This window comes from Delphinus delphis, chromosome 5, assembly GCF_949987515.2.
Source record: "Delphinus delphis chromosome 5, mDelDel1.2, whole genome shotgun sequence".
Classification (NCBI taxonomy): Eukaryota; Metazoa; Chordata; class Mammalia; order Artiodactyla; family Delphinidae; genus Delphinus; species Delphinus delphis.
Window position 1 is genome coordinate 40501194 of NC_082687.1, and position 72089 is coordinate 40573282.

Sequence of the window (72089 nt, forward strand, 5' to 3'; positions counted from 1 at the left end):
GTAACTTCGGTACTGCTCTTTCTGCTCTCCACCTGGACTCTTCTACCTCTCCTCTCTATGTGGCAAACTTTTATGTTTATTAAGACCCAGCTCAAACAGCAGTTTCAATGCCTCCCCTATCATTCAAGTAGCTTTAGTCATATTCTTTGCTCCTATAGCAGTTTGGACATTTACTGTGGCACTTATGATACATCTAAATTGTGTCCATATATCTTTCTAACTTGACTCTAAGCTTAAGAAAGAAGTTCAATATCTTAATCATCTTTGTATTCCCTATGCTTAGCACATTGGCACACAGTAGCCATTCAGATGTTTCCTTAATGACAGAGAAGAACGTTCAAATTTGAAACTAGCTTAGGTAGTTTGATTTTGAGTATACAGAAAAACTGAGTGATGTTTCAAACCTCAAAAAGTATTGCCTGATAACTTCAAAAAATTTTTTAAAAATTATCACTAGAAAGTTTTTACTGTGGTGGGTGGTTATATGAAGAACAGGGGCATAGTTATGTGAAGAAAGGAATGCTCTCAGTTGTATATTAATGAATATTAAATGCATTATTAATAAATAGGGTTTTTTTAACTTTTTTAGAGGAAGCTTCTTGCTTGTCACATTAGTGAGACTTTTTGAGCCCACATGATTTCATTAATTTATTTAATCAATCAAATATATTTATTTTCTGCAACTTATTATATTGGCTCAAAATTACATCTGTCTTTTAGTTTGGCCCTTGTGATTCACCTCATCTACACGATAATAGGAATTACCAACTCCTGCTGTGAAACTTGTATGTTCAGGGCTTGTCAGTTCTGTAATTGCACCCATTTTCTTTTTTAAAACTTCTGATGTGTCTCATCAACCTATTGAAACACCTCATGGTTGATAAGTCTTTTAATTATCCTTCTAACCAGAATTTTGATGACCAACCAAACTAACATAAATACCAATCTATTTTATCTGATAATGCAGTACAAAATCAAAGCAGTAGTATTCAAAATTAAACGGTAGTAGAATAAATAATTAGTTTCAACTGTAGAAGAAAATATTACCAATGATGTGCAGACCAACTTACGTACTGTGTGCCTTAGAAAAATATAGTGTGAACATTCCCATACTCACTCCATCCCTGGGTCAGAGATTTGTGGTTTTTTTCAAGGATAAGTTACTCCTGTCTTCTCCTTTTGCAATTTTATACCATTCTCAATTCTACAGACTTATAGGTTAGAAAGCCCTAGAGCAAGTTAGATACTTAAATATTTAAAAGTATTTTAAAAAAATCTTCCCTATCATTGTCATTAAACGCTGTTTCTTTTTTTATATAAATTTATTTATTTATTATTTATTTTTGACTGAATTGGGTCTTCATTGCATGTGGGCTTTCTCTAGTTGCAGTGAGCAGGGGCTGCTCTTCGTTGGGGTGTGCAGGCTTCTCATAGCAGTGGCTTCTCTTGCTGTGGAGCACGGGCTCTGGGCATGCAGGCTTCAGTAGTTGTGGAGCGTGGGCTCAGTAGTCGTGGCACACAGGCTTAGCTGCTCCGCAGCATGTGGGATCTTCCCGGACCAGGGCTCAAACCCGTGTCCCCTGCATTGGCAGGTAGATTCTTAACCACTGCACTACCAGGGAAGTCCAAACACTGTAAGTTTTTATAACACCTTTGATTTAAGTTAAATTTGTTCCTTACTTTTATATATTTGATGATAGTCACTAGTTTTTAAATTGGTTCTTAGGTTACTTTATTAAATGCAACTTAACATATTTATTTCAATTCCCATAGACCTTTGAAAGGACAATAATAAGGCTAGTTTTCTGATTCTGCAGCACTCCAAAATTAATAAGGCAAATTTGCATATTTAACATATTCTTCCTAACCACATTTTAAAAAAATTCTTATATATCTAATAAATCACACACAAATTTAGTAGATCAAGTTCCCTAAGCATTTCAACATCTTAACAAACAACAGTGATAGCAAACCTATATAAATACAATTTGTAGGGCTTCCCTGGTGGTGGGCAGACCTGTTCCGGGAAGATGCCAAATGCCGCGGAGCAACTAAGCCCGTGTGCCACAACCACTGAGCCTGCACTCTAGAGCCCACGAGCCACAACTACTGAGTCCGTGCACCACAACTACTGAAGTCCACGTGCCCTAAAGCCCGTGCTCCGCAACAAGAGAATCCACCACAATGAGAAGCCCGAGTACCGCAACGAAGAGTAGCCCCCACTCACTGCAACTAGAGCAAGCCGGCGTCCAGCGACGAAGACCCAACGCAGACAAAAATAAATAAATAAAATAAATTTATTTTTTAAAAAATACAATTTGTACAAAAATGTCATTTTCTCATGCCAAAACTACAAATTTACTCCTCTGGCCAGAGTTAATAGAATTACCAATTCAGGTCCGCTACACCAAGTACGGTAACAATTAGCTTTCGATTAGAGGGTCTATAGACAGGATATAGAACCACTAGTGTGTTGGGTTCCACCCCTTCCTATGCTTAAGTATCAGATGTTGGGGGTCATCTAAAGCAAAGGCTGAGACAAGGACTTGGGGTCCAGTAGTTTATTTGGGAGGTGATCTCAGGAAGCAGGTGTGAGACATCAGGGAGAGTGAGATGGAGGAGAAGGAAAAGCCAGTACTTAGGTTTGTTGCTGAATTTGCTGCAATAGGCAATGAGAACTCAGTTCCACCAGTACCACTGAGAAACATGGATGCCTTTCATAATTTTTCTCTTATTATTCTCATATTTCTTAGCAGCTATCATTTTATAATAATTTTCATAAAGAACACCAACTTCACATAAAATAATTTTAAGGCCTGAAGCATTATTGTTATTGATTCTACTATTTAAGCTCCAAAGGTACTTTTACACATTTATTTTTATTATTTATTTTATTAAAAATTTTTTTACTGGAGTATAATTGCTTTACAATGTTGTGTTAGTTTCTGCTGTACAATGAAGTGAATCAGCTATATGTATACATATATCCCCGCCTTCTTGGACCTCCCTCCCACCCCTCCCATCCCACCCATCTAGGTCTTCACATAGCACTGAGCTGAGCTGCCTGTGCTTTATAGCAAGTTCCCACTAGCTATCTATTTTAAACATGGTAGTGTATATATGTCAATCCTAACATCCCAATTCGCCCCACCCCTCCTTCCCCACCATGTTCACACGTCCTTTCTATACATCTGCATCTCTATTCCTGCCCTGCAAATAGGTTCATCTGTACCATTTTTCTACATTCCACATATATGCATTAATATACAATATTTATTTTTCTCTTTCTGACTTACTTAACTCTGTATGACAGTCTCTAGATCCATCCACATCTCTACATAAGTCCCAATTTCATTCCTTTTTATGGCTGAGTAATATTCCATTGTATATATGTACCACATCTTTATCCATTCATCTGTTGATGGACATTTAGTTTGTTTCTGTGTCCTGGCTATTGTAAATAGTGCTGCAATGAACATTGGAGTACATGTATCCTTTTGAATTATGGTTTTCTCAGGGTATACGCCCAGTAGTGGAATTGCTGGGTCATATGGTAGTTCTATTTTAAGTTTTTTAAGGAGCCTCCATACTGTTCTCCCTAGTTACTGTATCAATTTACATTCCCACCAACAGTGCCAGAGGGTTCTCTTTTCTCCACACCCTCTCCAGCATTTGTTGTTTGTAAATTTTGTGATGATGGCCATTCTGACCGATGTGAGGTGATACCTCATTATAGGTTTGAGTTGCATTTCTCTAATAATTAGTGATGTTGAGCATCTTTTCATGTGCCTCTTGGCCATCTGTATGTCTTCTTTGGAGAAATGTCTATTTGGGTCTTCTGCCCAATTTTTGATTGGGTTGTTTGTTTTTTAGATATTGAGCTCCATGAGCTATTTGTATATTTTGGAGATTAATCCTTTGTCCATTGCTTCGTTTGCAAATATTTTTCTCCCATTCTGAGGGTCGTCTTTTCATTTTGTTTACAGTTTCCTTTGCTGTGCAAAAGCTTTAAGTTTAATTAGGGCTGATTTGTTTATTTTTATTTTTATTTTCATTACTCTAGGAGGTGGGTCAAAAAAGATCTTGCTATGGTTTATGTCAAAGAGTGTTTTTCCTATGTTTTCCTCTAAGAGTTTTATAGTGTCTGATCTTACATTTAGGTCTTTAATCCATTCTGAGTTTATTTTTGTGTATGGTGTTAGAGAGTGTTCTAGTTTCATTCTTTTACATGTAGCTGTCCAGTTTTCCCAGCACCACTTGCTGAAGAGGCTGTCTTTTCTCCATTGTATATCCTTGCCTCCTTTGTCATAGATTAGTTGACCATAGGTGCATGGGTTTACCTCTGGGCTTTCTATTCTGTACCGTTGATCTATATTACTGTTTTTGTGCCAGTATCATACTGTTTTGATTACTGTAGCTTTGTAGTATAGTTTGAAGTTGGGGAGCCTGATTCCTCCAGCTCCGTTTTTCTTTCTCAAGATTGCTTTGGCTATTCGGGGTCTTTTGTGTTTCATTTTTAAAATTTAACATCCATTTTTGGAGTCAAATTATACTTTTTTGTAAAATGATACTTAAAAAGAAATCTAAAACAGCTCTAGGACTCAGCTCCAAAATCAGATGAAATATAGTAGAGAAGTAAAAATTGTTCTAAAGGTCAACTATTATGATGAATATAGAATTACTTAAAAAATATAAATCCGTAAAAATGAATGGTGCATATAGAGTGAAATGTCTGGTTGATTCATCATTTAAACAAATATTTGTGGAATAAAGAAATTTATTCACCATCCACTAGGTGTTATTTTCCTGTATTCGGCGGGTTTCTCCAGAGAGTTATGATTTATTTTAAAGAATTTGCTCATGGGATCATGGAGGCTGGCAAGTCCACAATCTGCAAGGTAAGCCAGCAGGCTGGTGACCCAGGAAAGAGCCATTGCAGTTCAAGTCTGAAGGCCATTTGCTGGCAGAATTCCTTCTCACTTGGGGGAGGTCAGTCTTTTGTTTTATTAGACATTCAAATGGTTGGACAAGGCTCACCCACATTATGGAGGGCAATTTTCTTTACTCAAAGTCCACCTTTTAAAATGTTATTCTCATCCAAAAACATCCTTATGAAAACATCCAGAATAATATTTGACCAAATATCTGAGCACCATAACTCAGCCAAGTTGACACATAAAATTTACCATCCTGGTTCCTATGGGTAATAAGTTTAAAAAAAATAAAGAGTCCCTTCTCCCAGGTACTCACAATCCAGATTGAGGGATGAGAGTGCTGCAGATATTTTAGAGATAATCCAGTCTCTGCTTTTTTCTAAAGAGTTTACAGCAGTTGAGTGCCTTGCCCAAGAGGCACTATACTGTATGCCTAGCAAGTACCTCAGCAATAAAGTCTAGAGGGGACCCTGAAAGTTGGGGTTCCACTCCACGTGACTGCTCTATTGTCCTATAAATTAAAACAGTGACATTTGAGTACTTCCCTCAGTCTCTTGTACATTTTAATTGGCCCACGTTTTTTTGGGAACCCATCACCTCAGGGCAGGGCCAGCATCATAGATATGATGTATGCAGTCCCTCAAAATCCTCCACTCAGAAAAACCTCGCACTTGGTTTAATGTCCTGCTATTGCCATTTTGAAAGTCTTAATAATTTTTGAACAAGGCACTCTGCATTTTCATTTGCACTGGGCCCCACAAGTTATGTAACTAGTCTATTCTCTGGGTACTGGGTAAAGAAAGAGTCACTGAACCTTCAAACCAGAAGTTCATATCCATCCAGTCTTCCCAGCAACTATATTCTCTGGTAGCTTTACTTCTGATCCCACTCTCTACCAATTTTTTAAACACTTACCTTCGTGCCTCTTTTTTTTTTAATTTTTTAATTTTACATTATTGATTTTTTCATACGGCAGGTTCTTATTAGTCATCAATTTTATACACATCACTGTATACATGTGAATCCCAATCTCCCAATTCATCCCACGCCCCCTACCCCCCACAGCTTTCCCCCCTTGATTTCCATACATTTGTTGTCTACATCTGTATATCAACTTCTGCCCTGCACACCGGTTCATCTGTACCATTTTTCTACATTCCACATACATGAGTTAATATACGATATTTGTTTTTCTCTTTCTGACTTACTTCACTCTGTATGACACGTCTCTACAAATGACCCAATTTCATTCCTTTTTGTGGCTCAGTAATATTCCATCATATATATATGTACCACATCTTCCTTATCTATTCGTCTGTTGATGGGCATTTAGGTTGCTTCCATGACCTGGCTATTGTAAATAGTGCTGCAATGAACATTGGGGTGCATGTGTCTTTTAGAATTATGGTTTTCTCTGGGTATATGCCCAGTAGTGGGATTGCTGGATCATATGATAATTCTATTTTTAGTATTTTAATGAACCTCCATATTGTTCTCCATAGTGGCTGTTTCAATTTACTTTCCCACCAACAATGCAAGAGGGTTCCCTTTTCTCCACACCCTCTCCAGCATTTGTAGTTTGTAGATTTTCTGATGATGCCCATTCTAACTGCTGTGAGGTGATACCTCAATGTAGTTTTGATTTGCATTTCTCTAATAATTAGTGATGTTGAGCAGCTTTTCATGTGCTTCTTGGCCATCTGTATGTCTTCTTTGGAGAAATGTCTGTTTAGGTCTTCTGCCCATTTTTGGATTGGGTTGTTCGTTTCTTTAATATTGAGCTGCATGAGCTGTTTATATATTTTGGAGATTAATCCTTTATCCATTGATTCATTTGCAAATATGTTCTCCCATTCTGAGGGTTGTCTTTTCGTACTTTTTATGGTTTCCTTTGCTGTGCAAAAGTTTTTAAGTTTCATTAGGTCCCCTTTGGTTATTATTGGTTTTATTTCCATTAGTCTAGGAGATGGATCAAAAAAGATCTTGCTGTCAGTTATGTCAAACAGTGCTCTTCTTGTTTGACATAACTTTACCTCCTTTACCTCTAAGAGTTTTATAGTTTCCAGTCTTAAATTTAGATCTCAAATCCATTTTGAGTTTATTTTTGTGTATGGTGTTAGGAAGCATTCTAATTTCATTCTTTTACATGTAGCTGTCCAGTTTTCCCAGCACCACTTATTGAAGAGACTGTCTTTTTTCCATTGTATATCCTTGCCTCCTTTGTCATAGATTAGTTGACCATAGGTGCATGGGTATATCTCTGGGCTTTCTATCTTATTCCATTTATCTATGTTTCTGTTTTTGTGCTAGTACCATATTGTCTTGATTACTGTAGCTTTGTAGTACAGTCCGAAGTCAGGGAGTCTGATTCCTCCTGCTCCATTATTTTCCCTCAAGACTGTTTTGGCTATTCGGGGTATTTTGTATCTCCATACAAATGTTAAGATTTTTTGTTCTAGTTCCGTAAAAAATGCCATTGGAAATTTGATAGGAATTGCATTGAATCTGTAGATTGTTTTGGGTAATACAGTCATTTTCACAATATTGATTCTTCCAATCCAAGCACATGGGATATCTCTCCATCTGTTGGTATCGTTTTTAATTTCTTTCATCAGTGTCTTACAGTTTTCTGCATACAGGTCTTTTGTCTCCCTAGGTAGGTTTATTCCTAGGTATTTTATTCGTTTTATTGCAATGGTAAATGGGAGTGTTTCCTTAATTTCTCTTCCAGATTTTTCATCATTAGTGTATAGGAATGCAAGAGATTTCTGTGCATTAATTTTCTATCCTGAAATTTTACCAAATTCATTGATTAGCTCTAGTAGTTTTCTGGTGGCATTTTTAGTATTCTCATGTATAGTATCATGTCGTCTGCAAACATTGACAGTTTTAATTCTTCTTTTCCAATGTGTATTCCTTTTATTTTTTTCTTCTCTGATTGCCGTGGCTAGGACTTCCAAAACTATATTGAATAATAGTGGTGAGAGTGGACATCCTTGTCTTGTTCCTGATCTTACAGGAAATGCTTTCAGTTTTTCACCATTGAGAATGATGTTTGCTGTGGGTTTCTCGAATATGGTCTTTATTATGTTGAGGTAGGTTCCCTCTATGCCCACTTTCTGGAGAGTTTTTATCATAAATCAGTGTCGAAATATGTCAAAAGTTTTTTCTGCATCTATGGAGATGATCAGATGGTTCTTATTCTTCAGTTTCTTAATATGGTGTATCACATTGGTTGATTTGCACATATTGAAGAATGCTTGCATTACTGGGATAAATCCCACTTGATCGTGGTGTACGATCCTTTTAATGTGTTTTTGGATTCTGTTTGCTAGCATTTTGTTGAGGATTTTTGCATCTATATTCATCAGCGATAATGGTCTGTAATTTTCTTTTTTTGTAGTATCTTTGTCTGGTTTTGGTATCAGGGTGATGGTGGACTCATTGGATGAGTTTGAGAGTGTTCCTTCCTCTGGAATTTTTTGGAAGAGTTTGAGAAGGATGGGTGTTAGCTCTTCTCTAAATGTTTGATGGAATTCACCTATGAAGTCATCTGGTCCTGGGCTTTTGTTTGTTGGAAGATTTTTAATCACAGTTTCAATTTCGTGACTTGTGATTGGTCTGTTCATATTTTCTATTTCTTCCTGGCTCAGTCTTGGAAGGTTATACCTTTCTAAGAATGTGTCCATTTCTTCCAGGTTGTCCATTTTATTGGCATAGAGTTGCTTGTAGTAGTCTCTTAGGATTCTTTGTATTTCTGCGGTGTCTGTTGTAACTTCTCCTTTTTCATTTCCAATTTTATTGATTTGAGTCCTCTCCCTCTTTTTCATGATGAGTCTGGCTAATGGTTTATCAATTTTGTTTATCTTCTCAAAGAACCAGGTTTTAGTTTTATTGATCTTTGCTATTGTTTTCTTTGTTTCTGTTTCATTTATTTCTGCTCTGATCTTGATGATTTCTTTCCTTCTGCTAACTCTGGGTTTTGTTTGTTATTCTTTCTCTAGCTTCTTTAGGTGTAAGGTTAGATTGTTTATTTGAGATTTTTCTTGTTTCTTGAGGTAGGCTTGTATTGCTATAAACTTCCCTCTTACAAATGTTTTTGCTGCATCCCACAGGTTTTGGATCGTCGTGTTTTCATTGTCATTTGTCTCTAGGTACTTTTTTATTTCCTCTTTGATTTCTTCAGTGATGTCTTGGTTATTTAGTAACACATTGTTTAGTCTCCATGTGTTTGTGTTTTTTATATTTTTTCCCTGTAATTGATTTCTAATCTCATAGCGTTGTGGTCACAAAAGATGCTTGATATGATTTCAATTTTCTTAAGTTTACTGAGGCTTGGTTTGTAATCCAAGGTGTGATCTATCCTGGAGAATGTTCTGTGCACACTGGAGAAGAAAGTGTAATCTGGTGTTTTTGGATGGACTATCCTATAAATATCAATTAAATCTATCTGGTCTATTGTGTCATTTAAAGCTTCTGTTTCCTTATTTATTTTCATTTTGGATGATCTGTCCATTGGTGTAAGTGAGGCGTTAAAATCCCCCACTATTATTGTGTTACTGTCGATTTCCTCTTTATAGCTGTTAGCAGTTCTCTTATGTATTGAGGTGCTCCATTATGGGTGCATATATATTTATAATTGTTATATATTCTTCTTGTATTGATCCCTTGATCATTATGTAGTGTCCTTCCTTTTTTCTTGTAACATTCTTTTTTTTAAAGTCTATTTTATCTGATATGAGTATTGCTACTCCAGCTTTCTTTGATTTTCATTTGCATGGAATATCTTTTTCCATCCCCTCACTTTCAGTCTGTATATGTCCCTAGGTCTGAAGTGGGTCTCTTGTAGACAACATATATATGGGTCTTGTTTTTGTATCCATTCAGCGAGCCTGTTTCTTTTGGTTGGAGCATTTAATCTATTCATGTTTAAGGTAATTGTCGATATGTATGTTCCTATGACCATTTTCTTAATTGTTTTGGGTTTGTGGTTGTAGCTCCTTTTCTTCTCCTGTGTTTCCCACTTAGATAAGTTTCTTTAGCATTTGTTGTAGAGCTGTTTTGGTGGTGCTGAATTCTTTTAGCTTTTGCTTGTCTGTAAAGCTTTTGATTTATCCATTGAATCTGAATGAGATCCTTGCCAGGTAGAGTAATCTTGGTTGTAGGTGCTTCCCTTTCATCACTTTAAGTATATCATGCCATTCCCTTCAGGCTTGTAGAGTTTCTTCTGAGAAATCAGCTGTTAACCTTATGGGAGTTCCCTTGTATGTTATTTGTTGTTTTTCCCTTGCTGCTTTCAATAAATTTTCTTTGCCTTTAATTTTTGCCAATTTGATTACTATGTGTCGTTGCGTGTTTCTCCTTGGGTTTATCCTGTATGGGACTCACTGTGTTTCCTGGTTTGGGTGGCTATTTCCTTTCCCATGTTAGGGAAGTTTTTGACTATAATCTCTTTAAATATTTTCTTTGTTCCTTTTTCTCTCTCTTCTCCTGCTGGGACCTTTGTAATGAGAATGTTGTTGCGTTTAATGTTGTCCCAGAGGTCTCTTAGGCTGTCTTCATTTCTTTTCATTCTTTTTTCTTTATTATGTTCTGCAGCAGTGAATCCCACCATTCTGTCTTCCCCATCACTTTTCCAATTCTGCCTCAGTTATTCTGCTATTGATTCCTTCTAGTGCAGTTTTCATTTCAGTTATTTATTGTTCATCTCTGTTTGCTTGTTCTTTAATTCTTCTAGGTCTTTGTTAAACATTTCTTGCATCTTCTCGATCTTTGCCTCCATTCTTTTCCCAAGCTCCTGGATCATCTTCACTATCATTATTCTGAATCCTCTTTCTGGAAGGTTGCCTATCTCCACTTCATTTAGTTGTTTTCCTGGGGTTTTATCTCTTTTTCTTCATCTGGTACATAGCCCTGTGCCTTTTCATCTTGTCTATCTTTCTGTGAATGTGGTTTTTGTTCCACAGGCTGCTGTATTTTAATTCTTCTTGCTTCTGCTGTTGCCCTCTGGGGGATGAGGCTATCTATGAGGCTTTTGCAAGTTTCCTGATGGGAGGGACTGGTGGTGGGTGGAGCTGACTGTTGCTCTGGTGGGCAGAGCTTAGTAAAACTTTAATCTTCTTGACTGCTGATGCTTGGGGCTGTGTTCCCTCCCTGTTGGTTGTTTGGCCTGAGGCAACCCAACACTGGAGTCTACCTCAGCTCTTTGGTGGGGCTAATGACAGACCCTGGGAGAGCTCATGCCAAGGTGTACTTCCCAGAACTTCTGCTGCCAGTGTCCTTGTCCCCACGGTGAGCCACAGCCACACCCCACCTCTGCAGGAGACCCTCCAACACTAGCAGGTAGGTCTGGTTCAGTCTCCCCTGGGGTCACTGCTCCTTCCCCCGGGTCCTGATGTGCACACTACTTTGTGTGTGCCCTCCAAGAGTGGAGTCTCTGTTTCCCCCAGTCCTGTTTATGTCCTGCAATCAAATCCCACTAGGCTTCAAAGTCTGATTCTCTAGGAATTCCTCCTCCCATTGCCAGACCCCCAGGTTGGGAAGCCTGACGTGGGGTTCAGAACCTTCATTCCAGTGTGTGGATTTTTGTGGTATAAGTGCTGTCCAGTCTGTGCGTCACCCCCCAGCAGTTATGGGATTTGATTTTACTGTGATTGCGCCACTCCTACCATCTCATCGTGGCTTCTCCTTTGTCTTTGGATGTGGGCTATCTTTTTTGGTGAGTTCCAGTGTCTTCCTGTCGATGATTGTCCAGCAGGTAGTTGTGATTCTGGTGTTCTCACAAGAGGGAGTGAGAGCACGTCCTTCTACTCCGCCATCTTGAACCAATCTCAAGCCTTGATAAACTCTTGAACAAGATTCACAGCACTTCCGAGTTGTTGAACATATTGATATGCCAGGAGGGTGGTATACTTTGACTCCATAGGGACAGATGTTCCTGTGCTTGGGACAATTCTGATCCTTGCCCTATGTACCTCTTCAACTGATTGTTCATTTGTATCTTTTATAATAAATTGCAACCGTAAGTGTAGTTCCTTCTTGAGTTCCATGACTCATTCTAGAGAATTATCAAACCTGAGAGAGGGTCATGGGAACCCCTGAATTTGTGATCAGTCAGGCCAAGTGCAGTTAATCTGGAGATCCAATTTGTGGCTGGCATGTGAAGTAGGGGCAGTCTAATGGGACTGAATACTTAACTTATGGGATCTGTGCTAGCTCTAGCCAGTTAGTATCAGAATTGAATTGAATTTTAAGACACCCAGTTGGTATCAGAGGATTGGAGAACTGGGAATTGTTGTTGGGGAAACAACACCCAGCTTAACCTAGAGGTCTAGTTTGGGGTATTACCATTTGTCCTCTACAGAGAGATAAGAGAAATTTTATTGTCCTTTGGGTCAGAGCAATTCATTGGACAAATGGTTACAGATCTGCTCCTCATGGTATGTGAAAAGCAAAGTATTTCTAGGGAAAGCGAACACCAACATTCTTTGTCTTTATACCATATATATCTCTGTATCTCAGGAGGCCAGGGCTTTTTACAGGAGCACTAAGAAATCCAGGAAGATTTATTTTCCTACACCTCAGAACTTTGTATGTGTACTTCGATTAGTACATCCTGCCTCCATCCCTCCTCCCCCTATCCTGTCTTGACCTGGTTAATTTGAGCCGAAACTTCAGATCTCAGATTACACATCACTTCTTCTGGAAAGCTTTCTTGACCTTCCCACTCAAAGTTTGACAAGAATGCTCCTCCTGAGTGCTTGCACAGGGCCCTGGGCCTATATAGCACAGCACTGTCATATAGTATCAAATTCTGTCTGTTGTCCCTCTAGTCTGTGTACCCCTTGAAAATAGGATATTTTCTCCTTAATATACCCTGTGCTAAGTAGAGTGCTTTCAGAAAATAAGAATTCAATAAATATTTTGTTAAATTATTTAGTCTCAGACTTTAAGGAGTTTACAATCAAAATGACAAAAACATACAAATGAGTATAATACAAAGGAAAATTATGTAAATTCTGTAAAACAAATAAAGCTGTATTTGCGTTTATGGAGAGAGAAAAATCTTACATAGTTGAAGTAATAGGGAGAGTAAAGGGACAAAGTAGATGATTAAATAGTTAATCCCACTAGCGGATCATAAGTAGAAAAAATATGGGACACCTCTTTAAGTTAATGATTACTCAAGAAAGCAGGATTGGGACTTCCCTGGTGGCACAGTGGTTAAGAATCCACCTGCAGAGCAGAACCAAGAAGAACTACAATCCTCAGCCTGTGGAACAGAAATCACATTCACAGAAAGATAGACAAGATGAAAAGGCACAGGGCTATGTACCAGATGAAGAAAAAGAGATAAAAACCCCAGGAAAACAACTAAATGAAGTGGAGATAGGCAACCTTCCAGAAAAAGGATTCAGAATAATGATAGTGAAGATGATCCAGGAGCTCGGGAAAAGAATGGAGGCAAAGATCAAGAAGATGCAAGAAATGTTTAACAAAGACCTAGAAGAATTAAAGAACAAACAAACAGAGATTAACAATAAAATAACTGAAATGAAAAATACACTAGAAGGAATCAATAGCAGAATAACTGAGGCAGAAGAACGGATAAGTGACCTGGAAGACAGAATGGTGTAATTCACTGCCACAGAACAGAATAAAGAAAAAAGAATGAAGACAGCCTAACAGACCTCTGGAACAATAGTAAACACAACATTTACACCTAGGGACACATACAGACAGAAAGCGAGGGGATGGAAAAAGATATTCCATGCAAATGAAAATCAAAAGAAAACTGGAATAGCCATACTCATATCAGATAATATAGACTTTAAAATAAAGAATATTACAAGAGACAAGGAAGAACACTACATAATGATCAAGGGATCAATACAAGAAGAAGATATAACAATTATAAATATATATGCACCCAATATAGGAGCACCTCAATACATAAGGCAACTGCTAACAGCTATAAAAGAGGAAATCAACAGTAACACAATAATAGTGTGGGACTTTAACACCTCACTTACACCAATGGACAGATCGTCCAAACAGAAAATTAATAAGGAAACACAAACTTTAAATGACACAACAGACCAGATAGATTTAATTGATATTTATAGGACAGTCCATCCAAAAACAGAAGATTACACTTTCTTCTCAAGTGTGCATGGAATATTCTCCAGGATAGATCACATCTTGGGTCACAAATAAAGCCTCAGTAAACTTAAGAAAACTGAAATCATATCAAGCATCTTTTGTGACCACAATGCTATGAGATTAGAAATCATTTACAGGGAAAAGAAGGTAAAAAACACAAACACATGGAAGCTAAACAATGCATTACTAAATAACCAAGACATCACTGAAGAAATCAAAGAGGAAATCAGAAAATACCCAGAGACAAATTACAACAAAAACACGATGATCCAAAACCTATGGGATGCAGTAAAAGGAGTTCTAATAGGGAAGTTTATAGCAATACAAGCCTACCTCAAGAAACAAGAAAAATCTCAAATAAACAATCTAACTTTACACCTAAAGGAACTAGAGAAAGAAGAACAAACAAAACCCAGAGTTAGCAGAAGGAAAGAAATCATCAAGATCAGAGCAGAAATAAATGAAATAGAAACAAACAAAACAATAGCAAAGATGAATAAAACTAAAACCTGGTTCTTTGAGAAGATAAAAAAAACTGATAAACCATTAGCCAGATTCATCAAGAAAAAGAGAGGACTCAAATCAATAGAATTAGAAATGAAAAAGGAGAAGTTACAATAGACACCACAGAAAAACAAAGCATCCTAAGAGACTACTACAAGCAACTCTATGCCAATAAAATGGACAACCTGGAAGAAATGGACACATTCTTAGAAAGGTATAACCTTCCAAGACTGAACCAGGAAGAAATAGAAAATATGAACAGACCAATCACAAGTCATGAAATTGAAACTGATTAAAAATCTTCCAACAAACAAAAGTCCAGGACCAGACGGCTTCATAGGTGAATTCCATCAAACATTTAGAGAAGAGCTAACACCCATCCTTCTCAAACTCTTCCAAAAAATTCCAGAGGAAGGAACACTCCCATACTCATCCTATGAGGCTACCATCACCCTGATACCAAAACCAGACAAAGATACTACAAAAAAAGAAAAGTACAGACCAATATCACTGATGAATATAGATGCAAAAATCCTCAACAAAATACTAGCAAACAAAATCCAACAACACATTAAAAGGATCATACACCATAATCAAGTGAGCTTTATCTCAGGGATGCAAGGATTCTTCAATATAGGCAAATCAATCAATGTGATACACCATATTAACAAACTGAAGAAGAAAAACCATATGATCATCTCAGTAGATGCAGAAAAAGCTTTTGACAAAATTCAACACCTATTTATGATAAAAACTCTCCAGAAAGTGGGCATAGAGGGAACCTACCTTAACATAATAAAGGCCATATATGACAAAACCACAGCAAACATCATTCTCAATGGTGAAAAACTGAAAGCATTTCCTGTAAGATCAGGAACGAGACAAGGATGTCCACTCTCGCCACTGTTACTCAATATAGTTTTGGAAGTCCTAGCCATGGCAATCATAGAAGAAAAAGAAATAAGGGAATACAAAATGGAAAAGAAGAAGTAAAACTGTCACTGTTTGCAGATGACATGATACTATACATAAAGAATCCTAAAGATGCCACCAGAACACTACTAGAGTTAATCAATGAATTTGGTAAAGTTGCAGGATAGAAAATTAATGCATAGAAATCTCTTGCATTCCTACACACTAATGATGAAAAATATGAAAGAGAAATTAAGGAAACACTCCCATTTACCATTGCAACAAAAAGAATAAAATACCTAGGAATAAACCTACCTAGGGAGACAAAAGATCTGTATGCAGAAAACTATAAGACACTTATGAAAGAAATTAAAGATGATACCAACAGATGGAGAGATATACCATTTTCCTGGATTAGAAGAATCAATATTGTGAAAATGACTATACAACCCAAGCTATCTACAGATTCAATGCAATTCCTATCAAACTACCAATGGCATTTTTTACAGAACTAGAACAAAAAAATCTTAAAATTTGTATGGAGACTCAAATGACCCTGAATAGCCAAAGCAGTCTCGAGGGACAAAACTGAGCTGGAGGAATCAGACTCCTTGACTTCAGACTATACTACAAAGCTACAGTAATCAAGACAACATGGTATTGGCACAAAAACAGAAATATAGATCAATGGAACAGGATAGAAAGCCAAGAGATAAACCCATGCACCTATGGTCAACTAATCTATGACAAAGGAGGCAAGGATATACAATGGAGAAAAGACAGTCTCTTCAATAAGTGGTCATGGGAAAACTGGACAGCTACATGTAAAACAATGAAATTAGAACACTCCTTAACACCATACACAGCAATAAACTCAAAATGGATTAGAGACCTAAATGTAAGACTGGACGCTATAAAACTCTTAGAGGAAAACATAGGAACAACACTCTTTGACATAAATTACAGCAAGATCTTTTTTGATCCACCTCTTAGAGTTTTTCACAAAAATAGACAAATGGGACCTAAAGAAACTTAAAACTTTTGCAAAGCAAACGAAACTACAAACAAGACCAAAAGACAACCTCTGCATGGGAGAAAATATTTGCAAATGAATCAATGGACAAAGGATTAATCTCCAAAATATATAAACAGTTCATGCAGTACAATATGAAAAAAACAAACAACCCAATCCAAAAATGGCCAGAAGACCTAAATAGCCATTTCTCCGAAGAAGACATACAGATGGCCAAGAAGCACATGAAAAGCTGCTCAACATCACTTATTATTAGAGAAATGCAAATCAAAACTACAATGAGGTATCACCTCACACCAGTTAGAATGGGCATCATCAGAAAATCTACAAACAAATGCTGGAGAGGGTGTGGAGAAAAGGGAACCCTCTTGCACTGTTGGTGGGAATGTAAATTGACACAGTCACTATGGAGAACAGTATGGAGGTTCGTTAAAAAACTAAAAATAGAATTACCTATGACCCAGCAATCCCACTACTGGGCATATACCCAGAGAAAACCATAATTCAAAAAGACACATGCATGGGGCTTCCCTGGTGGCGCAGTGGTTGAGAGTCCGCCTGCCGATGCAGGGGACACGGGTTCGTGCCCCGGTCCGGGAAGATCCCACATGCCGCGGAGCGGCTGGGCCCATGAGCCATGGCCACTGAGCCTGCACATCTGGAGCCTGTGTTCCACAATGGGAGAGGCCACAGCAGTGAGGGGCCTGCGTAGCGCCAAAAAAATATAGACTTTATGCCCAAGACAACTGAAGGGGATCAACTTCCAAGACTAGAGGTACTTTTCCCCTAATTACTAGAAGTGCCTGACGGAGGACTTCCTGAGCCCTGATGCCAGTCTTCCCCTCCCTCTGACCCTTACAAGCGCTGACCCTTTATTCCAATTTGCAGCCAGACCAGTTCTTGCTCACTGTCAACAGCACTGGGGACCCCTTCTGTACTCTTCCTTTGCGACAATCTCTCGGGCATTAACACCTGGTTGGGAGACTACTTTGGAAGGGATAACATCTAAAGTTGTAAGCACAAATCTTAATTGAACTGCATGGTGGATTTTGACACGATAAGAAAACCTTTGGATGGCTAACTATTGCTCTGGTGAAAGCTGCTATATCTATGGAAATGGCTGCTCCAACAAGGGCTATCTCACAGGTGGGAGCCGTTGCTCCAGCCAAGGCTATTATCCCAGGGGAAAATGCACCCAAGGGTGAGGAGAGACCTCCTTTTATCCCAAGCTACCCAGCGGACCCATTTTCAGCCTAGTTAGCATCCGCAGCAGCATAAGTTACCAACCAACTGCCCCTACGGTTCTGCCTCCAAGAGAAATTTCTGATAAAAATCAAGGAACAATAAGAGTTCATATGCTTTTTTCAATGTCCTGTCTAAGGCAGAGGATAAGTTGGGAAGTTTTTCTGAGGATTCTGAACTTTTCACAAAGGAGTTTACTGGGTTAATGAGATCTTTTGATCTCACCTGGGGGGATTTACAGATCTTATCCCACTGCTACACCCCCGAGAAAGAACAGCATATAATACTGGCAGCCAGAGCCCATGCTGACCAAGTGGCAGCCCAAGCCCAAAAGGGCCATACAGTACACCAGGTGGGAAACAACACTGTCCCCGAAGCAGTTCCACAATGGAATGGCCAGATAAACTTTATTGACAGGGATTGATGGGACCATATGATTAATTGTTTAAGAGGGTATGAGAAAGCTTACAGTGAAACCCGTCAATTATGAAAAAGTGAAAGAAGACCAACAGGGACCAGATGAAAATCTTACAGTTTTTCAAGGGAGATTAGTGGAAGCTTTTGAAAAGCATACAAATGTGGATCCCTTCTCCCCTGACAGACAGGCCCTTTTGGCTATGCATTTCATAGCCCAGTCTGCCCCAGACATCGGTACAAAATTCAAAAAACAACTGCCGGTCCTCAGACCCCTATGAATGATTTGCTCCAATTGGCTTATTTGGTTTTCAATAAGAGGGATGTGGCCAAAAAGACTGAATGCACCCAGAGAGATAAATGAAAAGCCCAAATGATAACAATGGCTTTGTCCACTCAGAGACCACCAAAGGGGAGGCCAGGTTTTCTAGGCCAATTTGGCCATAGTAGACCACAAGGCCCATGGGTACCTGGACAAAATCAGTGTGCCCTGTGTGGACAGAAGGGACACTATAGGACAGATTGTGATTGATGTGCCCTTTGCAAACAGCCAGGAAATTGGAAGAGGGAATGCTCCAGATGCCAGAGAGCAACGGGGGCCTCTCATCCTTTGATGGTTTCACAATCAAAGGACTGAGGGGGTCCAAGGCCCAAGATAGCCCTGCCTAAAATTACCATCTACCTAACTAATGCTGAACCTCAGGTGGTCATTGAAGTGGTGGGCCACCTGATAAAATTTCTTACAAACACTGGTGCAACCTTCTCAGTCTTAACATAAAAGACTGGAAGCCTTAACAACCATAAGAATACAGAAGGGAGTATCAGGAAAGAGACAGGGACACACTTTCCTGGGACCCCTTTTGTGCAACATCAATGGCTGGTCATTTCTATATTCCTGATTATCCTATTTTTTTAATGGAAGAGACATATTAATTAAGTTAGGGTCCGCTCTGTTTCTCAAGGGACAAGGAAGGCACCCTTATCACCAAATGATATTAACAAAAAATAAAGAAGAACAGATTAAATCTATAACTGAGATAAAAGACTCAGTAGACCCTAAAATATGAAACACTGACGTTCTAGGCCTAGCCAAAAACAAACAGATAGAGGCCGTAAGTGACCCTCTTCCAGATTTAGAAACTGTTTGGGAAAAAATGGTTTGGATCTTCAAAATCATGGTTATAATCTCTTTTAATGACTCCTTTAATGCTTAATTTCTTTTAATTTATATCTTTTCGTAGACTCATCCTCTGACACTTAACATCCAAGAGGGCTTAAAGGATGATGCTAAACAAAGTGACATTCGTTTACAGTTCTCCCAACAGAGAAGGGACAGTCAGCCAGGTGTTTTACTCCTTCCCCAGGCAGGCCTACTTCCCATCTCAGCAGGAAGCAGTTAATGATCAGTTGTCACCCCTTACTCCCTTTTAAGCATAAAATGGTAAACACCTGGAGGGGGGAATGATAGGGACAGAGTAAAGGGACAAAGCAGGTGATTAAATAGTTAATCAATCCCACTAGGGGATTGTAAGTAGAAAAAATATGGGAGATCCCTGTAAGTTAATGATTACTCAAGAAAGCAGGTTTGCTTAACCACAAAACCAAGCAGGCTTGCTTAGCAACAAAACCAGGCAACAGAAGCATGAGACACGCCCCGAAACAATAAAACAATGGTGGAATGAGACCCACATCCTGCCCAGTGAGCTCAGTAAGTTAATGATCCCTAGGACATGCTCTCTGCACACATAAAAAACAATAATTTATAGAAAGGTGTTCATTGTACAGAGACCTGAAATACTTTTTTACAGTCCTGGCTTGACGATGTAGGGACAAAAAAACTCCCCTGCCCAACCTGGAGGAGGAGCTGATGATGGAAGTATGACGTCTACTCAAAAATGAAGAACAGGGCTTCCCTGGTGGCACAGTGGTTGAGAGTCCGCCTGCCAATGCAGGGGACACGGGTTCGTGCCCTGGTCCAGGAAGATCCCACATGCCGCGGCGCGGCTGGGCCCGTGAGCCACGGCCATTGAGACTGTGCGTCCGGAGCCTGTGCTCCGCAACGGGAGAGGCCGCAACAGTGAGAGGCCCGCGTAGCGCCAAAAAAAAAAAAAAAAAGAAGGAGAAGAAGAAAGTGGTCTTTTCCCCCTCCCCACTTTTCCTTTGATTATAAAACTGCAGCCCACTAAGTTCTCGGGATGTGGCACCCTCTCGCCCGCCCGCTTGTAAACCTCACAAGCATCCTATTCTAATAAATCACTTATCTCTCACTTTGCCTCTTGCTGAATTCTTTCTGCATTGAGACATCAAGGACTGGGCTCTTCAGAGCCCCCTGATACCACATCTATCAGTTTCAGGAGGACTGTCTACAGTTCCAAAAGTCATGGCAGTGGTTATATGGGCAGATGCTGTTCTCATTTAAGTTTCAGGGTAGAGAGTATGCTCAAACAAAATAACAGACTCAGAAACTCAGCCTTCATCTGCATCTCCCCACAAAATCCAGTTCCAAGGCTCTTTTCCCCACCAAGCACAAAAAGCACTCTGATGGCAAGTCTGATGATTGCTCTACAGTAATGAGCCCACCAAGGGAGCTAGAAGAGGCCCAGCTCCAGAGGCCCCGCTCCCAGATAGAAGAGGCACTCCCATTGAGGGTGACAATGGCAGGAAAAGGTCTAGGACTAGTACTTCTGCATCAAGCTGCAGAGCAAGGTCTGGCTACTCTGGAAGTTCACATTTTCTCTGTGTCTCCCCTGAGTTCCATTCATCAGAGATAGGACCACATACACTATTCTTATTCCTCATTTTAATCTCCTTAAAATGATGAAAAGCTAAGGAAAAGGTGGGATATTTCCCTCAAATCTATAGAAATACACACTGACAGGCTTCTAAGAAGTATAACTAAGAATCACATCACATAGATAATTTCTACTTTGGGGACAATTTAAGTGCTTGATATGCCTACAGAAACATATTGTTCCAAAGGCCAAGGCAATGTCTACTGAATTTAAGTCTGAGATGTCTTTGTTGAGTTTGAGAATCCAGATGAAAAGACATCGAAACTGTTAAAAGGTAAACTGAGGCATATTAAAAATTTTAAGAGTTTATTTGAACATTTATCTATTCAAACGGTCCAGAACCAAACTGGAAATGGTTAGGAACACACCTTGGACAGGAGCCAGGTAAAAGATATATGAAGAAAGTGTGAAGCAAAGTAAAATAAATTATTTGATTGGCTATAGCTTAAAGCCTAGTTGGCTATTTGTGACTAGTTATCCTTAGCACTCTGATTTCCTAACCTTGAGGCAGTTACAAACTTAGATTTGGGTTTGCTTATTTAGGCTGCCACAGCATAGAATCACATCAGTCTAACGTTCTCCTCATTTAATTAATTTAACAAACATATGGAGGAAGATGGCTGTGTGATCAGGAGGCCCCCTCCAACAATGCTGACCCTTGGCCTAAACCTCTTACCTGTCTCCCAGCCACACAAGACACCCTATGAAGACCCATATCCCCAAAGAGTACTCTTATCCTAGGGCCAGTGCAGCCTCAGGAGCTCTTTATAGTCCTCCCTTGAATCAGGGTTGCAAGAACTCCTGCCTCTCTGTAGCAGATCCCAACCAGAGAAATACTGTAATGTTTATAACTGGGGGAGGATAGGTAGGAAAAGTCCATGCCAGAAGGCTGGATCAGCAAGGGCTGCCACTTTAGAACTTTCCTCATCCCCAGAGGCAGGCATACAAATCTTTAACTGAAGTGCTTATCTGATGTGAGTCTATTTGTTTGGGCTGCAGAAGAGTGGTGTCTCTGGGTTACTGTTTATCACTGCCCTCCAGTTCTGTGTCCTTAAAAGTGAGCTCATCTGTTTCCAACTTCTGAAAGAGTAAGTCGCAAAGTCAGCTGGAACAAGTAAGCTTCAGGATGCTACTGCTCTGTCTCGTCCTTGGAGCATGTTTTTTATTTTCACATAAAATATCCTAAGCTGAGTCTAGGGACCTGACTGAAAACATCTGCCTGTTAGTCTGTCTGTTACTTTAAGAAAGGAAGAAGTTTATGCAGGTAAAGTTTCTATTAGGACTAGAACTGCTATACCTTTAAGTCCCCTTCTGACTCCTATATACATATACATATGTATGTATATATAACATTTATATATGGAATATATATTTATGAATATTTGTATATTTATATAATATTGCCATATAAGAAAAATATTTACTTTTTGTCTCTAGTTCCTGGCACAAAGTTCCTAAAACCCTTGGAATTTCCTGAGTGGTGTCTTTTCTCATTCATAAGGAGCCCCCTTTGAACGCACCAGAGTTTATACTAATGAGGGGACTTTTGTAAAGTCCCAAAGAATGGGGGCTGGTTGCCAGAGGAACCAACCACCTGATTAGTGGGTTGGAACTTTTAGCCCCACTCAGATCTCCAGGGAGGGGAGAAGGACTAGAGATTGAGTTCAGTCACCAATGGCCAATGATTTCATACACCATGCCTATGTAATAAGACCTCCATAAAACCCCAAAAGGACAGGGTTCAGAGAGCTTCAGGGTTGGGAAATAAGTGGAGGTGAGGGGAGAGTGGTGCACGTATAGAAAAGGCATGGAAGCTCTGTGTTCTTTCCCACATACCTTGCCCTATTTATCTGCTCAATCTGGCTGTTCCTGAGTTATGTCCTTTTATAAAAAACTGATAATTAGGTACGTGAAATGTTTTCCTAAGTTCTGTGAGTCACACTGGCAAATTAATCAAACCCAAGGAAGGTCTTGGGAACCTCTGATCTATAGCCAGTGTAGGGAAGCAAAAATTTGCCACCCCAAAATGTGTCTCTTTGACATGGAGATCTTTTTTTTTTTTTTTTTTGCGGTACGCGGGCTTCTCATCATGGTGGCTTCTCTTGTTGCGGAGCACAGACTCTAGGCACGTAGGCTTCAGTAGTTGCAGCACACAGGCTCAGTAGTTGTGGCTCACGGGTTCTAGAGCACAGGCTCAGTAGTTGTGGCACACGGGCTTAGTTGCTCCACAGCACGGGGGATCTTCCCGGACCACAGCTCAAACCTGTGTCCCCTGCATTGGCAGGCAGATTCCTAACGACTGCGCCACCAAGGAAGTCCCAATAAGCTGGACCTGTGATGGGCTTCTGAAGTGGGGGTCAGCGAGCTTACAGAACTGAGCCTGCAACCTCTGGGCTCTGATGCAAACTCCAGATAGATAGTGACAGAACTGAGTAAAGTTATAGGACACTCAGGGGTCGCAGAGTTTCTTGATGTGTGGAAAATCCACACGTCTGGTGTCACAAGCCAAGTAGTGTTGTAGTAGAATACTGAGAGCAAACGCAAACAGGAGGAAGTGTGTGTTTTCCTTTACAAATATAAAACGAAATTTCCCAGGGCCTTGATCCCTCTGTCTACAACTGAACAGGCTGTGAGCTACTTTTGTAAATTTATTAAGGACCACCCCGTTGCCACCACCACGGGAGACAAGATATCACAGAATCACTGTTGAGGTTTTAAAGAAAGGTGCTGAAAGACTAACCCAATTCCCTAGAATACTAAAATTCAAATGACAGACTTGCCCATAGTCAGTCAGTAAGTGATTAAATGGGATAATACATGTAAAGTGCCTGTAACCGTGTCTGGCACAGAGCGCTATCCATTAGTTGGCTATGATTAACCCCTTCGATCAGATATTCTAGCTGCAGGCTCATAGCATCCCACACACTCGCTGCCTCTGGATTATACGAACTGCTTTGAATTGATAATCAAGTTTAAGGTTTTCACTTGTGTAATGCATGTCTGTTAACTCTGAGTACGATTTTAATGTACATTCTCGGATTTGGCCGCTTGGTGCCCTTTTAGCTTTAAAAAGGAAACACCGCAAATCAGTATTTTGGGTTCAGTAAGTTTTTCTCGGTGTTTTTGTTTTTTTTTTCCTGTTACAACTGCTACGTATTTTGATAATAGGAACTCCTTTACCTGAAGAACTCCCTTACAGGTCAAGGTGACCACATTCCTTCTCGTTTCACGTTACTCGAAAAGCTCCGACCAACCGGTCATCCTGCTGATGTCACTGCGCATGCCTGCCTGTGACAGGACGCTCGGGAATGACGTCAGGCCCCCGCGGGTCCGCGCTCTCCGGAGCGCCATGCTGGGCGCGTCAGGCACGGGGCTCGTGCGGGCCCTGCGGGCAGGGACGCAGGTGTGGCTGTGGGGCTCGCGCGGCCGCTCCCTCACCTTGCCGCACGCGGCCCGTGGGCTACACGCGGGAGACTGGCGGCCCTCAGCCGGGCGGGGACCGTTCGAGCGGCGGCCGAGCCTGCCTGCGGCGGCGATCGTGAACTCGGCGCCCCGCCCTCTGCAGCCCTACCTGCGCCTCATGAGGTTGGACAAGCCCATAGGTGAGTGTGGACGGATGTGGCGGTCCGGGGGCTGCGGGCGCAGTGGAAGTGAAGTCCGAAAGCCGGGGCTTGGCCGCCAGGTGCCGAATACCGTCAAGACACCCGAACAGGGCTATCTCCGAGGTAACCGGCCGGCTGTCAAGCCTCTCTGAATCCTGAGCACGTGAGCTGGGCAAAAAATTCGCTCATTCCACAGTCCGTGTTTAAGTAGTGAATCGAGCAGAAATTCCGTACCCGTATCTCTGCATTTGCGCAGATTTACAGTGTGGAAACACTTCTACGTTCATTATGTTTCATCCTTCCCATAATCCCAGAGCAAGTAATTGAGACGATAAAGACGCTGAGGAAATTAAGGCTCTTTGGCAGAGCCAGACCAGATGATGCTGAGTTTTTTTTGCTCTTTGCCCTGCACCATCCGTCACACAAAGATTTAATTCATTTGGATGCTGCGGGTACAGCATTTATGGACTACTTATCAGCTCACAGTCGCCTCCTAAGGGAGGATTTTGCTGAACTTCCTATTTAAATTCACCTTTCTCCTCAGTCTCTCTTTACCCCCCATTTTTCTTCATAGCATTCGCCACTAGCCGTATGCATTTATTGGTTGATACACTTCTCCAGTACAGTATAAGCTCCACTTATATGGGACTTTTATATCTAGTGTCTAGAACAGCCTAGCGGTAGTATTGAATGAATTAAGTCCTACAGCATTGCGTAGCCTTAGGGCTAGAAAGAGCTATGGAAACTTTGTACTTTCAAAGAACTCCCAGTCTAGTTTAAAAAGACAGAGTATTGTGTGAGTTGGAGAAGATTCGGTTAATAGTATTATGTATGTTAAGAAGATACAAGCCTGCTTGCTTTGGTTCTAAATAAGGTGACTGCAGGATTTTTCAGACAACTTATGAATAGTACTATCAGAATTCATTCAGCAGACATTTTTTGAGCCCTTACTGTATGCCAGGAACAATAAATTGACAGTAGTAGAATTCCAGGTTCAATACTTCTTTACTTAAATTCTTCTTTTGTGGGGTAATTTTATGTTTATTGTTTTATTTTGTTGAATTTTGATCTTGTTAAAAAGTGGGTTTCGTTGTTTTTCAGAAAGGATTACAACTTCCTACAACCATGTCACAAACTACATTATTTCAGGAGGTTTCAGCAGGTAGCACTCTTTCCACTAAATTGGTGGTATAACTGGTTTTACCACGTTTATGGCTGAAACTGCATTTATGTTTTCTTGAAGACAATGTGTAATTAGTGAATGAATCTTAGACTCAGTTTACACAAGCTCTTTGGTCTGCCCATCACCTCTCAGAATGCTTACTCACTTTATAATCTCCCAGAGAGTTTTTACTTTTTCTATAATAAGTATATCTTTCTGAAACCTATTGTATCCTCCCACCTCTGCATCTTTCTTCATGGGAGAGAACAGAATGAAAGTGTCATAGGGGAGACCAGAAAATGTTGGTGAGAATCAGGAGGGCAAAAGAACAATAAGAACTCATGGGTGTTTAGAGCTTTAGGTATCCAGAGTGATAGCCTGGAGCCAGACTGCTTGGGTTTGAATCCAGCTCTGCCATGTTTTTGCCTGTGTGGCCCTGGGCAAATTACTGTCTCTATGCTTCAGTTTCTGTGTTTGTTAAATGGGTATAATAGAAGTTGTGCCTATCTCATAGGTTTGTTGTGAGAATCAAAACTATTGTAGGACAGCACCTGGCACAGAGTAAGCACTATGAATTTGTTATTGTTTTCATTATCACCATTATTAATATTGTCTTATAACAACTCTAAGAGGTAGATGATGTTCTTTCCCCTCTTTTGTAGATGAGGAGCGCTGAGGCTTCAAGTTTAATATACTTTAGTGTCTAGTGTCACTTACTAGGAGCAGCCATTGAACCTTCACTGCAGGAACCCTCCTCATCTATAGGGGTGCCCTGCAGATTCCTATCAGTGAATACGGTACCTAAAATGCAGACTTACAGCCAAGGAAATTTTGACACTGACACAAAATGCTATAGGTGGTTACACATCTTTCTCTTTAGAATTCTTTTTTAAATGGAGCCTTCATTTCTACTTGTACCAGGAAAATGCCTGTGAAGTAGTGATCTTTTTTTTCTGTCAGGGCAGGATCAGCTAGCTACTCCTCTGTCCCTCTGAGCTATACTGATAGGTCCAGGGAAAAGGAAGTGGTTAAACCCATTGTGTTTTAACCTCTTCGTGCATCTGTTTCCTCATCTGTAAAATAGGAATAATAATAGTGCCTACTTTATAAGGGTGTCTTTGAGGATTAAATGAGTTTGTATATATAAAGCATTTAGAACACTGCTTGACATTTCACAAACATTTAGAAAATGGCATTGTTGTTATTGTTTTAGATGGGACACACTGAATATGAGTCTGCCCAGGACAACCTGAATTCAGGTCTAGACTGGTCATTTCTGATTTTTAGCCTCTCCTTGTCTTGCCTTTTCTGTGTGTTTAAGCCCCTTTTGGAAAAGACTTCCTGAGTTTTTCCTACTCCATCCCCCGTTAACTTGGGTGGCATTGTTTTATGCCTTTATAGCATCGTGTACTTTCCCTGTTGTTGAATTGATCTATTTCAGTGTTATTTATTTAACCGTGTTTCTTCCTTTTGCTTTATAAGCTGTGTGAAGGCAGAAATCAGCCCTCACTTAGTCACCATTGTATTCCCAGTTCCTGGAACAACTCTGGTACGAAATATGTGCTTTATAAATATTTGCAAATGAATAAAGCTTAAATTTAATGAAGCTTAAACATAATCATAATGACTTTATCATTTGACCATTTTTGTACAGGATCTGATTTTTCTTTAGCCACATGTCCTATTTATTCCACTTTTTGAGGAGGAAGAAATTATCCTCTACCCTTCTAAGTTAAGTCTAAGAATTAAGTTGACATGAGACAGATTAATAGGAAAAAATCAAACAAAAATTTAATAGCATGTGTGGGTGAGAGAGACCCAGGAAGACTGAGTAACTCACCAAAATGGCCAAAATACCCTCACCTTAAATATCTTCAGCTAAAGACACAGCAGGATATTGGGGGTAGTGGTTTGGGAATTAAAAGGGGAGGAAGGTAATTCACTGGAGATAGAAAAGTAAATGTTTGGTAAACGGTCGTCTCTGGTCTCTAGGCCCTATCAAGTTTCCCCACCACACCTAGCCCATATTTTTGGCAGATATCTGATGATAGGTCTACTCTGGTAACATTCTTGAAAATGTTCTTGAATCTTCTGTTTCTTAAAAATAATTGGCCTAAATTAATCCTCATGCCAAAGGGACACATTTGTGGGGTGGCACTCTTATATTGCTAATATACACTCTTATATTACGAATAGGAAAGAAAAGCTCAGAATTTATCTAATAGGTACAATATCCAAACATTTGTTGAAAGATTTTCTTTTGAAAATAGGATATCTACTACAGGTCATGTGTGAAGGCTCCTATCCCTACAATTTATTTGGTTTTAGCTTAATTTCATCTAGTTTATGGGCTGAGTACCAAGAACTAATCCCATTTGTGCATGTAGTAGCAAAATATTTAAAAAAAAAAACAGTAGGTTAATCCTTCTTTCCCCCCCAAACCATTTTATTATATTATATTAACAATAAAGAAAGTTTTATTAAAGTTTTTTGAGGAGGTAATACATGCAGATGATACAAAATTTAAAAAGGTATAAGGGTATAGAGTGAAAACTAAGTCTTCCACCCCTTTTTCCCAACCAACCAGTTTTCTTCCCCAAAGGCAACTCTCAGTATCAGTTTCTAATGTTTCCTTCCTGACATAGTTTATGAACATACATTCAAATGTATGTATTTGTTTTATATGTGTATGCATGTGCGTATACACACACACACACACACACACACACGTATAGGAAAACTCTTCAGCTTACCCTCCATAGGAACTGGAACATTTGCAACCTCATCAGACATATATGACTATCCAGCTCCCCAGAGTATGTTGTCAGCCTTTGGGTTGTGCCAGTCTGCTAGGTGGAAAATGTTATCTCAATGTAATTTTCATGTGTATTTATCAAAGTTGAGTATCTTTTCATTGGTATAAGAGCCATTTGTATTTTCTATTATGTTTTTTGTCCATTTTTCGATCAGGCTTTTGATCTGTCTTCAGTTTCTGGGAACCCTATATATTAGGGAGAATAGTCCTCTGTTATATGAGTTGCAAGCTTATTTTCCCAGTTTTGTCATGTGTTTTTGACTTTGTGTTCCTTACTTCTTTTGGATACAGCATTTCAAACAAATGAAAACAGCTAACTTAATTTGTACTTTTTTTGTCTTTTTATTTTGCTTAGGAACCTGGCTACTGTACCTGCCATGTACTTGGAGCATTGGTCTGGCAGCTGAACCAGGTTGTTTTCCAGATTGGTACATGTTATCCCTCTTTGGCACTGGAGCTGTTCTGATGCGTGGAGCAGGCTGTACTATTAATGACATGTGGGACCAGGACTACGATAAAAAGGTAGATTCGTCCCAGAAGGGAACAGAGAGGCTCCTCTCAATTCTGCAGAGTAAGATGGTGGCATCACTTTTGAATGCCACATAAAGCAACAGGATCATTTAGCGTCCTCACTGAAATCCAGCGTAAGAAGTGCCAGTATCAGTTGAATAGCTGGTGTTGCAAAGTGCGGTGTGCTTCCTTTCTCAACAGAGGAGCGGCCATGGGGGCAAGGTGTGTACATCATTTTTACAAAACGAATTAGAATTTGGAAGGCCAGAGAAAGGATGTTGGGAGTGAAGGTGAAAATTCCATTCTGAACCTTTGGGTGTCTAAAAGAACTGTCATCCCTTCCTTTGAGATATATGTTGGAGCCATAACTATTCGTATGTAAATCAGATCTTAATTTAAATGAATCAAGGCAGCCCTATCAGCATTTGCTATAATTATTTCTTTTAAAAACATAATTTTATTTTTTTCTCCTTAGAAAAATAATACATGTTTATTCTGAAAAATTCAGACAGTACAAAAATAGAAAGGATAGAAAATGTAAGTCTTCCTTATCACCTCCCCCAAGCCCCCAGAAAAAAACTTCATTTAAAGTTTGATATATCATATATCTCTAGATTATTTTCTATTCATGTTGTAATGCATGTGTGTAATTATTTCTTTGTTCTTCAATAGACCATTATTTTCTCAAGGGAATGGTCTGTCTTGTTTGCCTTTTATTCCAGCAGCCATACTATAACAAGTATAAAATCATTAAATGCTTGAGTAAATAATCAAGTAAACGTTCAATTTATAAGAAATCCAGGGTGAATTATGTGAAGTAAATAATCATGTGACACTCACATAAAGTGAATAATCTTCCCTGGTTTGCCTTTCATATAAGTCTTAGTTTTCCTTAAGCAAAGCACACCCATAATGATTTTTAGCTTATAGAACAGTGTCACATTAATAATTTTTAAATTCAAAAACATTTATTGAATACCTACTATCTATGAGACACAGTGACAGGTTCTAGGATTGTGTGGATGAAAGACAACATTGCTGACTTCAGTTTAGTAGCTATCAAGAGATGGTGTCCACAGGGCACTTACTGCAGACCACCTACCTTACCTTAGCATAATGCAGAGGGTTAGAGAGAAGTTTTGATGGGGTGAGGTGGGGTAAGGTGACTTTGGAACTATGACAGACTAAGATGGCAAAAAAAGCCTGGACAGGAGGGTGAAGGTCACTCTAGGCAGAGGAAACAGCGGACACAGAGGCATGGCTGTGAGATAAAATATATTATGCTTGACAACTGCAACTATGTGGTTTGTGTGTGGCTGGAGGGTAGGATAGTGGCAGAGTGGCAGGTGATGCATGTTAAGGCATCTCTATGTCTCGCTGACCATTGGGATGCTTTGATCTATGCCAGGAGATGCGTACTTTCTTGTTTTGGGGGTTTGCACATCCTGGTCAGTTTTTCATCTGCATAACCATATTAATGAGGCTTCTGGCCAGTATCACTTCAAAATAACTATTGAACACATTTAGAGCAGCCTAATGTCAAAATCCTGGTTGTGATATTGTACTGTAAAGTTTTGCAAGATGTTACCCTTGGGGAAAACTAAATAAAGGATACATAGGATCTCTATATTTCTTATAATACAGAGATTTTTTTTAAAAAAATTGCATGTGAATCTACAATTATCTCAAAAGAAGTTTAATTAAAAAATAACATAGGGCTTCCCTGGTGGCGCACTGGTTGAGAGTCCGCCTGCCGATGCAGGGGACGCGGGTTCGTGCCCCGGTCTGGGAGGATCCCGCATGCCGCGGAGCGGCTGGGCGCGTGGGCCATGGCCACTGAGCCTGCGCGTCCGGAGCCCGTGCTCCGCAACGGGAGAGGCCACAGCGGTGAGAGGCCCACGTACCGCAAAAACAAAAAAATAATAAAAAAAAATAACATAATCAAACCAACCAACATTTTCTACTTCTTTAATTAACGAAATAGAGCCATTTTAGTTTTGTCTTAAGTGATTTTTTTTTTTTTTTTTTTTTTTTTTTTTTTTTTGCAGTACATGGGCCTCTCTCACTGTTGTGGCCTCTCCCGTTGTGGAGCACAGGCTCCGGACGCGCAGACTCAGCGGCCATGGCTCACGGGCCCAGCCGCTCCGCGGCAAGTGGGATCCCCCCGGACCCGGGCACGAACCCATGTCCACTGCATCGGCAGACGGACTCTCAACCACTGTGCCACCAGGGAAGCCCTGTCTTAAGTGATTTTTATACTCACTAGATAAAAGGGAACTGATTAGATATCTTAGATCTCCCCTGTGCCATTTTTCTCTGATTAGAGGAATCTACAGTCTGTGGTGACATACAACAAAGCACTTAAATGAGTATTGTATAGCTATGGTTTTGCTAACATGAATTTTAAAATGTTATGAGCATCTCTTTTACAGAATGGGTTAAAAACCTTGGTCAAATTGTAATGCTTACCTTACATTTTCTTAAAGACAGTATGTTTATGGCTGAGGGTTTTGCTTAATATGTTAGATGACTAAGTAAATTGCTAATACATTAAGTGGTAAGTGAATTGCTATTAGGTTATTTGGGTTAACTGTGTTTTGTTGATGATGTATGTAATCTGCTAGTCATGCGATAAACATTAGGTCCAATAAACATTGAAATAATATCACTGCACAGGTATTAATGATTTGGTTTTGTAAGCTGTGAGCATTCTAGTTTCATAAAAGCCACACAGAATATGTTTTTTGATCATCATATTGCATCGTTTTTATTCTTTTGATGGAGTGCTTGTTTTTCACCTCTTGAGTTTAGGCAGGCAATTACCATTGTACTGGAGGGGCAGTGTAATTTTGTGGTTAGTACTGTGGTTGGTGGGACTGGACTGACTGTGCTACCTTAGTATCTGTGACCTTGGAAAGTTACTGAGCCACTCTGCCTCAGTTTCCTAAAACTTAGAAATGGCAAGAACTTGTGAGTGGCTAAAAGAGAGTTGTTACAAGGATTCAATGATGTGATGCATATATAGCTCTTAGATTATTAGCATTCAAATACTGGCAGGAATAATCATAATATCCTAAATCAAATACAAGAACATAAATATTATTCCCACTTGAAGCTACAGGGACCAAATCAAGGATGAGATATCCAGTTCTGGCACTAAGCAAGATGAGTCATTACAGTTTTTGACAAACTGTTTTATTGCACAGTGAAGCATGCTATAAATTGGGTCAGCAAATTTCTTCTGTAAAGGACCAGATAGTAAATATTTTAGGCTTTGTGGGCCACGCAGTCTTTGTTGCAACTACTGCACTCTGTTACAGTGTGAAAGCAGCCACATACAATATGTAAAAAAATGGGTGTGTCTCTTTCAATAAAATTTTATTTGTGGACACTGAAATTTGAATTTCTTATTTTCATGTGGCACAATACATTACTATTTCTTTGTTTATTTTCAACCACCAAAAAAAGTAAAAACCATTGTTAGCTCATGGTTCCAACCAAAAACAGACAGAAAGCTGGATTTGGCTCACAGGCCATAGTTTGCTAAACCCTTGCTATAAATCATACAAAAATATGTTATATTAATTATAGTTAACATTTATTGCATCAGGCATTGCATTCACTCTGTAAGGTACGTGCTATTATTACGTCTCCCTCTCTTTCTGTTTTTCCTTAAATAGGTAAATAACCTAAGCCTGAGGGAGGTCAAGTAACTTGCCAGAATTCACACAGCCAATAAGTGATGGAATTGAATTCAAATGCTAGGCTCTCTAATCCCAGATCCTGAGTTCTTAACTTCCAGCAATGCTGAAAATTTTTGTTATGCTCTTTATTTGTGGTTGAATTTAGAATAATCACATTTCATGATCTCTTGGAAGGAAAAGAACAATATATATTATTTGTTCACATAATTGCTCTACCTATATTCTTACAGTGAGTTTGCCCTTTATATATGGGTGTAGTTAATATAAGATTACAGCCCCATTCCTACATAGACTGGCAAAAGCACTCCCACTTTCAAACTCAGATAATGTGTCTTCTTTCTTCATGTCTGATATCTGATTGCAGTGCTTCCCATACTCAAAGCATTTACATGATATCAGCCTTATCTAACATGCTCTGCACTTTCTTCTTTCCTGAGAATTCTTATTATTTTTGTCCCTCTTTGCTCCATGGAAATTGAACATATACTTGCTAAGCTGGATAGGTAATAGTTAGATTACGAAATTGCTTTGTTTTGTTTGTTTGGAGAGGGGATAGGAGATGGAAAGAAAGAGGAATGAATGTTGGGAATTTTTAGTTCTTTTCAATGCTATTTTAAGTAGAAGTTTTGATTCATGGTAGTACTTCCAATGTTCACCTTTTATTCATATTTCTGCCTTAGTACTTACCATGGGCCAGTCTCTTGAGTAAATGTTTAAGTAAATGATTGAGCTATTCCCCAATGCTAAGGTATCTGTTTTTATGTTGTTAAGGTTACAAGAACAGCAAGTCGCCCAATAGCTGCTGGAGACATTTCAACTTTTCAATCCTTTGTTTTTCTTGGGGGACAGCTGACCTTGGCACTGGGTGTTCTTCTGTGTCTGAATTACTACAGGTACAGTATATGTGTTTTTCATAATCATGTAAAAAGTCTTTCCTTTGACATAGAAGTACATATAAAATAAAATAGAAATATCTGTATTACAAAGTTGTTTATTACCTAATCAAGCATCTGTAAAGTTAGCAATGTAAGTAAGTCACCACACAATGTAAAGTCAAGAATGCTTTCAGCCAAAGGAATGAAGAGATCAGTGTTTCGTTTATTCTGCACCACCTCCAGTACTTGCACTATGTGTTCCCTAAAGGACTCAAGACACTTTTCCTAGGTTTTCTAGGTGCATGCGTGGGAGTGTGTGTATATACCCATACGTATAATTTTATTTATCCTGGTAGTATCTCTGAAGCGTTAGAGGCAGAAGTGATTATGCTTACTTTGCAAAAAGAGGAACTGGGTCTTTCCCAGAGTCATATTCCTAATCAATGACAGAAGAAAAAAGAACTCATTCTTATACTTCTCAAACAGAGACAAAATTAGACATTTGTGTACCAGATGGCTGCTTACATAGTGCTTCAATAAGACAAAAAGAGGAGTTCAGCAAATAAGCATATTTTATAGAGACTAGGCTTAATTGTATATCTTGTTCTGATAGCTTCAGTCAAGTGAAAACACTTTGAAAGGTTATTCCTGGAGGGGTAGTGTTAAGTGAGCTGTGAACTTCCTAAAAACATCTTATCTGACTGTCGTCCTTTCATAGGTACTTTGTGACCTTATCCTCTTCTAGAGAAGTAACCCCTTGTGCATATAGGGAGGGATATCTTGACTCTAATTCTCTGTTAGGACATCTCAGTTTACTAGCTATCTTAATGTTTGAAAGCAAAATTTAGGCAGCAGCACATGGGGAGTATTATGTTGGATACTGGGGCCAGATGCCTTAGGTTTGCTTCCTGGCCCTGCTACTGACTAGCTGTATAACAATTGGCAAATTACTTTCTCTCTTTGACTTTAGTTTTTTCATCTGCAAAAAACCAAGTAGAATAAAACTACCTGCCTCGTAAGGTTGTGGTGAAGGTTATAATGAGTTAACATATGTAGAGCAGTTAAAACAGTCCTAATACATGAAAGCAATATATGTGTTAGCTATTCTTATTTTGTTTCATTGTTTGTAACACTTAAGATATTTTCTAATCACCCTTTATGTTAATTAAAGTCCAGGAATAAACGTCTAGGAAGAGAATTTTACAAAAAATACAATTTAGATAAATCATTTCCTCATTAGTGTTGCTATTGTTGTCTTATTTACCGTTTTTTTTTTTTTTTTTTTTTTGGTGATACGAGGGCCTCTCACTGTTGTGGCCTCTCCTGTTGCAGAGCATGGGCTCCGGATGCGCAGGCTCAGTGGCCATGGCTCACGGGCCCAGCCACGCCGCGGCATGTGGGATCCTCCCGGACCAGGGCACGAACCCATGTCCCCTGCATCGGCAGGCGGACTCTCAACCACTGCACCACCAGGGAAGCCCCTTATTTACCGATTTTTAAGAGATGGTGATATTAATCTTTTTCATGTTTTTTCTTGATTTCAGTATAGCTCTTGGAGCAGCATCCCTACTTCTTGTCATCACCTACCCGCTAATGAAGAGAATTACATACTGGCCTCAATTAGCCTTGGGTGAGCTTGAAATAACTATAAGTGTTTCCTTCGATACCCTCAAGCTATACTTTTATATATAATATCAATCAATGCATGTGTGTGTGGGTGTGTGTGGGTGTGTGTGTGGGTGTGTGTGTGTGTGTGTGTGTGTGATGTGGCAGAGATAAAATGTTAAGTCAGTCATGAAATTTTCCAAACCAGGAATAGATTTTCATGTTTTAATGGAGGGCAATTAGCTATTTTTATTGGCTAAAAAATCTTGGACATCTGCTAAGATTATCATCATTATTATTTTCTGAAATGCTCTTAAAAATCTAGGTATGTCATGAAGAAAGAAAATTAGCCCCTTGACTTCACCGCTGTCTTTAGGTAGTTGATCTAGATGCCCTGAAGATTTGGGGGATTGGAATAGAAAGCACTCTGAGGCAGGAGAACAAGAGTTGAAGTGTGTGATAGCTTAGCTCCCTTTCTGGGAAGCCTTTCTTAAACTTACCAGAAGAAAGTTAGCCAGTCCCTCCTGGGCTCCCATAGCACTCTAATGTGACACTTACTCGTTTCAACAGCAGTAATTCAACAGGAAGATATTGAGAGCCTACCCTCTCTTCCCATTAATAAATTGTAAACACGTAGAAGATAAAGCATTCTTTATATATGGATGGTGCAGCATCTAACATGGTGCTTGGCACATCACAGGTATTCAATAAATATTTGTTGGCAGATAGAGGAAGATAGGTAGGTAAGTCGAAACCTATTGCAAAAATATCTACTCCTAGACTTTTCTGTTCTATTCCTAGAATAGAGTATTAAGAAAACTAGTATTTTTACTTTAAATATTTATTGAAACCCTGACTTTTACTTTGTGCCAGGAATCACACCAGGTACTAGGAAAATAAACATGACTGAAACACATTCATCATCTTGAAGGAGCAAGTCCCTCAGATACCTCAAAGTCAGTGGGTCCCAAACACCTCAGAAACCCTTTTTCTCCTCCTCATTGCCTGTTTCCACTTAGAATCCCTCCTCCTCAGTTGATGAAGTACCTCTCCTCTGTGGCCCCACAGAGCATGCATGTCAATGTACCTGAGGGACTTGCAGGTGGAGATGTCTAGCAGGCAATTCAGTTTCTAGTCTGAAGCTGAGGAAAGTGATTAGGCTTACACATAGATATTTAGGAGTTGTCACCATGTGGAGTTTGTTTACAGTCCTCAGAGAGGGTGGACTTGAAGAACAAGTGTTCCTGTCTAACTGTTGTTTCTGTAACTTAAAGGGGAAATAGAGCAATAATGGAAAAAACACAGGAGTTTGACTCAGATAGGTCTAAGTTCAAACTCTAGCATCTAATACTATTTATCATTGGTGCCAGTCGTCATACTAGGTAGGATAAATGTTGTTCTCATGAAACCTCCTATTTATCAGGGAGATATTATTCTTTCTGTTAGCTCTGTTATTTTAATTGTTATTTAACCTTTCTGGTTCTGTTTTCCTTTTTTGTAAAATGTAGCTAATAACTACCACATGAGAGACTTGAGAAAATTTAAGGGAGAAAACAGCATACACAGAGCCTAATACATAGAAGCATTTAATACATGCTGATGCCTCTCTCCTTCCCTTTGGAATTCTAAAGTACATTTAGACTTTTCTCCTCTTTCTGTTTCACTAATTATAGGGTTGACTCTTAATTGGGGAGCATTACTTGGATGGTCTGCTGTCAAGGGCTCCTGTGATCCATCTGTTTGCCTTCCTCTTTATTTTTCTGGAATTATGTGGACTCTAATATACGATACTATCTATGCTCATCAGGTAAAGAAATATTCTTTTTCATAACTTTGGCTTAACTGTTATCATTTTTTAAGAACTTTAAAAATAAGTACTAAATTAAAGGGAAAGTTTTTTTTCTTTAGGCTTTTAAAAAAAATTGAAGTAACATTATATGTGTCATGTGTACAACATTATATTTCGACTTCTGTATACACTACAGCATACTCAGCATCAAAAGTTTAGTTTCCATCCATCACCATACCATTGACCCCCTTTACCCATTTTGCCCTCCCCCTTCCCCTTTCCCCTCTGGTTACCACTAATCTATTCTGTGTATCTATGTGTTAGTTTTATTTTGTTTGTTCGTTTATTTCTCTCTTTCTTTTAATATTCCACACATAAGTGAAATCATAGTGGTATTTGTCTTTTTCTGTCTGACTTACTTTACTTAGCATAATACCCTCAAGATCCATCTATGTTGTTGCAGTTGGCAAGATTTTATCTTCTTATGGCTGAGTAGTATTCCACTGTATGTATATACCACATGTTTATCCATCCATCTGTTGATGGGCACTCACATTGTTTCCATATCTTGGCTTGTAAATAACACTGCAGTGAACATTGGGGTACATATATATCTTTTTGAATTAGTGTCTTTTTCTTCAGGTAAATATCCAGAAGTGGAATAGCTGAACCATATGGTAGTTCTATTCTTAACTTTTTGAGGAATCTCCTTACTGTTTTTCCGTATTTATATTCCCACCAACAGTGCACAAGGGCTCCTCTTTCTCCACATCCTTGTCAACACTAGTTATATTCCTGTCTTTTAGATAGCCATTCTAACAAGCATGAGATGATATCTCATCGTGGTTTTGGTTCGCATTTCCCTATTAATTAGTGATGTTGAACATCTTTTCACGTGCCTATTGGCCATCTGTATGTCTTCCTTAGAAAATTTCTTCAGGGCATTCTATTCATATCCTCTGCCCATTTTTTAATTGGGTTATTTGTTTTTTTGGTTGATGAGTTCTTTATATATTCTGGATATTAACACCTTACCGGATATATGATTTGCCAGTATCTTCTCCCATGTGGTAGATTGTCTTTTCATTTTATTGATGGTTTCCTTTGCTGTGCAGAAGCTTTTTAGTTTGTTGTAGGCTCATTTATTTATTTCTGCTTTTGTTTCCCTTACCTGCGGAGACATATCCAGAAAGATATTGCTAAGACTGATGTCAGGGAGTGTACTGCCTATGTTTTCTTCTGGGAATTTTGTGGTTTCAAGTCTTACATTCAAGTCTTTAATCCTTTTTTTTTTTTTTTGTGGTACACGGGCTTCTCACTGCTGTGGCCTCTCCTGTTGCGGAGCACAGGCTCCGGATGCACAGGCCCAGCGGCCATGGCCCATGGGCCCAGCCACTCCACGGCATGTGGGATCCTCCCGGACCAGGGCACGAACCCGCGTCCCCTGCATCGGTAGGCGGACTCCCAACCACTGCGCCACCAGGGAAGCCCCTTTAATCCATTTTGAGTTAATTTTTATGTATGGTATAAGATAGTGGTCTAGTTTCATTTTTTGCATGTGGCTGTCCAGTTTTCCCAGCACTGTTTGTTGAAGAGACTGTCCTTTTTCCATTGTATGTTCTTTGCTCCTTTGTTGTAAATTAATTGTTCATATATGGGTGGGCTTATTTCTGGGCTCTCATTTCTGTTTCCAATGATCTGTGTGTGTCTGTTTTTCTGCCAATACCATGCTGTTTTGATAACGATAGCTTTGTAGTATAATTTGAAATCAGGAAGTATGATACCTCCAGCTTTGTTGTTTTTTCTCAAGATTGCTTTGGCTTTTCAGGGTCTTTTGTGGTTCCATACAAATTTTAGGATTTTTTTGTTCTATTCCTGTGAAAAATGTTGTTGGTATTTTGATAGGGATTGTATTGAATCTGTAGATTGCTTTAGGCAGTATGGATATTTTAATAATTTTAATTCTTCAAGTCCATGAGCACGGAATATCTTTCCATTTCTGTGTGTCTTCTTCATTTCTTTTAACAATGTCTCATAGTTTTCAGAGTACAGGTCTTTCACCTCCATGGTTAAATTTATTCCTAGGTATTTTGCTGTTGTTGTTGTGATTGTAAATGAGATTATTTTCTTAATTTCTCTCTCTTTGAGCTCACTATTAGTATATAGAAACACAACAGATTTTTGTATATTGATCTTGTACCCTACAGCTTTACTTTATGTGTTTATAATTTCTAATAGGTTTTTGGTGGCCACTTTAGGGTTTTCTGTATATAAAACCATGTCACCTGCAAATAGTGATTGTTTTTCTTCTTCCTTTACAATTTGGGTGTCTTTTATTTCTTTTTCTTGCCTAATTGCTCTAGCTGAGAATTCCAATACTATGTTGAATGAAAGTGGCAAGAGTGGGCATCCTCATCTTGTTTCTGATCTTAGAAGGACAGCTTTCAGTTTTTCACCATTGAGTATGTTTGCTTTGGGTTTGTCATATATGGCCTTTATTATGTTGAGGTACATTCCCTCTGTACCCACTTTGCATGCAGCCTCAGATGTCACATGACTGTGATTACAACATTATATGGAAATGCTTACAAATAAAGTTGCTGGAGGAGACCAGTCAGCCAGATGTGAGTGTATCATCAGGACCTAGCTCTACTTAAACAGGAAGGATTTGATGGGAGAGGCAAGGAATAAACTGAGCCAGAAGTGAAATCTGAATGGATGTGGTTAGGTGGCAAGTGAGCATTTTTCCACATGTGTGATTTTAGCAAGATTGAAACTAAAATGTATAGGAAATTATTGAGATTTGAAAACTCAAGTAAAGAAGAGCTATGTGAAGAATTAGAGTCTGACTTCTAATTTATTAGTAAAAGTATAGTTGAAAGTCAGTATAGGGTCGTAAAAGTACGACGATATGTAGAAATAGGTCTGGAAGATAATTTTAGCAGTAACATTTAACTTTGATTTGGCCTGCACATTCATTTTTGATCAACTGTTTCTGAGTTACTGTCATGTTCTTTAAAAGACAGTTTCTCCTGGAATTAGATGGTAGTGATGGTTGCACAACCTTGTGAATATACTAAAACCACTGAATTACATACTTCAAAATGGTAAACTTTATATGTGAATTAAATCTCAGTAAAATCCAGGCAATTTCTTACTGCTTTCTCATGTTAGGACAAGAGAGATGATGCTCTGATCGGGCTTAAGTCCACGGCACTGCTGTTCCGTGAAGATACCAAGCAGTGGCTCAGTGGCTTCACTGTGGCGATGCTGGGGGCACTGAGCCTGGTGGGAGTGAACATTGGTCAAACTGTGCCCTACTACACTGCTCTGGCTGCTGTAGGGGCCCATCTGGCTCACCAGGTTTGATCTTTTCCATATCTTTCCCTCTTTTTTCTTTGGTGTAAATTATAGAAATTATTTAAACAGGGCTTCCCTGGTGGCGCAGTGGTTGAGAGTCTGCCTGCCGAGGCAGGGGACACGGGTTCGTGCCCCGGTCCAGGAAGATCCCACATGCCGCGGAGCAGCTGGGCCTGTGAGCCATGGCCGCTGAGCCTGCGCGTCCGGAGCCTGTGCTCCGCAACGGGAGAGGCCCGCATACCGCAAAAAAAAAAAAAAAAAAAAAAAACCACTCCCCCCGCAAAAAGAAAACTATTTAAACAAAATGCCCTTTGTGTTTACCAAGCAAGTTAATTCCTTAAACAACTACTTGGCTTGTACTGCCTTGAACTGCCCTTTCCCTGCCCCAATATGTCATATAAGAAAGCTAGCTGTATTATTTTAGAGAAATAATGTAAACCTAAACCTAGATATTTTTTTCCTTCTAATTTTCCTAGAATTATTTCTGATGTGTGTCTAGAGAAATTTGAGCAATGTCTTAAGGTTGTGGGTTGAGTTGAATTACTCTGAAAGCAAACTGGTCAACACAAATGTATTGTTTAAATGTGGGCATCTATTGATGGTTAGCAAACTAATCATTCATATGTTTGAGTCACACTGGCACAGGGACCAAGGCAAGATAAGACACAAAATGGGAAGATGTCAGAGTTCTGCCTACACAGTAGGAAACTGCCAGGATGTTCACCCAGCACCTCAGCCCCACTTGTTTATATGGCAGGTCTACATCACTGACTTCTGTAAAATGAATGAACTAAGTAGAATTTAATTAAATAGGTTGCTTGTAAATGGACTGTATTTTTGCATCAGTATTACTGTTATTTTCTTTGGACAAAATCGAGAAGATGCTAGTAAGCCTGTATTTAGATGATCTATTTTATACAGATCGGTGCATGTGTAAGCAGGACTTGCATAACATGGTATGAAGGAAACTAAAATCAGATGTCCATAAAGTAAACCACATACTATATCACCTTCATTGTTTTCCTCACCAGGAAAGCTAAAAGGTTTGAATTAGTGATTCTCCACATTTCACCATTTTCCTCTTCAGAATTTCTCAGCATCTCCTTTTGGTCATTACTCAGCTCCACGGGAGTTGTTATCATCAGTTGATTGTCTGGTTAGGATAATGGATGGTTAGCAATATTTAAGCGCCTGGATATTAGCAGAGGAAGGCAAAAATTATGGGGATAATCACAAATATAGGAAATATTTGGAACCCACTTTATATTCTGAATTGCCTTTGTGGTCCTCTGCCTAGTCCTTGACACAGTACTTTAACATGGACATAGTCTTCTAGTATTTGGAGAAAGGAAATCATGATAATTTTAAGCCTGCAGGTCACATAATAAAGAATAGTTGAGGGCTTCCGATGCTTAAGTCCAGGGAAGCGTAAAATAGGGACATGAGACTTTCTCAATATATTTGCAGGACAACTGTGGAGAAAAGAGAGTATGTTTGGTCACTACCTGCAGATCTAGGATTTTAGGTGCCCTTCTCTATGTGGGGATGGGAGGGAGATTTTAACATGTATGGGGGTATTTTGGGGTATCATAAATAGACTGGGGAGGGACCACTACAGGCATTTAGTGAGCGAGGGCCAGGTACATTAAATATCTCTTGATGCAGTAGACAGCCCTGCACGGTAGAGAGTTGTCCTGCCCAAATGTAACTTGTTCCTCTGTTGAGAAACATTGCTCTGAAGAATAGAGCTAAACTGGAGGGTAGGAGTTATAGAGAGCAGATTTTAGATCAATCAGTTTAAGGAAGAATTTTCAAAATAGAATTAACAATAGCATGCGTTGCCTCTCAGAGTGTTCGTGCACCCGTCAAGTGCAAGTTTTTAGCTTAGATGATATCCATTGAGAGATATGGTAGATTTTTTCTGCGTTGGAAAACAATCTGGGGTACATTAAAGGCTTCCCATTGCTTAAAATTCTATAACAAAGTGCTGTTATCTTCTTCATATTGATGTGTTTATTTGTGATGCCTAGAAGTCCATACTGAGTTCTAACATGGCATGTATTCTTTTCTTATAGATTTACACTCTGGACATCCACAGACCTGAGGATTGTTGGGATAAATTCACCTCCAACCGAACAATAGGACTAATAATTTTTTTAGGAATTGTCCTTGGGAATTTGTGGAAAGAAAAGGAGACAGATAAAACAAAGAAAAATATAGATAATAGAGTAGAAAATTAGCAAATTAAGTTTATCTGGGGATTTTTAAAACAAACTTTTACAAAATACTCTCAGGTCTTATTACCACATAACTAGATTTGAATAACAGTCTTACAATATATTAATGAATTACAAACCAGTAGATGAAGTTGTAGAGCATTTTTGCCTGGATTTTAGTTCAACTATGTACTAGTCAAATTCTTCCCCATCACAGAAACCAGGAACTCTTCAGGATTTGCGATCACCTGGAGTATTTAAGTTATAATTCTCATCTGCAGTTACAGGAATTACATGAGTTTTGGCACTTTAGAAAAAAACTTGATGTGTGTCTCATCTAAATGACTGTCTTTGTAGGAAAATGGACTCTCTTTTTAGGGCAAAATAAAAGCTGCTACAGGAAGTTGAGGCTTATTGTTCTTTGCGTTGACCTTTACTTACTGCCAAAAGCTGTAATTCAGGAAACCGTTCTGTTTTTTATATTTTAGGAGAATTTAAATCAGTAAATAAATTTTTTTACCTGTTTTACCTGTACATACTGCTGTTTGTTACCAACCCTGACATTTATTTGAGAGGTCTCTGTATACAACCATAGTGACCAGAATGGGCAGACAGTCACTAATGATGATTTTAATTTCTATTTATTTATTTTTTATCTCAGGTGATTGTAATTGATAGGATAGCAGTATGTTGGCTAGGTGTAGTAACTATTTTTTCCTTACCCCCTTCAGAATATTCTCAACACAGCAGCCACAATGATTTTCTTAAAACCTCTATAAGGTCATGTCATTCTTCTTAGAACCCTCCAGGATCTTCCCAGGTCACTCAGTACAAGCTAAAAGTCTTGTCACCTGATAAGCCCACCATGATCTGGCCTTGTCTGTGGCTCCTCCACTCACACCCCTCTGCAGCCCTGCTGGCCTCCACACTGCGCCTCAACAGGCTGGACAGACTCAACCGAGGGCCTTTACATGTACAATTTCCTTTGCCTACAGTGCTCTCCTTGAATTATGTCTTAGTCCTTCACTGCAGGTCTTTTCCTAAATGTCACCTTCTCAAAGAGGCTTTTCTTAGCCATTGTTTCTAAAATTTCATTTACAGGGGCTTCCCTGGTGGTACAGTGGTTAGGAATCCGCCTGCCAATGCAGGGGACACGGGTTCCAGCCCTGGTCCGGGAAGATCCCACATGCTGCGGGGCAACTAAGCCCGTGCACCACAACTACTGAGCCTGCACTCTAGAGCCCGGGAGCCACAACTACTAAGCCTGCACTCTAGAGCCCGCGAGCCATAACTACTGAAGCCCACGCGCCTAGAGCCCGTGCTCTGCAACAAGAGAAGCCACCGCAATGAGAAGCCCGTGCACCGTCACGAAGAGTAGCTCCCGCTCGCCGCAACTAGAGAAAGCCCACGTGCAGCAACGAAGACCCAATGCAGCCCAAAATAAATAAATTTTAAAAAATAAATAAAATATATTGAAAAAATTCATTTACAGATACTACCTACACTACCTATATTATTGGGGTTTTTTTTCTCTTCACAACTTATGACTCTCAACCTAAAATATGTCTTACTTGATTTAAGTGGCTGTCATGAACAGTCGGGTGTAGTGTGTTTACTGCTGCCCACAATGGAGATGGGTTATGGGCAGCAGTAAACACAAAATTGCTTAATGATGGTAGTGAGGATGATGTGATGCAGCTGACACAGAGCACTTACACATGCCAGGCACGGATAAATGAGCATAGGAAAATGTATTTAACTGCTTATTCGGCAAACACTAAACCACTGAGTGTGAGTGTTTAGACTTCAGACAGTAGTAGCAGCTGTAATTGTACTCTGCTATAGCAGCAATGAGTTGAAGAGGAGAAGAAATAGAAACTTTGTACCCTATTTTTAGGGAAATACATTTGGTCACTATTTTATCTAATCCTGACACTGTACCAGGATACATAAAATTTAAATCTTTGTTGACTTCTGTTTTCTTACAAATATCATCCAATCCCACCCCTCCTCTCCGCAACAGGAGAGACCACGACAGTGAGAGGCCCGCGTACAGAAAAAAAATAAAATAAAAAAAAGAATGAGTTTACGTCTCTGACATAACATAATAAATACTCAATGAATATTTTAAATAAATTCACTTGAAAACAAGAAAGTTTTTTTTGGCTGTGCAGCTTGTTCTTAGTTCTCTGACCAGGGATTGAACCCAGGCCCTCGGCAGTGAAAGCACGGAGTCCTAACCACTGGACCGCCAGGGAATTCCTGAAAACAATAAAGTTTTTAACACAAATTAATTAATTACTAACTGAAAATTGTTAAGATCTCATGATGTGCAAAAGAACGTAGGGAAAAGGTATGCAGTTTCATAATTTCTCCCCATCCCTGCCTTCGGGTTTCTGAGTGCCTCGGTTTTATTCCTGGCTGGTGTTTATTTTGTGTATAGGTAGGCCCTCCTTCAGAGTCAGATGTGAATGAAATTACAATAACAGGTGCGGATGTGCTCCAGCAGGAAGGAACAGCAAGTGCGAAGCCTGGAAATAGGGACAAACCAAGCAGATTCAAGGAACAACAAGGTCAGATTTCTTATTTATTTCCAGAGCCATGCTGCATTTTAACACATGGTGGTGAGGCTGCTGCTAGAAGGTGCAAACGGTGTCACCACTTTTGAAAAAAGTGTGGCAGTTTCTTAGAGTTAATTCTGCCTTTACCAATTGACCCAGCAATCCCATGCCTAGGCATTTACCCAAGAGAAAAGGGAGCAGGTTCACACAAAAACCTGCACATGAATGTTTACAGTAGCTCAATTTATAATCGCCCCAAACTGGAAAAAACCCAAATGTCCTTCAACTGATAAAGGGTAAATAATCTGTGGCACATATATATGATAGAACACTACTCAGCGGTAAAAAGGAACAAATTACTGATCGAGGCAGCCACGTGCATGGGTCTCAAACGCATTATACCAAGTGAAAGAAACCAGACTCCAAAAGCAGGGTACTGTAGGAGTCCATCTATATGATATCCTGATAAAGGTAAAACTATGGGGATAGAAAACAAATCAGTTGTCGCTAGAAACTGGCGGTCAGGGGAGAGGTTGACTATAAAAAGGCACGAGGGAGTTTGGAGGAAAGCTGGAACTGTTCTGTATCTTGATTGCAATGATTTTACACAATTGTATACATTTGTCAAAATGCAGAGAAATGTACATACACACAGAGATGAATTTTACTGTATGTTAATTATACCACTCACACACAAAAACTGAATGGAAGTCTTTTCATCAAGTTAAGGTGAAAACAGTCAAAATGCAATCACATTGTTGTTATGCTAATTAAGCTAGAAGCTAAAATTTTATCCATCCACATATAGATTTATGCTCCGGAAGAACCACTCTTTTTCCAACACCTAGAGTCATTCATTTAATCATTATTTATCGTATACCTACTGTATGCTATGCACTGTTCTATGTTCTGAGGATACCTCAATGAACAAGATGTGTCCCTACCTTCCTAGAGCTTGCATTTTAATAACAAATAAATAAGTGAATAAATGCATAGGTAAATAAATACATACACTATTTAAAATAATATAATTTGACATAGTGGTAAGTTGTAAAGAAAATAAAACATGGTAAAGGGAAAGAGAGTTATGGGGCAAGGAGACTATTTTTTTTTCCTTTTGGCCACACAACACGGCATGTGGTATCTTAGTCCCCCGACCAGGGATTGAACCTGCACCCCCTGCATTGGAAGCATGGAATCTTAACCACTGGACTGCCAGGGAATTTCCCAGGAAGGAGACTATTTTTGATAGAGCGCCAGGGAAGAAATTCTGAGTGGCAGTTGAACAGAGGCTTAAACGATGTGATGGAAGGACTGTGTAATAGCTGTGGCAAGACTGTTCCAGGAAGAGGGAACAGCACGAATATCAACCTTGAAACAAGGATGAATCAAGCAGATACAAGGAGCAACCAGATTGCCGGATTTCTGGTCTTGTTTCCATAGTCCACTATCATGCCACATTATGAATTCAGATCACTTTAATTTATACCTATTAAAATTATAATATACTGGGGAAAGTTTAGTCTATTTATCCCAAAAAGATAACTGGAAGATACAATCATGCACAACTACTGTCAAAAAGTGGGAAGCAAAACAAAACAACTGTGCCAATTCTAAGTTGCAAACTGGTCAATCTCAGCAGACAATTTATCGAGAGAACATCAGAAATCTCACAGAGAGGCTTCCCTGGTGGCGCAGTGGTTCAGAGTCCGCCTGCCGATGCAGGGGACGCGGGTTCGTGCCCCGGTCCGGGAAGATCCCACATGCTGCGGAGCAGCTGGGCCCGTGAGCCATGGCCTCTGTGACTGCGCATCCGGAGCCTGTGCTCCACAACGGGAGAGGCCACAACAGTGAGAGGCCCGCGTACCGCAAAAAAAAAAAAAAAAAAAAAAAAAAAAGAAAGAAAAAAAAGAAATCGCACAGAAATGAAGAACCGGTGTGCTTGTTATCAAGTTATTGCCTCTCAGGTCTAAACTCAACCCACATTATCTGCTTTACAATAATGGGGCTGGACCCTTGTAAGCATTTCTCCTTGGCATTGAGCATGATATTAAACTTTGTCAGTAGAGGGTGCTGGAGGGACATTGCAGGAGGAAGGGGCTCCCTTTCCGGATTCAGGTGCATTTCTATTTTCTTCTTGTTTCTACATGTGGCTGTCAGCAGCATGTGGTCAGGATTTCAGTAATGCTTCTCCCCAGCTATGAGCTGAATTGAGTTCCCCCAAAATTCATAAGTTGAAGTCCTAAATCCCCAGAACCTTAGAAAGTGACTGTATTTGGAGATAGGGCCTTTAAAAAGGTAGTTAAGGTTAAATGAGGTCATTAGGAGGGGCCCTAATCTGATATAACTGGTGTCCGTATAAGCGGAGATCACACAGAGGGCAAACCATGTGAAGACACTGGAGGAAGGCCATCTACAAGCCAAGAAGAAAGGTCTCAGAAGAAATCAACCCTGGTGACAATTTTTTCTTGGACTTCTAGCCTTCTAGCCTCCAGAACTGTGAGGAAATAAATTTCTGTTGTTTAAGCCACATAGTCTGTGGGACTTTGTTATGGCAGCCCTAGTAAATTAACACACCAGCTGTGCACATAAAGGTAAGCTCTCAGTCCCTACACAGCTAGGCGACCACCTTGCTGCAGCCCTCCTGACATCAGGCCTCATGACTACCAGCTGGAAAATGGGTTCTTGTGCCCATAACCCCTGCACAGGCCCACGTGCCAGCCCCTGTCCTTCTGTACTCCAGAGTGTTTGCCATCCTTGCCCATGTGTACCCCAGAGGATGTTTCCTCTTGCCAATTCTGACCATGGCTTCCCGGCCAAGTTCAGCCTTCCTCTCCCCAGATGGGTGTTCCCTGCTTGTCTGGTGGCTATAGACCATCTGGCTGAGGGCCACCCAGCAGCTTGGCCATGGGCTACAATCCAGTGGGCTACAACCACTCCTTCCCCCACAGGTTTGAGTTCCAGCTTAAGGACAGGGAGACATTCCAAGTTTGTTTCTTCCTTGGGTACTTTTCTCAGACCTAGGGTATTCTTTTTTTAATTTTTTATTTGTTTTGCAGTACGCGGGCTTCTCACTGTTGTGGCCTCTCCCATTGCGGAGCACAGGCTCTGGACGCGCAGGCTCAGTGGCCATGGCTCACGGGCCCAGCCGCTCCGCAGCATGTGGGATCTCCCCGGACCGGGGCACAAACCCATGTCCGCTGCATCTTCAGGCGGACTCTCAACCACTGCGCCACCAGGGAAGCCCTAGGGTATTCTTTAGAGTTCTCTTTACCTCTCATAGTTATCACCCTGTTATACTTAATAGTTCTTTATATTAAACTTTCCCTGTTCATATTATGCTTAGACTCTCACTGCTGCGGTCTGTTACAGAATCAGTACTGCGAGCAGCCCTAAGAGGTAGACCTGTAAAAATGGGATTGGGCAGTTTGTTTGCTGATGCCCTTGCATTTGAGCACAGTGTTGAGCTCCTTGCCAATGGGATATGGGAAGCTAGTGGTTCCTGGCATGCTGGGATAGCACAATCAAACTATCACCTGTGTTTGATTGTAACGAAGTGCAAACTGAAGCAAATGTCTTAGCATCCCAAGTGGTTGCTGCACCTGCCTGTGACAGCAGTCAGTGATGACGATAAGGGATGTAGTGTGAGATCAATTTTTCTGAGTTTGCTTGAGTACTTACAGAAAGAAAATGACAAACTCAAATCTTTGAACTCTCAGCTCAAGTCACAGTTGGAGAACCAGAAAGCTCCCATGACAGCCCTAAAAGAATCTTTTCCTTTTACCCAGAGAGCTGGTACTACTGAAAATTAAACATAAAATTTAATTGTTTGGATTGCTGAATTAAAACAATGGTGGAACTTACAGTTTCTAAGCCTCTCTTTTGTACGAGAGAAGCTTGCAAACTAAGTCCAAGCCAACTAGCCTTCCTTTGCTTAAATACCTGTGAAAACCTCATCTGAGGCAGATGTCTTGAAATGGGTCTTTCATTTTCCTGAAGACCCAGCCCAGTTTTGTGACTAGATGCATAACTAAGGTTAAACCTCAGCATGTTCCCACAGGACAGGTACACATTATGACCCAGGAAGAAATACTTTACCCCCTGAAAGAACTGCCACACTTTTCTAATATATCTCCCATGTAGGAGTTTATTCTAAAGATGTTAAAACCAGAAGAGTGGAATATAACACTAGGTCAGGCCAAATGTATTGATATGACTGCACTTACCGGAAAGCTTTCCTGGCATAATGTGGAGGAGGGAATGCAAAGGCTTAAGGAGATAGGAATGTTGGACCTGATTTATCACATGCACTCTGTACATCCACCTCCCAGCTATGTTCCAGGAAAAGACCCAGGAGACAAGTCTCTTCACTAAGGCACCTACATTCTTGGAAATCTCTATCATTCTTTTTTTTTTTTTTTTTTTTGCAGTACGCGGGCCTCTCACTGTTGTGGCCTCTCCCGTTGCGGAACACAGGCTCCGGATACGCAGGCACAGTGGCCATGGCTCACGGGCCCAGCCACTCCGCGGCATGTGGGATCTTCCTGGACAGGGGCACGAACCCGTGTCCCCTGCATCGGCAGGCGGACTCTCAACCACTGCGCCACCAAGGAAGCCCCAGAGTCCTTGCTTTAACCGTCAGTCATATTGCCCTTTCACAGGCAATAACACAGTCACACACAAAGGAATTGAGAAGGACTGTATCAGTGGTCCTGTAATTTGAGCTAGGACTGATGCAAAAAAATAAGAACCACTTTAATTTATAATAAAGATCTAGAAACAGGAAGTGGAAATCCCCAAATGGTGTGAGATAAGTGTGGAACCCCATAAAGGGGATCAAGGTCATCCTGAAAATATTCCCCTGGCACAGAGGTTAGCTTTTATGGCCGGTTCCTTAGAAAGGGGAACCAGAAATTGACATATGGACTTTTAGAATTGTGTAAAGTACAGAATGGATTCAATCATTTTTCAATACCTTTGTCTTCTTCATAAGATCCTGAATTACAGAATCTCTCTGGGAAAATTTGTATGTTGATAACTGGACAGAATGAACCCTACCTGATAATTATCATCTTTATCCTGTTTTTTTCCCTTTTTTTCAATTTTATTTTACTTATTTTTTTATACAGCAGTTCTTATTAGTCATCAGTTTTATACACATCAGTGTATACATGTCAATCCCAATCTCCCAATTCATCCCACCACCACCACACTCGCGCCACTTTACCCCTCGTGTCCATATGTTTGTTCTCTACATCTGTGTCTCAATTTCTGCCCTGCAAACTGGTTCATCTGTACCATTTTTCTAGGTTCCACATATATGCGTTAATATATAATATTTGTTTTTCTCTTTCTGACTTACTTCACTCTGTATGACACTCCCTAGATCCACCAACGTCTCTACAAATGACCCAATTTCATTCCTTTTTGTGGCTGAATAATATTCCATTGTATATATTTACCACATCTTCTTTATCCATTCATCTGTCGATGGGCATTTAGGTTACTTCCATGACCTGGCTATTGTAAATAGTGCTGCAATGAACATTGGGATGCATGTGTCTTTTTGAATTATGGTTTTCTCTGGGTATATGCTCAGCAGTGGGATTGCTGGATCATATGGTAATTCTATGTTTAGTTTTTTCAGGAACCTCCATACTGTTCTCCATAGTGGCTGTATCAATTTACATTCCCACCAACAGTGTTAGAGGGTTCCCTTTTCTCCACACCCTCTCCAGCATTTGTTGTTTGTAGATTTTCTGATGATGCCCATTCTAACTGGTGCGAGGTGATACCTCATTGTAGTTTTGATTGACATTTCTCTAATAATTAGTGATGTTGAGCAGCTTTTCTTGTGCTTCTTGGCCATCTGTATGTCTTCTTTGGAGAAATGTCTATTTAGGTCTTCTGCCCATTTTTGGATTGGGTTGTTTATTTTTTAATATTATGCTGCATGAATTGTTCATATATTTTGGAGATTAATCCTTTGTCTGTTGAATTGTCTGCAAATATTTTCTCCCATTCTGAGGGTTGTCTTTTCATATTCTTTATGGTTTCCTTTGCTGTGCAAAAGCTTTTAAGTTTCATTAGGTCCCATTTGTTTATTTTTGTTTTTATTTCCATTACTCTAGGAGGTGGATCAAAAATCATCTTGCTGTGATTTATGTCAAAGAGTGTTCTTCCTATGTTTTCCTCTAAGAGTTTTATAGTGTCCGGTCTTACATTTAGGTCTCTAATCCATTTTGCATTTATTTCTATGTATGGTGTTAGGGAATGTTCTAATTTCACTCTTTTACATGTAGCTGTCCAGTTTTCCCAGCACCACTTATTGAAGAGACTGTCTTTTCTCCATTGTATATCATTGCATCCTTTGTCATAGATTAGTTGACCATAGGTGCATAGGTTTACCTCTGGGTTTCTATTTTGTTCCACTGATCTCTGTTTCTGTTTTTGTGCCAGTACCGTATTGTCTTCATTACTGTAGCTTTGTAGTATAGTATGAAGTCAGGGAGTCTGATTCCTCCAGCTCCATTTTCTCCCCTCAAGACTGCTTTGGCTAATCGGGGTCTTTTGTGTCTCCATACAAATTTTAAGATTTTTTGTTCTAGTTCCATAAAAAATGCCATTGGTAATTTGATAGGGATTGCATTGAATCTGTAGATTGCTTTGGGTAGTATAGTCATTTTCACAATATTGATTCCTCCAATCCAAGAACATGGTATATCTCTCCATCTGTTGCTATCATCTTTAATTTCTTTCATTAGTGTCTTATAGTTTTCTGCATACAGGTCTTTTGTCTCCCTAGGTAGGTTTATCCCTAGGTATTTTATGCTGTGTGTTGCAATGGTAAATGGGAGCGTTTCATTAATTTCTCTTTCAGATTTTTCATCATTAGTGTATAGGAATTCAAGAGATTTCTGTGCATTAATTTTGTATCCTGCAACTTTACCAAATTCATTAATTAGCTCTAGTAGTGTTCTGGTGGCATCTTTAGGATTCTCTATGTATAGTATCATGTCATCTGCAGACAAGGACAGTTTTACTTCTTCTTTTCCAACTTGTATTCCTTTTATCTCTTTTTCTTCTTTGATTGCCATGGCTAGGACTTCCAAAACTATGATGAATAATAGTAGTGAGGGTGGACATCCTTGTCTTGTTCCTGATCTTACAGGAAATGCTTTCAGTTTTACACCATTGAGAATGATGTTTGCTGTGGGTCTGTCATATACGGCCTTAATTATGTTGAAGTAGGTTCTCTCTCTGCCCACTTTCTGGAGAGTTTATGTCATAATTTGGTGTTGAATTTTGTCAAAAGCTTTTTCTGCATCTATTGAGATGATCATACAGCTTTTATTCTTCAGTTTGTTAATATGGTGTATCACATTGATTGACTTGCATATATTGAAGAATCCTTGCATTCCTGGGATAAATCCCACTTGATCATGGTGTATGATCCTTTTAGTGTGTTGTTGGATTCTGTTTGCTAGTATTTTGTTGAGGATTTTTGCATCTATATTTATCAGTGATATTGGCCTGTAATATTCTTTTTTTGTAGTATCTTTGTCTGGTTTTGGTATCAGGCTGAGGGTGGCCTCATAGGATGAGTTTGGGAGTGTTCCTTCCTCTGCAAATTTTTGGAAGAGTTTGAGAAGGATGGGTGTTAACTCTTCTCTAAATGTTTGATAGAATTCACCTGTGAAACCATCTGGTCCTGGACTTTTGTTTGTTGGAAGATTTTTAACCACAGGTTCAATTTCATTACTTGTGATTGGTCTTTTCATATTTTCTATTTCTTCCTGGCTCAGTCTTGGAAGGTTATACCTTTCTAAGAATGTGTCCATTTCTTCCAGGTTGTCCATTTTATTGGCATAGAGTTGCTTGTAGTAATCTCTTAGGATGCTTTGTATTTCTGCGGTGTCTGTTGTAACTTCTCCTTTTTCATTTCTAATTTTATGATTTGAGTCCTCTCCCTCTTTTTCTTGATGAGTCTGGCTAATGGTTTATCAATTTTGTTTATCTTCTCAAAGAACCAGGTTTTAGTTTTATTGATATTTGCTACTGTTTTCTTTGTTTCTAATTCATTTATTTCTGCTCTGATCTTTACGATTTCTTTCCTTCTGCTATCTTTGGGTTTTGTTCATTCTTCTTTCTCTAGTTCCTTTAAGTGTAAGGTTATATTGTTTATTTGAGATTTTTCTTGTTTCTTGAGGTAGGCTTGTATAGCTATAAAATTCCCTCTTAGAACTGCTTTTGCTTCATCCCATAGGTTGGATCGTCGTGTTTTCATTATCATTTGTCTCTAGGTATTTTCTGATTTCCTCTTTGATTTCACAGTGATCTCTTGGTTGTTTAGTGATGTATTGTTTACCCTCCATGTGTTTGTGTTTTTACGGTTTTTTTCCCTTAAATCATTTCTAGTCTCATAGCGTTGTGGTCACAAAAGATGCTTGATATGATTTCAATTTTGTTAAGTTTACTGAGGCTTGATTTGTGACCCAAGATGTGATCTCTCCTGGAGAATGTTCCGTACACACTGGAGATGAAAGTGTAATCTGCTGTTTTTGGATGGAATGTCCTATAAATATCAACTAAATCTATCTGGTCTATTGTGTCATTTAAAGCTTCTGTTTCCTCATTTATTTTCATCTTGGATGATCTGTCCATTGGTGTAAGTGAGGTGTTAAAGTCCCCCACTATTACTGTGTCACTGTTGATTTCCTCTTTTATAGCTGTTAGCAGTTGCCTTATGTATTGAGGTCCTCCTATGTTGGGTGCATATATATTTATAATTGTTATATCTTCTTCTTAGATTGATCCCTTGATCATTATGTAGTGTCCTTCCTTGTCTCTTGTAACATTCTTTTTTTTAAAGTCTATTTTATCTGATAGCAGTATAGCTACTCCAGCTTTCTTTTGATTTCCATTTGCATGGAATATCTTTTTCCATCTCCTCACTTTCAGTCTGTATGTGTCCCTAGGTCTGAAGTAGGTCCCTTGTAGACAGCATATATATGGGTCTTGTTTTGTATGCATTCAGGAAGCCTGTGTCTTTTGGTTGGAGCATTTAATCCATTCACGTTTAAGGTAATTATCAATATGTATGTTTCTATGACCATTTTCTTAACTGTTTTGGAGTTGTTTTTGACAGTCCTTTTCTTCTCTTGTGTTTCCCACTTAGAGAAATTCCTTTAGCATTTGTTGTAGAGCTGGTTTGGTGGTGTTGAATTCTCTTAGCTTTTGCTTGTCTGTAAAGCTTTTGATTTCTCCATTGAATCTGAATGAGATCATTGCCAGGTAGAGTAATCTTGGTTGTAGGTTCTTCCCTTTCATCACTTTAAGTATATCATGCCACTCCCTTCTGGCTTGTAGAGTTTCTGCTGAGAAATCAGCTGTTAACCTTATGGGAGTTCTCCTATATGTTATTTGTCATTTTTCCCTTGCTGCTTTCAATAATTTTTCTTTGTCTCTAATATTTGCCAATTTGATTACTATGTGTCTTGGCATGTTTCTCCTTGGGTTTATCCTGTGTGGGATTCCTTGCCCTTCCTGGACTAGGGTGGCTATTTCCTTTCCCATGTTAGGGAAGTTTTTGACTATAATCTCTTCAAATATTTTCTCGGATCCTCTCTCTCTCTCTTCTCCTTCTGGTACCCGTATAATGCGAATTTTGTTGCGTTTAATGTTGTCCCAGAGGTCTCTTAGGCTGTCTTCATTTCTTTTCATTCATTTTTCTTTAATATGTTCCATAGCAGTGAATTTCACCATTCTGTCTTCGAGGTCACTTATCCGTTCTTCTGCCTCAGTTATCCTGCTATTTATTCCTTCTAGTGTAGTTTTCATTTCAGTTATTGTATTGTTCATCTCTGTTTGTTTGTTCTTTAATTCTTCTACGTATTTGTTAAACATTTCTTTTATCTTCTCGATCTTTGCCTCCATTCTTTTTCTGAGGTCCTGGATCATCTTCACTATCATTATTCTGAATTCTTTTTCTGGAAGGTTGCCTATCTCCACTTCATTCAGTTGTTTTTCTGGGGTTTTATCTTGTTCCTTCATCTGTTACATAGTCCTCTGCCTTTTCACCTTGTCTGTCTTTCTGTGAATGTGGATTTTGTTCCACAGGCTGCAGAATTGTAGTTCTTCTTGCTTCTGCTTTCTCCCATCTGGTGGATGAGGCTATCTAAGAGGCTTGTGCACGTTTCCTGATGGGAGGGACTGGTGGTGGGTAGAGCTGACTGTTGCTCTGGTGGGCAGAGCTTAGTAAAACTTTAATCTTCTTGACTGATGTTGGGTGGGGCTGTGTTCCCTCCCTGTTGGTTGTCTGGTCTGAGGTAACCCAACATTGGAGCCTACCTGGGCTCTTTGCTGGGGCTAATGGCGGAGTCTGGGATGGCTCATGCCAAGGAGTACCTCCCAGAACTTCTGCTGCCAGTGTCCTTGTCCCCATGGTGAGCCACAATGACCCCCTGCCTCTGCAGGAGACCCCCCAACACTAGCAGGTCAATCTGATTCAGTCTTCCCTGGGGTCACTGCTCCTTCCCCTGAGTCCTGATGGGCACATTGTTTTGTGTGCGCTCTCCAAGGGTGGAGTCTCTGTTTTTCCCAGTCCTGTCGAAGTCCTGCAATCAAATCCTGCTAGCCTTCAAAGTGTGATTCTCTAGGAATTTTTCTTCCCATTGCCAGAATCCCAGGTTGGGAAGCCTGATGTGGGGCTCAGAACCTTCACTCCAATGGGTGGTATTCTGTGGTATAAGTGTTCTCCAGTCTGTGAGTCACCCCCCCCCCAGCAGTTATGGGATTTGATTTTACTGTGATTGCACTCCTCTTACCATCTCATTGTGGCTTCTCCTTTGTCGTTGGATGTGGGGTATATTTTTTGGTGAGTTCCAGTGTCTTCCTGTCGATGATTGTCCAGCAGCCAGTTGTGATTTTGGTGTTCTCGCAAGAGGGAGTGAGAGCACGTCCTTCTACTCTGCCATCTAGGTTCAGGGCATCACCTTTATTCTGATATCTAGTCTCCTGTATTGTGTGTGTGTGCACGCACTTGTGTATAATGTTTGCAATATGTATCAAGAGCATGGACAATGTGATATACATGTGTTTGTTAGTTTTAATCTAGGGATAGTAATTAAGCATGTGAAAGCCCCTCATCAGGAATTTACTCCCCAGAATATATTTGAAATGCCTTTATCAAGTCTCCACATTCCAGAGGACTTATTACAAGTGGTTCAACTATTTCTATCTCAATATGCTAATTGTTAATAAGCTTAAGAAACAATAGAAATAATTTTAATTGAAAAATGAGCAGTGTTTAAGTAGTATATATTAACTATCAGTACTGTAGAGGCACTTCTGCACTTATATGTACAGGAATATATGAATTTATGAGCCCAGCAGACTATGTCTTTCAGAGTAGTTTCTTTGGCTCTGGCTCTGTTCTAGACCTGAAGTTTCTGCTACCTGTTCTAACTAGTGAGTGAGTTGCACTTGCCTCTAGAATATTATTGAACCTGCCTAGATTAACCCTTTCATGCAAGATATTTGGCAATAGGCCAGCAGTGGTGACAACTGGTCATCTATGAAAAAATCCATTCTGCCTTCTTCGTAGGTGCATGACTACACCATACTTACGGCCCACCTAATGGATAGCTATAGTCACACAGCTATGTTTTGTCTGATGGAATGTAAGAGAATGTGAGCCTAGATTTTTGGGCCTAAGCCTTAAGACCATGAGTATGCCTCCTCCATGTTCTTTTCCCTTCTTGCCATTTGGGTAGCTAGGGCCTTGGCCATGCAGGCAACGAGGCCCTGGAGATGGTGGAACATCATGTTAGAAGGAACCTGAGTCCCTGCATAACTGCATGGAATAGAGGCCACCAACTGACTTGAAACGTTCCCTTTAGACCCTTGCTTTAAACTACTGTACTACTGTTGGATCTCTTTGCTGCAACAGCTTTGCCTTACCTCAACTAATACCTCAACTAGTACCTAATGGATTGAGCTGAACTTATAGAAACAGGGTACCTGCTTGCTAATAATGACAGGCAGAGCAGAATTTAGTCTGAGGGTTGATACTAGAGTAACATGCCAACTTTTAGTGACTTCTAAGTTTAAAGACATGAAGTCTTCACCTACCTTTAACCGTGGGAGGTCTTCAACATCTCCCAGTAAGAATCTAACAGTTGTTAACAGCCAGTTAGACTTAGTTTAGTTTGCAACATGCCCAGTCTGAGCTCAGGGAGAGAAAGGGAGACACCAAGAATAACTCAGGTGTCTGGCTTGGGCAACTGGGGGACAGAATGGCATTTTCTAAGTGAAGAGACAAAAGGATGAGTTCACTTTAGGATATGTTGAGTTTGAGGTGACTGCAAGATTTCCAGGTAGATCCAGAGTGAAATATTCAGGCTTAGAAATCAGAAGAGAGAGATCTGGTTTCGGGATAAAGGTTTGGGACTCATCCACATATGGAGATTACCTTAGGAGAGGGTATGAAGTGAGCAAATCAGAAGGACTAGGCCAGAGCTTTAAAGAGAGCAGGCATTTAATGGATGAGGGAAGAAGAGGAACCTGCGGAGGAGATGGCGAGGCGGAGGGGTATTAGGAATTAACCAGAACACTGATTTCCTGGAAGCCAAAGAGGGGACCTATCAGGAATGAGAGAGCAGTTAATAGTTCCAGATCCCAGAGAGAGGGATGAATTTGGATGGTGCAGTGAGAGCAGGAGCCAGACTGCAGTGGATTTAAGGTGGGAGTTAATAAAAGAAATAGAGTCAACTTTTCAAGAATTTTGGCTCTGAGTATGAGGAAAGAAATAAGACAAGAGCTGATAGAGGAGGACCAGTCTAAGGAAGTTGTTATTTTGTGTTGAGTTCACATGAGAGAAATGTGAGCTTATGTAAACACTGATGGGAAGGATCCATCAGAGGGTTAGGGTGGAGGATGTGCAGGAGAAGATGGTTGGTGGACTAAGGCCCCTGAGAGAGCAGGAACGGAAGCACAGGTAGAGGAAATAATGTTTTACTTGGAACTCAATATTCGGAAGTCAAATGTCAGCTGAAAACTCTAGCCTCTCATGCTCATCATGGCCAGATGTATGGCCTCTGTTTCATTCTGCATCCACCAAGGACTCAGCACTCATTCCTTCTCCAGTTTTCAGGGGGAAAAAATCTAGTAACCCAGGCATTTCATAATTTTTCTAGAAACTACTTGGAATTTGAAGGATCCATAGAGAGGGTCGTTGTGCAATGCCAGCATAATAGCATCCTTAGACCTATAGGAAAATCACCCGTGCTGGGCTCCGTGCTTTAGAGAGCCTTACTCTGACCTCTGACCCTCCCTACAGGGCAAGGAATCCATTGGGCCTGGAAGACATGCTCACCTGGGTCCAGCACCACTCCCTTCTATATCATGTTCAGGCTGCCTGAGAGCCCAGAATTATCTGCCCAAACAGCCCTGAACCAGCCCTTCAGGAGCTGTGCAGCCTGTTTCCTGACTCAGTCCTCCCAAGGGAAGACTGCCCAGTGGGAGTACATACCCATAGTCCCCAAGGGTGCCAAAGGGACACACGTTTTATAGAGAGGGTGTAGATATGTCTAGATATGCAGTTTAGTTTGGCCACACGTGGGCACAAAGCCTTTGCAGAGTGGGATGGGGCAATGGGTAGAAATAGAAGAGGAACTGGCTCTAGGCCAGGGAGGGGCAGCCAGGGAGCCAGCTGTCTCTATATTCTGCTGTAGAACCCCAAGGAGTCTGAGAAAGCTAAATTTGAACCTAACCTTTCAGGTCATTCTAAATGTATACTTGTCAAAAGTAGGAAGGTCAAACATATTTTATTTATGTTTTTATAGCTTTTAAATGTTTAGACATATGTTATACTGGCTTCTACTTACAGGCATATCTCGTTTTATTGTGCTTCACCTTATAGCACTTCACAGATATTACATTTTCTTTTTAAACCAGTTGAAGGCTTGTGGGTTGTCAGGTGATGGTTAGCATTTTTTAGCAATAAAGTATTTTTAAATTGAGGTATGTACATTTTTTTAGACATAATGTTATTGCATACTTAACAGACTATAATATAGGGTAAACATATCTTTTATATGCACTGGGAAACCAAAAAATTCGTGTGACTCACTTTATTGCAATATTTGCTTTACTGTGATGGTCTGCAACCAAACCCACAACATCCCTGAGGGTGTGCCTGTATACTCTTGCTCCGGACGCAGAGGTGTTCTGTGAAATAATAGGCTCTCAGAGGAAGGGTAGGGTTGGTGACCCCAATTTGTAGTGCTCACCAATTTCTGTGGTATAAATTTTCCTACCATGGATTATTTCCAGCTAGCAACATGACATCACTGCCAGAGTTGCACAACCGGCTTTCCTGAGCCAAACAGGAAAAGCCACATCCCTGCCCAAATCCACAAATATTCAGGGTTGGACTGGCCTGCATTGCGTCATCTTGCTTGCCTCTCTTTTTCTTATCCTACTCCTTCTCCTCCCCTCTTTTCATCCTTTTTCCCTCTTAGGAACAACCTAACTTCTCCTCATAGATGGGTAATAGTTTTATAGCCATCTTCTGTTGCTTGAGTCTGGCCTTGGGTCTTAACCCTTCACCCTCACTAGCTTTTCAAAGTATTTCTTTCTTTCTTTTTTTCTTTTTACAAATTTATTTATTTATTTATCTATTTATTTGTGGCTGCGTTGGGTCTTTGTTGCTGTGCGCGGGCTTTCTCTAGTTGCGGTGAGCGGGGGCTACTCTTCGTTGCGGCACGCAGGCTTCTCGTCGCGGTGGCTTCTCTTGCTGCGGAGCACGGGCTCTAGGCGCGCAGTCTTCAGTAGTTGTGGCGCACGGGCTTAGTTGCTCTGAGGCATGTGGGATCTTCCCAGACCAGGGCTCGAACCCGTGTCCCCTGAATTGGCAGAAGGATTCTTAACCACTGCGCCACCAGGGAAGTCCCTCAAAATATCTCTTTTATACAAATTTGCCACTCTTTTCTACAGAACTTCTTATTGAATTTAAATCTTCTCCAGAGTGTTCCACTGCAGACTGGCTTGTATAATAATTTGGTCTGGAGATAGATAATTCACCCTAATGGCAATGATGAACTTGAAACAGAGAATGTTAAGAGGCTTTTGAAACTGTAAAGCTGTCCCCTGCTATTGTCCCAGTTTACCAACTCTTCACAAACTATGTGCAGTTCATCACTGTCACTTACCCAGCTTCCATGTGCGGAGTAACAGCTAAGGAAAGGAGTCCAGCATGGGGGGATCCAAAGTTCATTTTATTCTGAGACTGCAGTTGTTATTTGTAACAGGAGTGGTACCCACTTGGGTATCTGCCTCTGAATCCAGGTTCTGAGAGCTGGTTTTAAATTACCTCGTACAGTTTGTCTGCTGGTTATCATGGTGACTGTTTCCCTATTTCAGTCCTCATTCTGGAGATAGTCCCTGGAGGGATGCTATGTGGACATCAAACATCATAATTGTTTTTATTTTAGTGAATATTTAACTTTAATCAGGTATTCATTAAACTTAAACTAGTTGACTGTTTAATAGTTGTGGAATGCCTTTAATACTCAAGAAAATGAAACCAAATGAAATTCTAGAAAAGTGCTAAAGATCATACTGTTAAAAGTAAGTCAATAATAAAGCTTCTATGAATGTATCTCTTTTGAAACAGTTCTACCTATGAATTTAAGCATTTTAGTATACATTTCAAGAATAGACTCTAGGGCTTCCCTGGTGGCGCGGTGGTTGAGAGTTCGCCTGCCGATGCAGGGGACACTGGTTCGTGCCCCGGTCAGGGAAGGTTCCACATGCCGTGGAGTGGCTGGGCCCGTGAGTCATGGCCACTGAGACTGCGCGTCCGGAGCCTGTGCTCCGCAACGGGAAAGACCACAACAGTGAGAGGTCTGCGTACTGCAAAAAAAAAAAAAAAAAAAAAAGATTAGACTCTAACAATAAGACAGGTTGTTTCAACTGTCCTAAGCTACCTAAGACAGAAGCCTACATTTTCTAAGATTTGATAGTTTGCATTAGCTTTATCTCACCATACTTCTTCAGATTTTGCTCTTCTGAAACATAAAGAAAAAGAATTACCTCTGTTAGTATTATATTCCTAAGAAAAGCTGTATGCAAATAGGTTAATTTTAGATGATCACCCTTCTTCAAGATGGGAGTGGAGGAAGGATAAAGACTGTAGTGACATAGGTTACATATGTTAATCTCAGTTTGTGTCAGGTGCACGTACATTTTAAAAATAGTCTCTTCATCTTATTGGATCTTTACATTCACATCACTTCCAATAGTGTAGGTGCTAATTTAAATGCTTGATCTCAATCTCTTCTGATCATTACCAAATCAACTTATTCAATACTTAACATTGGTATTAGAATAAATAATGAAAGACTGGCAGTGCTTTCTTAGGAGTAGTAAATAGAATCTAGGGATTGGTTAATAATTTTCAGTACTTATAATTTTGAAAGAAAGTAGTATTCTGTTTTTGCCAATTAATATAGTCTTTAGCCTGATAAACTATTTCAATATGCATTATGATTCTAATTATAAGCTCCCTGGGGCAACAGCTATGTTTATATTTTATATATTACCTGTCATTGTGCCTAATAATCCATATTTTCTTTTCTTTTCTTTTCTTTTTTATTTTTTTTCTGAGGAAGGTTAAGAGGAAGCTTTTTTTCTTAAAGTTTTGTGTGTTGGAATATAGCTAATGGTACAAAAATTCCATGTTTATTGGAGAACAAGGAAAGGAGATAGGATATAGAGGTCTTAATGGCAAATTAACAGACAAACTAGGGGACAATCTTTCATAGTATCATAAAATAAGATAGTCCTCAAATCATAATTTAGTAAAATCCCCACCTTGTTTCTTTTATTTTTTAAAATATTTATTTATTTATCTGGGTGCACCGGGTCTTAGCTGCGGCATGCAGGATCTAGTTCCCTGACCAGGGATCGAACCTGGGTCCCCTGCATTGGGAGCATGGAGACTTATCTGCTGGACCACCAGGGAAGTCCCCCCAACCTTGTTTCTAAGAAAAACTTCAATACTAAAGAATTGGGGGAAAAGAAAAATAGTATTATCAATGCTAAACACACTCATACACATATAAGTACTTATTGGAGGAGAAGTTCTTTCTACCCAAGGACACCTTAGAGATTCCTATTTCCCAATCATTGTTCGCTCACAATCTTCTCTCAATAATTAGTCCAGAGGTAGGTCTGGGCTCCTGTGATGGCAGGACATTCAAATCACTCAAGATAGTTCACCACATCCTCATTGATACCTTAATTAACCAAACTCTTCAAATCAGAGGATACAGAGAGATAAGGAATCCACGTCTCCTGATCTCAAAACAGACTAGAGAAAGTTAAGAAAACAGCAGTGACACTTGTGTGAATTCCTGCTTGGTGCCTGTTTATTTTTATCCTCCAAGGAAAGTTCTCCCTTGTGACATTCTAATGCCTTGGATAGAATATTTGGAATTTCCTGGACCTTGTCTTTGGAGATTACTTAGACTTTTTGATGGCAAATCCTTTATGAGGCTTGTGGTCCTGAGATCAGAGCCAGATGTCACAAGGGGGCCCCTGCTCCACCACACAGGGCAACAGTGGTTGTTTTTGCTGAATCTCACATCGACCATCTTTGAAATCCATTAATGGAGGTCCAAGGTCCTTTGCTACCTCAGCCATCCTCTCCAGCACAAATTATACAATGGATTTCTCATCTCTAAGTGTCCTTACACTCAGAGCAGGGGACACGATGCAAGGTTTCTTTCCAACTTCTTAGGACCCACTCATAGCAAAATGTGTCCTCTTCAAATTGCAATTGATCTGGTCAAATAGTGTAAACAAATAATGAAAGCAGAACAAGTCAGGTCTTCTTGAAATCTGGTGGATTTGAGGCAACCATCTTTCTTGATATGATATCACTATGATATCTGCAGTCAAAGCTCTCAAACCAACCCTCAAATGACAGCTTTAGTAGTTCCACACAGTTTTTTTAAAAATAATCTCTTACTACCCCCTCCTTCCCCCTTATTGTGAAGTTTATGGGGCAGAGGCCATAGACTGATGAAGTTTTATGAGTCTGAACACACTGATCACTGATTTTAAGGTCTGTGGGCTTTACACACATTGTCCCAAGAGTCTACTTTCATCTCAGAGCATTCTAGCCCAGCATAGAGGAATTCCACGTTCACTCATTACTGATTAACTCAGGATCCTTGACTCCAGGGGACAAACTTCACTGTTTCTTTGCTTTTAGTTCTTTTTACATTATTCTAAGAAAACACAGGGAGACTTCCCTGGTGGCACAGTGGATAAGGCTCTGCACTCCCAATGCAGAGGGCCTGGGTTCTATCCCTGGTCAGGGAACTAGATCTCACACACATACCACTACTATGAGTTCGCATGCCACAACTAAGGAGCCCGTGAGTCACAACTGAGGAGCCCACGAGCCACAACTAAGGAGCCTGCCTGCCTCAACTAACACTCAGTGCAACCAAATAAATAAATAAATATTAAGAAAACACAGGGATGCATGCAGACTGATTCTATGTATAGGAAGTTCTAGAATCAGCAAAACGAATCTATGGTGCTAGAAATCAGATCAGTGGACACTTAGGGCAGGTTGGGGGATGACTGACTGAATGGAGCACAAGGGAGCTTCTGAGGTTGTTGAAAATGTTCTATATCTTGACAGGTGTGTATATTTGTTGAAGCTCATCAAACTGTCCAATTAAACGTATGCCTTTTATTGTATGTAAATAATATCTCAATAAACTTGATTTTTAAGTCTTTTTATTGCCTTTGAAAATTTTCACAAGTATCATAGCATTCTGAAGATTGAGCTTCCTGAAAATTGCCTTTCAATTCAAGGCCACACTTGAAATTTAATCTTCTGTCTTTCGTGCATGTCGTTTAATATCTGAGTTTACTAGAGAATTTACTAGGCTGCTAAGTTTGTCTCTTTAGATAACTCTCCCTTTTCTTCCTACCCAGGATCATCCATGTCTGCAAGATTTAGAATTTCATTTCAAAGGACTTCTCCCAAACACTTGCATCTTCCCTTTGGGGGTCTCTATCCAGAGAGTCTTATCATTTATCAAAAAACTTTCGAGCTATCTTACCAAAGTCTAGGATATACATCTGGTCACGTCCAACTCTCCCTGACTATCACGAACTCTAGAATAACTTGATCATTCTCTTCCCACGAATTCAGGTCACTTTCACTTCTCTGACCAGTTTCCCTTGTGGCCAGCATTTGGTACTTACTTCCTGAGAAAACTCCCACTTCAAAAAATTGGTGGCCCCTGGAGCATGATGTTTTTAGATAAAAAGGACCTTATAGGTCAGTAATGACCTATTCACTTGCTGCATGAGACAAGTGAAGGTTTTAAGGTTTTAAGAACTGAGGTGTTTGCCCAATGTCAGGCAGTTAATAAAGTTCTGTATTGAACCGGCATCTCTCTCAGGCCTCTGCAGACTCTTGGGCAGGATGTTTATTTCCCAAGGGCAACTAGCTGAGGGCTGAGTGGGGACTGAATTTAGTCTGTGCTCTGTTTCCTTTCCCAAGCTGTGAGTCCTATTTAGGGCTATACCCCACCTCAGAAGAAAGGGCGTCCCTCTAATTTTCATAAAAGTATCATTTGGCTAATAGTAGCTCTGATCTATAATTAAATTTTCTTCCAAATTATTTCAAATTTAAATATTTCTTAGAAAAAATTTTATTAGGAAGAAATTTTTAATTTTTATTAAAAAACTTAGTACCTTATAACTTTTAGGTTCCTAGCAATTCTTATCACATCTTTTTCAAATGATGTTTTGTGAATTCTTAAGCAATCCAGGACATTCCCAAATTTGATGTCTTTTGCTTCAACTCCTTGAGAAATGGAGGCCCAGCTGCAGATCCAGTCCAGGGTCTCAGTGTCCAAGCCAGCTAGGAATGAGAAAGGCTGGCCCAGGACAACAGGGTGGGAGCAAAGGAAGACTTAAGTTCCCCACCACATAAGGCAGCTTTCAGTCTGACAGAAGGGACCAAGTCCAAGGAGACCAGAAATTAATCCTAAGGAAAACATCTTGAGTTGAAGACAAACAGGACAGAGAGAGCAGCTCAGACAGAGCCTGGAAAGGCTCCCTGAGACGGTGGAATTTATCCCTGTATAGGGTGCCTCCTTGTGCCTTGGATGAGTCAGGAAAAGTACGAAAGACCTCATGGACCTGTAGAGTCAATGCAAAAATGCCACTGGAGGCCAAGAGGATTCAGTGAGAGCATACACCAATGTCCTGGGCTAAGTGGGACAAGACACTGCAACCAGAGCCCAGTAAGGGCCCACTGAGCAAAAGAGAAACTCACTGTGGACCAGTCACCACTCCACTCAATGCTATGTGGATGCATATACATTTCCCCTCCCAGACATTGTCTTGGCTAGGGGAAGAGGGAAAGAGGAAAACGCCTGAAAGACTGAACACTTACCCCAAAGAGATTGGATTAACCCAAAAGTTGTTTCCGGTAACCTTTAATTGTAAAGTTGATGTTTGGTTATCTACCTTCATTCCACCACCCCATCTCTCCGTCAGAGGAAATGGAACTTTCAGAAAAAAAGAATAGTTACAGAAAAGAAGAATGCCACATGTTTTCAACCTTTGAGTGCAATTTAACCCCACTACACTGGTCCTTCTAATTCCATAGGACATCATGTGACCAATACCCAGGAGTCACAAAGTCGAAATATAAACTGTCAGTGTGAGTCTTTGGATGCCCTTGAGGCTGGTTTTTGGTTTTTGAAAAGATTATTCAGAGGTTACCTTTGTTTTTAAAATTAATATTTAATTTACTAAAGTTGCCATCTAAAAACTTAGTTTACCTTAAGATTTTACATACAACTTACAATTCTTATTGTTCTTTTACAAATATAGCAAAGTTTAAAAACCACTTTGAAAGGACTTAAATATTATTTGGTGCCATTTACAAAAGTTATTAAATAAGCTCACTAAAATCTTTTAAATTACACTTATAAATTTAGTATATTTTTTCTTCATAAATATATAATTATTTGATTTAATATCAAAACTTCCCTGGGAATCTACATAAGCATACAAATCTAATAAATCCAACTTATAAAAGTTGTGATTTTTAATTTAAGAGATTTAGTAAGAACCTGACTTAAAATCAAAAATGTTAAATCAATTACTCCCTTTGACATTTTTAAATGAAATCATAAGACTGATCTCTTGTTATAACAAGACAAATTATCTTAAACATTACAACTACTTAAAACACTAAGTTTTACATTAACACAAAAATATTAATACTATAGGTGTCATCCTCTTAAACATTTCTATTTTTAAATCTAAATCTTCCCAGAGTTGAAAGATGATTTGTACTGTATTAATTTGCTCAGGCTGCTATAACAAAATAACACAGACTGGGTGGCTTAAACAACAAAAATTTATTTTCTCACAGTTCTAGAGGCTAGAAGTCCAAGATCAAGGTGTCTGAAGGTTTGGTGTCTTCTGAGACCTCCCTCCTGGGCTTGCAGACTGCCACCTTCTCTCTGTGTCTTCACGTGCTCTTTCCCCTGTAAGTGTGCATCCCTGGTGTTTCCTGTTTGCCCAAATTTCCTCTTATAAGGACAACAGTCATACTGGTGGATTAGAGTCCACCCAAATGGTCTCACTTCAACTTAATCACCTCTTTAAAGACCCTTTCTCCAATTAGTCCCATTCTGAGGTGCTGGGGGTTAGGACTTCAACATTTGGTGGTAGGGGTACAATACAGTCCATAACATCTGCCAAAAACAGTTGTGCCAACCCAAGCAATTTGGGGAGGGGTTGTCTTTTCAAGACAGTGCCTTGTCAGGATGAAGACTGGAATGAGGTGCCTGTAGCCCTTACTGTGCAAATGGTCTACATCCCCGACTAGATCTATCTTTACCTCGCTCTGGAGGACTGCACCCCACCCAGACTGCTTGGTCAGAGTTTGTATTTCTTCCACTCTTAAGATTAATATACAGTTGACCTTTGAACAACACGGGGGTTAGAGGTGCCACGAAGTTGAAAATCTGAGTATAATTTATAGCTGGCTCTCCCTATCCCCGGTTCCTCCGTATATGCCGTTCCACATCTGCGATTCAACCAATCTCGGATCGTGTAGTGTTGTAGTATTTTCTGTTGAAAATTATCTGTGTGTAAGTGGACCTTCACAATTCAAACCTGTGCTGTTCAAGGGTCAACTATAGTATCTCCTATTTAGCTTCAAAGACTGTGAACTAGGTAAGAATCTTTCAGTCTTTCCATAGTCTTCTTTTCTGGTATGATCACAAAACTATTTCAGATATAAAAAGTATTTCCTTCAAACTCTTATTGTAGTAGTTTTCAAACATCCAGAAAATTTGAAACAACAATACAATAAAAACCATATATCCTCCTTTCTTGGCCATATTTTTTTTTTCTCTCTCCCTCTTTCTGTCTCTGTGTGTGTGTTTGGCTGAGCTTCTTGAAAATGAATGATAGAAATCGTAGCACTTCACTTTCAAATATACATACTTCCTAGAAATGAAGACAGGCTCTTACATAAACACAATAATATTATCATACTTAAGAAAATTATTAATAATTCCACAATCTAACCGAATATACTGTTCATATTTGAATTTCACCAGTCCCAAGAATGTCTTTTTTTTTTTTGTATTAAAAAGTTTTTTAATTACACTTTTCGTGTTAGGAGATAAAAAAAATTTCTAATAAAAGTTCACATCTTTTTTAGGCATACATAATTACAATATAAATGTGACACAATTCACACCATTATTTCAACCCTATACTCACCTGGATCTAAGTATATACACAGCTTTTTTTTTTTTTTTTGTGGTACGCGGGCCTCTCACTGTTGTGGCCTCTCCCGTTGCAGAGCACAGGCTCCGGACGCGCAGGCTCAGCGGCCATGGCTCACGGACCCAGCCACTCCACGGCATGTGGGATCTTCCCGGACCGGGGCACGAACCCGTGTCCCCTGCATCGGCAGGCGGACTTTCAACCACTACGCCACCAGGGAAGACCCCAGCTATTTTTTTTATTTTTATATTTTATTTTTGTATAAAAGACATGCCAAGAATGTCTTTTATAACTGCTTTTTTTCAAACCAGCACCCTTTCTTGCATTTGCATTTGGTTATTATGTCTCCATATTTCCTCCACTTCCTCCCTCACCCATATTGATTCCCTAAAGAATTCAGGTCAGTGATCTTATAGAATGCCTCAAATTCTGGGGTTTTCTGATTTTTTCCCTCATGGTCCTTTAACTTGGTTCTCTACCCCTGCATTTCCTATAAACTTCAAACTACAGGTTAGGTCTTAAGGCTTAATTTAATTTGATCCAGGTTAAACATTTTGGGAGGAAATACTCTGTCGTTGAAGCCATGTGCTTCGTACTTCACCTCAGCAGGAGGCTTAAGGTCAAAATGACTCATTACTAATGATGCTAAGTTTGGTCAACTGGTTAAAGTGGTGAGTGTCCGGTGTTTCTGTGGTAACAGTAATTTCCCCCTTTGCAATCAGTAAATAATTGGTGGGGTGATTCTTTGGCACCATGGGGATATTCCCTAAGAGACTTTTACCTAATTCATTAACGGGCATGACCTAAATCTCTTATTACAGTGGAGTACAGAACAGTTTTTCAATTCTATAATTCTTTCTACATTATTAACTGGCATTCTTACCACTCTTTTCTTTTTCTCTTTTTACTTTTTCTCTTTCCTTACCATCCTTTTTCTTTTTCTCTTTTTTTTTTAAGTGGCACTATAGATTCATGGGTTGTTACTTGTTCAATGTGTTATAATTCATTTATTCACTATTTTTTGCTAATGCTTAAATTGTCCAAAATTTGACCAACAGAAACCCCTTCAAACTGACTTTTGTGTCCTTTTGAAGTTTTCATCATTTGTTTTTAACACTTTCTTACTTTCCAGTGCACAAAGTGTTCCAGGTTCACTTTGTTCTTTCTTTGTCCCAGACATGGAATCAGCCGTTTCTCAAAGCAGGCCTGCTTCTTTTTACTGAGGAGTGTTTCTTAGAAACCAAGATCTGGATGCTAGCTAAACATATTGTTGCTGGAGTGTCATTGTTTCTAGACTTTTTCAGTGGACAGAGGTAGGGAATATATTTTTTAATTAGTAAGTACGTAGTGATATTTTCAATTTAAATTTAAAGAATTTTTTTCTTTTTTTTTAAAATTTATTTTGGTTGCGTTGGGCCTTCGTTGCTCTGTGCAGGCTTTCTCTAGTTGCGGTGAGCGGGGGTTACTCTTCATTGTAGCACACGGGTCTCTCACTGTGGTGGCTTTTCTTGTTGCAGAACACAGACTCTAGGTGCACCGACTTCAGTAGTTGTGGCACATGGGCTCAGTAGTTGTGGCTCGCAGGCTTAGTTGTTCCACAGCATGCGGGATCTTCCCGGAACAGGGCTCGAACTTGTGTCCCCTGCATTGGCAGGCGGATTCCTAACCACTGTGCCACCAGGAAAGTCCCCTTAACTGGTTTTATTTCATGTTTATATTTGTTTTCTCTTACACTGAAAACCATGATCCTAAAAACATTAATGTATTTACTTTATTTTGTAGATATGGATTAGTGTAACTATTTCCCCAGAGATATACAGTAGAAGGCTAAGGTAGGCAAAGTACACAGGAAAGGTCAGATCTTCCAGGAATGACTTTACATGGTGGTCTTCAATATGAAAACATTTTTATACTGAAGCAACTATAGATGTATTAGTGGAGTAAAATAGGAAATCCACACATATTTTTTAAATCAGGCATGCAACTGCAAAGAAATCTTGAACTTAGGGAGTTGAAAATAGGCTGCTCTGGCTTATTTCCTTTAACCTCCTAGAGGTGCCTTTTTACTTCTCTATCCTTAATGGTACACCAGTGGAAAAGTCTGAGAAGTACAGACTTTAGAGCACATATCTGTATTTTGTCCATGAAGTACTCGTGGGAAACTTTCTTCTTCCCTTCTAGAGTGTCTAAAGGAATCACTCGTGCTCTCATGTAAGTTATTCCAGTTCTGATGACCACCACCACCCAATTTTGAGGGGGGAGTTTGTCAAGCTATTCCAGGTTCATGTCAAATGCACTGGAGTAGACTTCCTTGGTTCATAGTTGTTATTATTTGCAGAATTTCTTGGTCTTTTTTAATGTGATTGTTCAATGTGTGACTTAAGTACCATTTATCTGTTGACTTCTACAAAGCTGGTGCCCTTCAATAATGTCTGGAAAATGCCAGTCCTATTGTCCTTGTTATGCCAGGAATGGCACCTCACAGTAATATGAGCCTTCCCCATCCTGGCAACCCAGCAGACCACAGCTCCGGCGAGAGGACACATTACAGCCAGGTGCTGTCACTAGGACCCTCTGCTCCCTTAGGCGAGGAGCTTGATTGGGTTCCAAGATGAAGATGGATTTCCCTCACTTGCAATATCCTAACTGGTGCTGAGTTACCCAATAGACAAAGTATGCATTTTGACTACTACTAAAGCAGAGGCATCCAAAAACTAGTTTTGGTAAGATAATTAGATATTTCCCCCAAAGAATCAAATTTGTCACTGTAGGAAAAATGAAAACTTTGTTCGACCACCTAATACTTATTTTATGATTTGGTATAGTTTTTAAATTTTTATTACATAGAAGGGGAATAAAGGAGAAATCATCTCTTCAATGCTGAAGGTCTCTGCTGATCTTAATAGGTTTCTTGTTGTTCATGCCCTATAATACACTGAGCATCCTTCCCTTGCTGGCCACAGCTCAGGTTAATTCTGATGTGATCACTCTCCTGTGTTCTCTGGAACTATTAGAAAAATCACAAATTTGGGGGCATATCTACATTTCCCTTCATTGTAATCCTTTGTTGGAAATATACTTGTGGTCTATTACCTTTGATGCTACAGTGGTTAGGTACTCCTAACTCTGAGAACTAAGATCACAGTTCACCTTAGTTTCTACCCATGGGAAAGGGAGTATGGGTAGTGGCTGAGAGCACAGCTCAGGGCAAGGTTCTAAACTGGGATCTAGGAATTTGGATGCGGAAAAAACACATGTTTATTTTCACTAACCTTAAAATAAAATTTAGCATTTCCCTCAATTATGAATCTAGGCACCGTAATTCCCTGGAGGTCCAATGCTTAGGACTTCGCACTTTCACTGACGATGGCCCAGGTTTAGTACCTGGTCAGGGATCCTGCAAGCTGTGCAGCGTGGCCAAAAAACAAAGAAAATGAAAGTAGGCAACAAACCCCAGTAGTTTTTTTTTTTAACATCTTTATTGGAGTATAATTGCTTTACAATGGTGTGTTAGTTTCTGCTTTATAACAAAGTGAATCAGTTATACATATACATATGTTCCCATATCTCTTCCCTCTTGCGTCTCCCTCCCTCCCACACTCCCTATCCCACCCCTCTAGGTGGTCATAAAGCACCGAGCTGATCTCCCTGTGCTATGCAGCTGCTTCCCACTAGCTATCTATTTTACGTTTGGTAGTGTATATGTGTCCATACCACTCTCTCACTTTACCACAGCTTACCCTTCCCCCTCTCCATATCCTCAAGTCCATTCTCTAGTAGGTCTGTGTCTTTATTCCTGTCTTACCCCTAGGTTCTTCATGACATTTTTTTTTCTTAGATTCCATATATATGTGTTAGCATACGGTATTTGTCTTTCTCTTTCTGACTTACTTCACTCTGTATGACACACACTAGGTCCATTCACCTCACTACAAATAACTCAATTTTGTTTCTTTTTATGGCTGAGTAATATTCCACTGTATATATGTGCCACATCTTCTTTATCCATTCATCCAATGATGGACACTTAGGTTATTTCCATCTCC

At 39.8% G+C, this 72089-nt stretch overlaps 1 protein-coding gene across 2 annotated transcripts; it reads left to right on the forward strand.

Moving 5' to 3' along the window:
• The first annotated feature begins 24261 nt into the window (after positions 1–24261).
• On the forward strand, positions 24262–44062 carry COQ2 (coenzyme Q2, polyprenyltransferase). Of its 2 annotated transcripts, XM_060011666.1 has the most exons (7): positions 24262–24595; positions 28928–29094; positions 33558–33679; positions 35206–35291; positions 36940–37073; positions 40230–40418; positions 42491–44062. In XM_060011666.1, exons 1-7 carry the CDS (start codon positions 24262–24264, stop codon positions 42653–42655), a joined length of 1197 nt encoding a protein of 398 aa, XP_059867649.1. In that variant the 3' UTR covers positions 42656–44062. The 2 variants fall into 2 exon arrangements, with proteins under 2 accessions (XP_059867649.1, XP_059867650.1); XM_060011667.1 differs by lacking the exon at positions 40230–40418.
• The last annotated feature ends 28027 nt before the right edge of the window (positions 44063–72089 follow it).

Bases quoted from the DNA above. Each gene is read 5' to 3' on its own strand.
- COQ2 (XM_060011666.1), top strand. From the start codon at position 24,262: ATGTCACTGCGCATGCCTGCCTGTGACAGGACGCTCGGGAATGACGTC. The intron at 33,680-35,205 runs GTACAGTATATG...TCTTGATTTCAG, and splicing joins CTGTGTCTGAATTACTACAG to TATAGCTCTTGGAGCAGCAT. The intron at 37,074-40,229 runs GTAAAGAAATAT...TTCTCATGTTAG, and splicing joins ATACTATCTATGCTCATCAG to GACAAGAGAGATGATGCTCT.